This window comes from Aquila chrysaetos, chromosome 21, assembly GCF_900496995.4.
Source record: "Aquila chrysaetos chrysaetos chromosome 21, bAquChr1.4, whole genome shotgun sequence".
In the NCBI taxonomy this organism is placed as follows: domain Eukaryota; kingdom Metazoa; phylum Chordata; class Aves; order Accipitriformes; family Accipitridae; genus Aquila; species Aquila chrysaetos.
In genome coordinates, this window is record NC_044024.1 from 23,264,691 (window position 1) to 23,321,210 (window position 56,520).

A 56,520-nucleotide genomic window follows, 5' to 3' on the forward strand; every position below is an offset into this window, starting at 1 on the left:
TCCTCTGTGGGAAAGATGACAGGGTAACGCTGCACCAGGCACATGGCATGTTTGCAGGGCCAGCCCTGGGCAGAGCAGCTGGCTGTGCGGAGACCTGCTTTTCTGGGTCTGGACACCCATATCCCACTCAGACACTGCTACCTGCAGCCATCAGTCTCAGGGAGCAGAGATAGAATAAGAGGGAGACACGTCCACGCCTCATTCCTCATCTCTTCTGATGCTGGACTGAGAGGGAAGCTAGTTCATGACCTGATTTTCTATTTCTAGCAAGCTGCAGGCTATTACTCCACGGTGTGTTGCAGTCTGCAAGGAAGCCACCATGAGTGTGGGCCTCTTTACAATCCTGCTCCTAATCCAGTGTCTGGAGAGATCAGCAGAAAGATGTGGAAAAGTTACAGAGTTCCTAAATCTGAGAACATCAGAGGAAGTTAATGGGAGCCTTTGCACTGACCCCAGTTTGGGCTTGTGGAGTAACGTTCTATCTCAGAGCTTTCCTCAGTGTAGTTTCACCCAGAAGAGCCTGGGAGAGGTCATTTCTCAGTCTTTCAATTTGTTTTACCAGCTCCACCCCAGAAAATGGAGAGGGAGCATTCTTAGATCCCAAACACAGCTTATTGCCAGCTGTCCACAACTGTGAATGGGGAGGGAAGAGGGAAGAAATCCACTGTCTCGTTGATCTAGCTCCAGCATGGTGCCTAGATTTATCTTCGTGTTCAGGAAAGCAAATAGAGAGCTAAAGAGAAAGAGCCACCTTGATTTACAGTGAGATTAAGAGCATGTTAGCAGAGCAAGAAAGAGTCTTCATAAAAAATGAAAGAAGAGCAGGCGGGTGGAAAGAGCAGTGAAGATGAAACTCAATGAGTTATCTAGGGCATGTTAGAAAACCATCAGCCCAGCAAAAATGTGAGAAGAGAGCACAGAAGGTGAAAACAGTGGGGAAAAACAAGGCATTATGTTTTATTAATCATACTATTTTATGTTCAAATAGCATCGTCTTACTAAGAAGATGGATAGACACGCGCATGCCTGCCTGTACGATTTAGTCACCGGAGTCACTGCGGTCCGGCACGTCAGGAGTGAAGGCCAGCAGGCAGGTGACGAACAGCCCATCGCAAGCTGTGGAGATGACCACGTGCTAGGTCTTGTCCATGTACCTAAAAACTGCACGCACACACACACGCACGCACCATCCCCAGCAGCTCACAGCTTCATGGCCCAAGGAAGCAATGAAAAATCTTGTCCAAATTCACTTGGGAGGTCTGGGACATGTTAAGATTTAACGTTCACCCTTCTGCGTAGCAGGGTGGGTCCCTCCTGGCTAAGTGATGGGAGCCAGGGATGCTGAAGCGTCGTACTCTTGCAGGGGAATCTTTAGCTCATTCGTTCCTCCCATCTTCTTCCTCTCACTTCCAAATTTATAGAGAAGCAAGACAGCTACCGAGTTTACAAAGCAGAGCACTGCAAAGCTAAGAAAGTCCAGCTCTGCAGCTGCCTCTGCAATTTTAATTCCTCCTACCCCACGTATGCGTTTTGACAGAGGCTTTGAGAATATCTTTGTTCCGTGCTTTACCATTGACATCTGGCACCGTGCAGAGCCTCAGCCAGACATGGCCTGGGGCACATTCCCAATGCCCTCAGGCACTGATCGGAGCGAGGAGCAGCGTTACACTGCTGATCATCTGCAACTGCAAAAGACTTATCGAAGAAATTAAGGATGTGAATCTCTTGAAATGCTTATGGTTTGGTCCTGGGGAGAGAAAAGGAAAAAAGGTGAAGTCATCAAGTAAATTGTTTGTTCAGGTCTCATCTTTCCTCTACACCATAATTCAGCTCTCATCCTTCATCGCAACATCAAAGATCATGTTGCAGCACACTGTGCTTCCAACTGTTTTCCCTGGGAAGGAGGAAGATGGGCCAAACCAGCTGGGATTTGACCCTGGGGTGAGTGAAATTCTTGATATTACTACTGGGTTCCCAAACTACTGAACAACACTGGTGCAAGAGTGAGGGCAAACTGCATGAGAGAGAGAGAATTCCTGTTGCTGAAGAACTTCAGAAAACTGAAGCAGAAGAGCTGATGGGGGCATGAGACTAGCTGGGAAGCTATGTAAGGACTCTGGAAGGTCGCCTCAGGAGTTCAAGTCAAGTGCTGGCAACATCTCAAGGCAACAGGCCATATCCCTCAGCAGAAAGGTGAGCTTCAGCAGAGCTGTTACTTGGCGCAGGTAACTCACCCTGTTAGTGACTGACCACCAGGTATATCCTGCAAGGCTTATTCCAGTTTTACACCATTGGTACCAACCTAAAAATGGGATCACTCTGTGGCAGACTGGACACAACTGGTTTGCAAAGCTGTAGTAACTTTGGACAAACGACGATGTCTCCATGACTGGTGCCCATAATATTAAAAGAACTGAGAAGGAGGAGATACTCAGTTTTGGACCGGATCACTGCACCATATTTCCTCATCTCTCATTGAGTTTAAGAAGTGGCAACAAAAGCAGATCAGAAGATGTGAGACACAGGTAGGAGGAAGATGACCTTGGCCTCGTGCCCGTCTTGTTCGTTTTCAGGAAGCGGTTGCTGCTCTTGACGAAAGCCACATCCGAGCACGTGGCAGCATGGGGCCACCTTTCTTAGCATCAAAGGTGCTTTTGGAGGGTTGCTCAGCCCACTGCTGTCTGACTCAATAAGAAGAAGGTATGAGGCAGATACTCTGCTGCAACTGGGATCATTTCGGTCCCAGGGAGGGACTTTCCATGCACCGGCTGATGGGACAAGACAAAGAGAAATGCTTGACAAGAGGAAGCCAGGAGGCTTTAACCAGAAGTAAACCATGCCAATCCAGTCCATCCTAATCTCCTTGAAGAGGTCAGAGAATGAACTGAAAAGGAAAATGCATACCGAAAAGTCTAGTCACTTGACTTTTGCGAAGCTTTTGACAAGGTTAGGTAACCCCTGGGTTCCATCTGCTTTGCAGCACCTCATCATTGCAAAGCTGCTGGGCAGCGTGAAAGGGGAGAGCAGCTGAGGTTTTCACCTGACAAGGAAAATGGGGTGACGCCAGTAGTTTTTCCAGTGTAGCCCCCACTGACACTCGCTGCCCTCCTGCCCAATGTCTCTGTTTAAGGAGGCAGAAAAAGTATCAGCTATAAGTTGATGTAGGAAAGCTGGGGGCAAGGTCAGGGGGAGACCTGGGGAAGGAGAGGGAGGTTAAAAGTTTCCCCTTTGGTGTGTGCAGAGCTCACTGTGGGATTTCTATGGCTCACATAATTTGCAGCAGCCTTTAGGATGCTCTGAGGCATGGCATTTTTTTCCCTTCCCTCCCTCCTTGGCTTGCACACAGCCTGGCATCAGTGGAATGAGAAACTGCAACCTGGATTACCCGTTCTCAGCTGCACGGAAAGTCGTGTTTACAGAGGGAAGGAACCAGCCTTCAACCTCTGGCAGGATCAGGCTGACCCTGCCATGAGGCCAAGGCAGGAGAAGGACAACCATGTTGAGCACAGAGGAGGAGCTTGACTGCTGGAATGGTTTTCTGGGAAAAGGAGAGGGCAGAAAGCAGTGTCCAGTGTGCACCAGCATTGCTGCTTGCCCTTCAACACAAGTCGCAACTGCCTCCAGACACCAAGCATGGGGAGTCACGATAAGAACGAGGACAAGGCAACTCCTTCTTTCCTGCATTTGCCTCGCCCTAATCTATCACAGTTATCTCAGTCTTGACTTACTGAGAAAATTCCCAGTTTGCCCGTACTAAGCCACTCCCCATTCTTCTGTGGTGTAACTGGGCTCCAGCTGCCCCTCCTGGTACGGGTCAGCAGATGGGTGCCAACTGGGTATATCCCACGCTGCTGCTGATGCAAGGCAAAGGGGAATTTTTCTTCATGTGCAGCAAAGAGGATGAAGAAAATCCACAGAAGGAGCAAGGAGAAGGATTGGGACCCTCTGTTCATTTTTGGAGCAGCACTGTCCATGCATATCTGGCCATCTAATGGTCCAGAGCAAGTCCTTCCTGAGAAGTCCTGGTTGCAACCTCTTTTTTAGCGGCAATGGCAGGAGCTGTCCATGAAACATTGAAATGGTTGGGTATTCTGGGAATGCAGGCTGTTTAAGCACCAAAAATAAGATTCAACATCAAATGGTGACTACAAGTCCCCGCAGCAGAAAATTAAATAGCTTAAATTCTCTGCTGTGCCCTGCGGCAAAAACAGCTTTCTGTTCCCTGTTTTGGGAAGGAAGAGAAAAGCAAACTACTGCAGATTGCTAATCTCAGTCAAGGAATGGCAATCAGACACTCCAAATTGTGTATGGTTTTGATTCCTTCAGCCTGAATGTTAAAATAATCAAGTTATTACTGCATTTGGAATTGGGTGGAAAAATTAATGCAAGGCACACTGTATTTCCACACTTGTATTTCCCTTTTCTTTATTAGCTCATTTGTAAATGCAATTTCCTAATTTCTCTTTGCATGAAAACTGTTAAAAACACCTCTGCATTTTTAAAAGTAATTCATTAGGATTATGAGTTTGCAGCAATTGAGATTAATTGGTCGTTTGCATCACTCTTACAGCTGCTTCATCCTGTTTGCAGATGCGGGCAGGGAAACGTATGCCGGCAAGGGCTGGCTTTTTCAAGGTTTGTTTGTTTGTTTTTCTTCCCAAGCCTTCTGAAGCCTAGATGTACCCTCTGCTTCAAATAAAAGCTTTGATTCCTCAGTGTCTACAGCAGCCATGAGACTCAAGGGAAATAATCCAGGGGAATGATCTGTCTGGGCGCTGGTGCCTGAGACTGCAGTGCTACAGAGCAGCTTTCTGCGAGCTCCCGGCACTGCCTGAGCAAAGCCAGAAATCCTATAGTAACTCCTTCTTCCCTGTTTTAGTCCTGAATTTTTCTTTTAGTCAAGCAGGATGGTCTTAAAAAACCTTCCCTGCTCCCAGCGGAATCGGGGCTCGTGTGCCAGGCTGGCATCTGGATGAATTATTCTCCTTAACCGTGTCCGTGCAAGGGAGGCATTTTCCCCCCTTGCACTCCTGTAATGCCCGTGAATGATAATGAAGGTGTGCGCAGCTGGCTGGAAGAGAAGAAAATCCACTCCGTGAGCCAGAAGAGGTTAAGAAGATCGAGTTTATGGAAATAATATGGAGTCATGAATGGAAGCCCTGGCATAGCATCTTTACTGTCTTGCAGTAAATGATACTGTGTTAATGCAGTCCTGCTGTGCACTGCGATCGTATTTTTCTCTCTTCCATAGCGCTTGCCCCATGTAATTTACCCTCCAGAGTGCAAATAATGTCCTTGAAGCTCACAAATTAAATAAGTTGTTTTTCCAAGGCACCAAACACAGCAGGCAAGTTGATACAGCTTTACTCGGTGACATTTGGCATCCAGACATGACACCAGGGCATTAACTTGGAGCGTACACAACCTCACTGACCTAAGCAGTGCTCGGTCATGGCCCCACTGTAACGTGCTGGAGAAGGAGAAATGACCATAGTTCACTGCGGGCTGTGACTTGCAGTGTCCCCTGTAACCATCAACACCTGGTAAATTAATAGTTCAATTAAACCATTGCCACTTCCCAGTGCCTGTTGCCTTTTAAGCCCTTGTTCTGCCAGTTTAGATTCATGCTGAGGCGGAGAGGTATGGTATATGGGTATATGTCAATGACATCAAAACATGTAAGCTGGTGCAGAGGTTTGGGATAGGGCTTCTCAGCGAATTATTGGATTGCTTAATGGGAACAGGGCACATTTAGGGCTGCAAAACCTGATTCTGAAGCTAAATATGAAGGCAATATGCAGGCTGCACCAGAGACGGGTCTGTCTGCCTTCTTCCTGGCTAAGGTCACCCTGCGCAGTCCAACTCCCGGCATATGGTTCCCAGGCAGTTCCTGGCACCGGCTGAAAGCCAGATTACCTTTGTTACCCTTCAAAGGTGTCAATGGTTCAAGCCCCAGATATATTCAAGACTGAGATTTCTGCACTGGCACAGTTCCTGAAGCCAAGGCTGAAGCCCACATGAGCTCGGACCAGAGCATTCCCTCCTTGTGTTATGGCCATGAAACTTCCAGAGATTAGGCAAACATAGAGCTCTCTTTTCCCCTAAAATATTGCCACCAAAAGAGTATATCAGGCTTTCTCCCCAGCTGAGGACCACAAAGGATGGATGGAAGAACCAACTCTTCCACCCAGACCATGAGGGTGATCCTTAAGGTATCATCCACAGCTACTGCCCTGCTGCCCCACAGCTAGACCTTGAGACTGCTTCTCCGTGCCACTCTCCAAATCCTCATCCCTAGCTCCTGACTCTGGCTCCTCTCTGGGTTATTGCTTCTGGCTCCAGCACAGACCTCAGTTATTTGTGGAATAGCACTCGCACCAGCGCCTCTCCCCAAATGCCTATGGTCCTTTGGATTCAACAGGACCTGGCTTTTGGTTAATACTAAAGTGTATCCCAAGGTGTTACAAGGCAACAGCATGAGGCTTCCTTTATGTTTAAAGCTAAATTATGCATCCTGATTATGCATCTTGCTTAATGAGGGCATGTACTGTGCCGTTAGCATCCTGTCCGACTCCTAAATCTCTTGCGGGTTTCTGAGACCTTTTGTTAAAGGAGGAGGACTAGGGAGACGGCATCTGACTCGAGGTCGAACCCCAGTTGTTCTCCGTTCAGCACTTCGGCTCTCTTCAATGAAACAAAGAGGAAAAGGAGGGCAATTTTACCTTGCTTTAAGTCAAAACCCCACTTCATCTCCAGCGGCTCCGACGCTCTGCTTCCTCCCAGCTGCACCTGGTCTCTGCAGCACTTGCATGAGGGATTTCCTGCCCCGACCTCACGCCGGCGGCTTCGCTCAGGTTCTTCAGGCTTCCTGTTTTTCTCTTAAAGCTTTCATTTTACCAGCAAACTGTTTCCTGTCCTAAGGCTTCTTGCGACTGAAATCCCACAATTTATCCTCAGCAAGACGTGGCTGGTAAAGTCTTGGAACGCTCTTTCTTTCACTAACGCTCTCTTCCTTGCTGTCAGCTGTCTGGAGGGGTGATGTGCACCTCTGTGAAAATTTCAGGAAGGTTTCACTGACATCTTTAAGTCTTACTGGTTGTCTCTAGAAAATGGGGGGGTTAACTGGCTCCGCTACAGACAGCTTTTCAATTACATTCATGGGAAGTATTGTGCTTTCTGCATTAACTTATCAGGGAGCAGCGAGCCCTCTATTACTTCGGCTTTCAATCATTTTCCTGTAGCTGTTGCTCAAGTGCTATTATAAACAAATTAGTGAGTTCGAAAGCAATAGTGGTGTAGACGGTCAGGCCTCCGGGCTGCCATCCTGCCTGCCTCCGGGGGTGAATGCCATTTGAGAGGCTGAAAAGCTGACAGGGGTGGAGAAACCAAGATAACCCGGTGAGGGACTGCATTCAAACAGATGCTATGGTGACAGAATCATTTTAGCAGCAAATTTCTTTTTTTTTTTTTTTGGTCACAGCCATGGTAGAAAAAGCTTAAATAATTGTGGAAGTGACTTCAAGCTCGTTAACTATGTGGCTGAGCTGAAAGCCCCATCACTATGGCGAGGCAGCTGTTGTAGGTTTCATTTCAGTTCATTGCAGTGCAACCAGTAAATTTCAATAACAATGAATTTCTCTTAGAAAACATTTAAAGTGTGTGTTCTAAATATTATTATTTTCCTACAGTCTATGTTTTTATTTATCCCTAATTCTTCCTAAAATATTTGTATTAAATGCAACTTTTTAGTTGTAGCCACTTTGCTTATTTCCTCACCACCTAGATCAAAGGCTGTAATATAACGGCTGGTTGTTTCTGAGGGTTTATACATGACATACAGGACATGAACTGTCATCTCCTCCCTGATAGTGCTGGGTTTGAGTTACAGTGGAAATATATCTCTGTGAGTCTTAGGTCTGACTAGGAAGTTGTGTGAGAATTTTACATTAAGAATATTGTCGATGGAAAAAAAGAGCAGTTTGTAAGCAAGCAACGCATTCTTGTGAAAAACACTGCTTCTGCTAAGCCGATTGAAACAAACCCTTTCCTTCGTGCATTCGGTTGACCTGAATCAGTGTGTTTCAATACCTCAAACTGAATCAAGTCGTCTTGTTCCAGCCTAGCACTAAGCTGAGCTTGCCTGAGCTTTCAAGAGGTTGCAGTTGACCATCTCCCTTGCTCTCTGCGGGCTGGACTCGGAGACAGGGCTCTCCTGCAGCATGTGTGTCTGAGACATCGCGGTGCTTTGAGCATTGCTTTTAAGGAGGCAGCCAGGAGAGATTCTCTTGACTAGGTTGCTTTCTTACTGCACTTTCCTCATCTGTAAAGTGGTGGCCATGTTGCTTTTGCAAAATGTCTTGAGATGCTGCAATGGTTTAAAGCTGAACACTGCTGTTTCCTTAGATGACTTTTAGTCATGCACCTCAAAGCTGTTCTCGGGCTGCGGAGAAGCACGTTCAGCTATGTAAGCAAAATGAGGAGGAGGAGAAGAAGTTGGGGTTTGTTTCCTCTTAGACTATGAAACAAAAAAATCTGCACTTGTTCAGCTGGCTGGAGAGCTCGTGAGTGCATGCACATTTCCATGAAGTGCTTGCTCGCAGCACATAGCCAGGGAATACAAACGTGGCAGTCTGCAGGAGGGGCTCAACCCCGGTAACTGAGACCGCGCCTGGGCTTCCCATTCCCTCTGTGTGTCCCCCTTCTCTCTTCAGGTTAATTAGCTGATTAGCTTGGAGCCAGGGAAGCTCGAAAGAGCAGGAGAGCAGGGGTCTCCTAGGGAGTTTAGGACCTGCTGGCTCTTAATATTGATTTGTTAATGAGTCAGCAAGCGTGTGAAACCTGCGAGCGCTTTCACGCTCTGCATAGGACACTTTCCCTCTGCTGCTGGTGGGTCCAAGCCCCAGGGACCGAGGCAGGGGGCTCTAGGAAGGCAAGCCGGCCATTTTGGGGAAGCATCTGCCCTGTCTGCGTGGCTGCAGGAGACCAGAGCGGGACCCATGGGAGGCGAGATTTGGGGAGCACAAGGGCACAGCAAGGTGGGTGCAGGCTGTGGTGGCAGGATGCGGCCGGGGAGGTGGCGGAGGCTGTGCATTTCCAGCCGCACACCGTCTTGGCATGGGAGAGGCAGCTCAACATCTCCTGCAAGGCAGATAGCTTAGCAAGCCGCCTGCCTTCCCCTCCATGCCCACGCTGCAACCCTGTGAGCTTCCCTGAGCCCCCTCCACAGCCAGGGCTCTGCGTCCACTCCTGCAAGGCTCCAGCATCACCCCAAGAGTTGTGTCTCTCCATGCTTGGGCTGCTCAGCATGGCACAAGGCTGACAAGGCAGCTGGACCGGCAAGTTGATCTGTCCTTGGAGGGTTGCTGTGCATTTCTGCTAAGCTAAAGCCCCAGGGATCTCCAAGGGGCAGGATGCCCCAGAGCTGAGCTCCCAAGGCAGAGCTGGGCTTCTTTTTTTGCAGCACTGACTTGCTCGGTTACGTACGTCCATCCCATGCTGATGGCAAGGCACCCCAGCTCAGTTTGCACATTGCATTGTGTGACCCAGGAGCGTGATTTCTTCAGCAGTGCTGAAACGATCTGAGCCAACAAAAATAATCAGGCAATGGGTTGCTTGTAGCTGCTAACTGGTTTCACCTGCCCGTGGACATGGTCCTGTTGCTCTAGACACTATGCTGAGCTGGAACCAAAAAGGATGGGTTTTTGGAAGAAATTAGGAAAGTTTTATTGTGGCCTTATTGGGCTGGATGCACTGGCGTGTCCTGCTGGGACTGGGTGGGAATTCAGACCAGCTGATTATAAAAGGCTTTTCTGGCCTCAAGTCTACAACAATTACTTAACACTCGCACTGTCTGCAAGACAACAGAGATTAAATTGGTGTGGGGTAATGTATTTTACTGGTGTGCCAGGATCTTATGTGCGGATCATCTCTCCAGCCTAACTGTGTTTCACGGACTGCGAGCATCCACGGGAGGCACAGGCAGCTACCACTTGCCGTTGTGTTCGGGTATCACCATGGCTTCTCTTTGGAGCTCGCTGGAAAAAGATGTGTTCAACCCGCAGAAAAAGAGGCTGCTGGAAACCATTCGTGTCTGGAAGACAGGGAAGAAGAAGAAGATGTCCATTCTCTGTGTCGTGGGTAAGAACCCTGGGGGGCTGGGACACAGGTTGAGTTGCAAACCCAGGAAGGTTTCTTGCAGCTCTAGTGAGAGAGTTTGGTCTCTGATGGCTCTTTTCCTAATTTGGGAGAAGAGATAGGACCGCTATTTGGAATGCTGTATTTTAAGATTAAATGAAGGAAATCTTAATCCAAAGATAGGAGCTGTGCCATGTCAGTATAGTATGTCAAGAACTGGCAACAAAAGCATAATTTCCCTCTTGAATGTTGGATGATCTTTAGCTGGTTAGAGAGAGCTGGTGTTTGCAGGATTGCTCCCTCCACCAATGTACGGGTGTTTTTTACCATTTGCATCAAATCTGTCATTAGAGGTCAGCAACAAACCATTCTAACACGACACAGCATTACAGCCTCATTCTCTCTCTCCATAGTTTTGGTGAAAGTTTTAACAGTACCCAGACATTTCAGGAGTATGTAGTTATTTGATTAGGATCCAAAGGTGCAAGTGCTTTGGGAAATTTTCCATCTCCTTTGGTCTATGCTTTTCTAGTTGCTCCATGACTCCTGAGAAGTTGTTAGCATAGATTTTTTTGACACACTTACAGGGGAGAGACTTTCCTGCCCATGAGCTTCAGGACAGCGTAGTCATGTACTAGAGGATTAACTTCTGACAGCCTTAGCTATAGTGTTTGACCTAAATGATATGCTTCAACTCCCTCTGTAGTCAGTGGAGGGCAGGAGGAATATCTTGAAGGGATGATGTGGCCACCCTATAAGTAGCATCTAAAATACATGAGTTACCCCTGGAACTGTCCATGTCAGCTTTCTGGAGATATCTAGCTCACATGGGAGATCTAAATTATAATAGCCAGAATCATGTCCAGTGACCGCCTCCCAGATGAACCAAGAGGTGCCTGTAGGTTAATTGGCACTGGAATTGATTTTTGATGGGATATGTTGGTGTGGGTATCAGTCAAACAATGCAGTGCTTTTGGACCCTGTTGTACGGCCAGCAATATGGGATGTAACGGTCATAAATCTCACTGCACTAGGGCACCCTGTTCCCGTCACATTTGGATCTTGCTGAAATATTACATGTGCCTTGTCTAAAGCACAATGGCCTGGTTTAAAACTCATTGAAACTATTGGGAATCCCTCCATAGACTTCAAAGTACTCTGGATTATACCCTGGAGAGCACTTCCCATATGTAAATAATCAATGAAGGGAAAAGCCAGTAGAAAGCCTGTAGCAACTCTCCATACAGCCACAATGCAAAATCAGTGTCTGTGTTTCCATCTGTACCTGTCCACTCACACTGAACTGTCGGATACCGGGCTAACAATAATATTGTGGGTTGTTTTGGTTTTTTTGTTCCCTGTCTCTCATCCTCAGTGGACACCTTTAGGCCAATGCAGCCGTTTTTGGTGAAGGTCAAGGTGGACCGAGGAGAGCAGTACAAGATAGCCTACAGGTGGCCTTTAGCAGAGCTGAAGCTGGTAGATGGCAAGACTCTCAACCAGGTAGGATTGATTTTCCTTCTGTGGCAAAGGGCAGAACTGATCATGGGGGAGAAACACGAATATGAAGCTGGAGAGACACAGGCCAGGATCCATAGGGGTATTTGGGTCCTCTGGAGCTCAGCCCATACGTTTCGATGGTGGGAAGAGCAGTGGGATCTGTGTGTGTGTGTATGAGATTTCTAATATAGGACTGAACTAGCCCTGAATGATGCTAATTTTGAGGAAACGACCCCCATTAAAAAAATTTATAAGCCCTCTGCCTTCCCTCAGAGCTGTTTCCTAGAGTGTGGTGAACTGACGTCCCTCCCTGGACGGTTCCTCCACCCTACGCCAGTGCTTTTGGACTTGTCGTTTCCCTCATCTCTTCCAGGGAGATGCCTGTGCCCAGGATGCTGAGGCTGGAGTGATTTTGTCCCTCCTGAGTCAACCCTCTCTAAGTTAGGAAATGTCAGGCTGGCCAAATACCTGACCGGGGTGAGCAGTGAGTGGGTGACCGCTGCATGGACGTAGCTTCCATCAAAACCAGTGAGCAAACTTTCCTTATTCCTCAGGCAGAGGACCTCCTGAAGCTCTTTGCAGCAGCCCTCAGAGGCTGGAGAGATGGGCTGCAAAGTGCTGCTCTTGTCAGGTCTCCAGCATTTGCAGAACACATTGTCAGGCCCATCTGTCGATCTATGTTGACAAAGCTTCTTGACAGACATTTGCATAGGGTATTTAAAGATTAAATGGAGGCATTTACTGAAAGAAGGATTATGGAGAGCTGGAGTCAGTGTGAGTCTGCGCTTTTAGGGTGACATTAAGGTTTTTGGGAAAGAAAACATGGACAAGATATTCCCTTTCTGCTTCTGGGGCTGGCAGAGTGTCATTAAAGTTGTTATAATTAGTTTTTTTATTAATGTGAATGTTCCAGGGGCTTTGGCAAGGTGCCTGGGTTTTCACAAGCATAGAAATAAATGAGAAAAAGAACAGCTTTCCAGTTCTACATCCAGGACAAATAAAGTACATCTGCACAACGTGTCTGAAAGGAAAATCACAACTGCAGGTTTGCAGGGCATCTTGATCCTATGGGTAGAACTGAACTGATATCTCATTCTTACATTTTCCTGCACACAAGGAAATACATGCTTTCATCCTGCCTGAGCTTTCTTATAGCAGATGAGCCTGGCTCCACCAAGACTTCTAAACTGCTTTGGCTCCTGAGGAGTTAGGATTAGAAGATACCTCCAGGATTTTCAGTCCTTTCCCTCTCATTTGCCATCCCAATGAGATAAAGTGATCATACTTTATCTTAGAGTATTGGTGTATTTTTGAAATCTCTCCTACTGGGAGGCAAACAGAGAACTTGGTTGTCCTGATGGCTAAAGCCTTCTTATGACTCCCAGCCTGTATTCCTGCCCACACCATCCCTGCTTGCATGTGTGCCGTGGCTGTCCTGTAGGTTAGACAGCTCTTCTCCTTTGCAGATGTATTTTGAGGTTGCAGTCACCTCCCCTATTAACCTTCCTTCTGGCAGGTTAAGCAGACTGACCTCTTAGTCTCCTCTTCTGTATTGACTTCTCTCTTCCATTCATCAGGCCTGGAGCCCTCTTCCAGACTGAATTTGTCTTTCTTGAATGCGGGCAGCCAGAATTGTCCATATCATTCCTAAAATGGGATCTACTCTCCAGCTGAAGCTGCTGCAGAAGGTCCCCAGGCAGAGGAGAGGCTGAAGCAGTAGGCTGCAGCCAGGACGTGTTGACATCTCTCAGGGTCCCACCATGGAGACCCCAGCACAAGGCAAGCTCCCCAGTGCAGCCCAGTGCTCAACCCAGTCCCTCCCTGTTGCGTGGCCTGGCGAGTCCATGGAAATCCAAACAAGCGCTCTCCTCTGTCGCTCTAGCAGATAGTATTGCCTACGGCCAAACCCCAGCTAGTGAGTCAATATTCGGTACACAGAGCAAGGGCTTGGTCGTCAGGTCTGCTCTGGTGTGCTGGGAAGCTCTCTGTTCCCTGGCACCAGCAAAGTACTGACACTGCAAGTCCTGCAGTGCTTAAAGCTACAGCTCCCTTGACCAAAACAGTATTAATATTTATGAAGCGATTAACGGATGCCTCCCTGCTTTAATAGCTCCTCATAAGGCATGCTATAAACCACGCGCACTGTAAATTCCTCCCCCAGACATCGCTGCTCTGCGCTGTTGCAGGGGCTGCTACCAAGCCTGCAAAGCGATGCGGGGGCGTGATGTATTGCTTCAAGGTGTTTAGAAAACAACCCTTAAAGCGTTGTAGGACTGCGTCAATCCTCATAAACTCTATGTCTGTTATGATGATTAGTATCAATAATTGTTAAGTGTGGCTTCTAAGTTCTCCAGAAGATGAGATCAGGCTGTGCTGCAGAGCTAATGAGATGGTGCAGGAAGGAGTTTCTTTCTGTGGGATGCTCCTAGTTCAGCAACCTCCCTTATTGTCTCCACCTATATACTGCTTAGTGGCAAAAACTAAGTCTCCTGTGGCTGGAGTTCTCCCTCCATGAGACTACATCCTTTGGGCATAGAGAGATGTAGAGATACTGACACTTCTATGGATGAAAACAACGTGGAGAAATGCCAAGGGTGCTATTTTCCCAGGCCATGCCCCTGTTATCTCAGGTGACCTTCCCCTGCCAGGAAATGGGGCTGCTGGGAGATGCCGGGTGAAGCATTTGTGATACCACAGTGCTGCTGGCGGGACTTCAGGACTGAGCTTGTGGAAGCCTGTTTCTGGGTGTTCCCAGTTCTTGAGTGAAGAGAGGTTTGAGATTTCAGGTTGGATGAGGATTGCAGAGGGGAATATCTCCAGTGGGAGGCAGGGCGGATGCCGGGCTTACCCCGAATGCTTAACTCCAGTTGATTCGAGGTTTCTCATTCAGCACATCATTACACTGCAGAGTTTATTGCCACAGGATGCTGTAGATGCCAACACTGTGAATAAGTTCAAAAAACCATTAGAGGAAATCAGGAACAGTAGGTCCTTCAAGGGCTGTTAAACACAGTGTCGTGGATACAACCTCTGGCTCAGCGAGCTGCTAGATCACAGGCTGCTGGAGGCTGGCAGGGAATCCTGAAGGCAATATAACTCTGGACTTGCCCTTCGAATGCTTTTTCTCCCAAGCATCTGCCACTGGCTGCTGTCAAAATTCATCAGCATTCATCCCCCAAAACCTGCAGTAAAAGGTGGGGGACATATAATCTGAAAAGAAATCAGCATGCTGGATCAGGACACTGGGACTTGTTGATTGCTTGGTCTGACCCACTATGGGTGTCCTGGTGTCCACTTCTAGGATCAGAATTGCTGAGCATCCTTTTATTTTCAGTGCTTTTATCATGCCTATGGTTATTTGCCAAGTGCCATGAACATACCTCTCAAATCCTACCCAGTTGCTCTGGGATAGCAGCAGAAGTCCAGGGAGAGATGACTATATCTGCAGGAAAGAAACACAAAGAAGGATTTGCTGTTAACTAGAGGAATTGCCTGCTGCCAGCTTGGAAATACAGAGCTTGTCAGGGAATTCATTGATTGAAAGAGCTCAAAATAAACTTCTGACAACACTTACGCTGGGCATGGTACAGTCGGTGTCCATCACATCGGGTGTTGTGGGCATGTTGAGGGCAATAGCCCTTTTTAGCCCTTCATCAGATCTGATTCTGACTATACCTGTGCAGCTCCACCAAAACCAGTCTAGTCATCGGCATGATGTGGCCGGTAGCACTGGTCTCCCTGGGGTCACCGTCCCAGCATGTCCAGCCAGGATTTTTGCTAGGTGGTCTCAGGGAGCTGTCAGGATCGCCCCCCAGTTGAAGGGACTGAGCAGCCCATGCAGACAGAGCTCTCCCTCCTCTGACATCTAAGCCCTGTGCTAGTCTCCATTCACAACGTGGCTTCCTGGGGCCAATGAACACCCCAAAGCTTAAAACTGCAGCGTGGAGGTGTATCCCCCTCCCTCCTTCAACCAGGAGGTGTTTTTCCTCCAGGTGCACACGGGTGTTTTCGCAACATCAGTGCCTGCCATTAAAATGTGCTGCAGACCTGTGCTGAGTGTGTGTGGTGTGGCAAAGTGGCATCTAATTGATGTTGTAATTAACTGTTGACATCTAGGCAAGCCTGGATTTTGATCTGCAGTTCGATAAGGTTTACAAGTGGACCGCCAGCAGCTTTGAGGAGAAGAACACCTTTATCAGATGCTTGTGGAAGCTGAACCACCGATTCCTCACCAGCTCTATCACATTTGTGAACGTCCCCTCCTGTGTGGTGGAAGGTAATTAGTTTCCTTGTCACACTCAGAGTGGTTTGGGGTTTTTGCATCATCACTGTCATCGCTTTAGGATCTGGAGGTGAATAAATTTCAAACACTGAATACGGATGATGGGAGAGGCTGAGGTGGGTACCAGTGAGAGGGAAGCAGGAGGTTCCATGTTTTGTGTATCTGGAGGCACAGCCATCTGATTTATCCTTTGAGCCTTGCCATGGAGACACAGTCCTAGGCTGGGAAGAAAAATAGATGGACAGTTTATCTTATCTCCAGAGATGCTATCATCTGCACTCTGGGTTGGGGCAGGTGAACAGTAAAGTGTTGATAATGTCAGGCCAGGGGGAGACTGGCTGCCTGCCTGGTAACATTCCCCAGCAGTATATCAAGAAATACATATATATATATATGGATATAAAAATATATTTTACTCTACACCACACGAGTATCATATCAGAGTATTTGATTAAAAGAAGTCTGTTCATCTCTGAAGTTTTTCTCAGCTTTGTATAACAAACATATGAACATGTCCCAATACACACTCCTAGAGAGGGGAGCAAGTGAAAACACATCCAGAGCTCAAATTAAATTTCAAATGTCTGTTTTGTCCCTCTTACAAAGCTGACCCATTATCCCATGCACATCTTTCTTTGCTCCATGCCACGATCTTATTCTAACTGACCAGCAGACTGAGACTACTGGACTCACGTCGCTTGGACTCAGTGGGGCCCCTGGGGCTAATATTGGCAGGGCTAATAAAATGCCATAGCTAGAAGGCTTTGGCCATCTCCACAACTCCTCCTGCCCATGCAGGGAGACAAAGGCCCCATGAAGACAGGAAGGACGCTGCAGAGGCTGAGAGCCAGGAGGAGCTCAGTGCGTACCAGGAGATGACACCAAAGGAAGCTGCCGATGTGTTGAAGCTGATGGAGGAGTACAAACCCCTTGTGAACAACTCTGTGGCTTTTGCAGAGCAGCTAAGCAACGATCTCCATGTGCTGGATGAGGTAAGGGGGCCAAGGGCTGTGACTCAACCGAAAAGAAGGTGCCTGGCATGTAGGGGCACCTCTGGGTATCGTCAGCTCATTCCTTTGCTGTGAGCACTTGATTGGAGAGAAACTCGTCTCCGTGTTGTGCTACTTCAGCTCAAAAGGCATCTCACTGGCACGGCGGGAGAACACTGCTGCTCCCCTCTTGAGGGTCGGTGTTTGTCCCACTGGGTACTGTACCGGGGCCTCCTGCCCCTTGCAGGGGCTAAGCAGGTAGCTGCAGCCCAGCAGCCAAATGTCTGTCTCTGCTGAGCTTAACCGCCCTTAGACATTGGCTTGAGTGGCGTCTCTCCAGTGAACATGGTGACGGACCAACTCGGGGCAGATGAAGCCCGCTGTCCTTTTGCAAAAGAGTAAAACAAGATAGTGGCACAGACCCAGCTGCAGGGAGGGATACGGAGCCCAGCTTCTTGTGGATTGGTAGCTGTGGGGGATTATAATTTCTGGGAGCAGCGCAGGGATGGGTAAGGGTCTAACTGTGGGGCAAAGTGAAGTGGGGGGCTCTGTGGCTGGCTGAGGGAGGTGGATGAGACTGGGGAGCTCTGGGATCTCCTTCTCATTGCACAGATGGTCTCCGTGTCCCATGCAGTGTGAATTAAGACCATCACTTCTGCAGTCACCAGCGCAGAAGAAATTTGTCTTGGGGTGTTGCCTCTGGCCCTTAGTGCTAGGTCTACAAGCTGTGCCTCCAGCCAGGTCAGTGGTCAGCAGCGACCTTGAGCAATCCCACACCCTCAGCCTCACCTGGAAATGATTTACAGGACCCGTCCCAAGGGGAAAACGCAGTGACGATGCCCACGCTGTGTGTCTTCCCCTCCCTGTCTGCACGGGGCTGGGTGTCCCATGGGTATGGTTGGCCTGCCAGACACCTCCGGGCACCGAGAGCTCCCCAGGCTCCTGCCAAACCCACAGCCAGGTCTGCAGCTGACGGTGTGCCTGGTCCAGCGTGACCATCCGCAAGCAGGACGTGCAGAAGCAGTGGGGCTGCGTCCTGCCGCGTTGCATTGAGGGCTATCGCAGAAACACAAAAAATTCCTGTTATTTCAGGTGGTGGTGGTTTTTTTTTTTTTTAACTTGAGCACAACTGGATTAGTTACCTCAGGAAGGGGAGAACAGAAAAAAGCTGGGTAGAAAGGATAAAGGCTGCTGAGTAGGGATAGAAGCGCATGTAAAAAGTGGAAGGTGATGAAGAGCAGAAAGGGTGGTCTGTCAGACAAGGATGCCTGGAAGAAAAGGAAAAGGCCAACAATGATCCCTACAGAAGGAAAAGCAGCAACTAGGGAGAAAGAAAAGAGGAAAAAAATGAAACAGAGCTGGAAGAAGATAAAAAGTAAAAGATAAACTATAGTAGAAAGGGCCAATGCAGAAGGCACACATTATTTTCAGACTAGTGAGCTTTATTTGCTTTATTAGAGTTGCTGTATTTTATTGCATTTCTGCAGAGGATAACTTGTTTGAGTGCTGGAGCAAAATAATGAGATAGCTGCTTCGAGCATTTATCTTATGCTAATATATCTGGTACTAGGATTTTATGGGTAGGTAACTGAAGAACAAAGGGAAAAAAATAAGCCAAAGGAAATATCCTAAAACATACGAGAAACCACAAACCCTAAATCCAACCTCCTTTAGCGCCAGTATTTGCTGTATTCCCAATTTGTATTTGTATATGACTTACTACACTTGGAAACTTAGTAGTTAATCTGGAAGACCAAACTCCTGAGGTCTGCTCCCGCTTCCTCTTGGCAAGTCGTACAGGCACTTTGCGACTCTGTTTCCCAGCTGTAAAATACCCCATGAGAGTAACTAATAAATCTCTATTAAGTTCTTTGAGATGAAAGGTGCTGCCGAATACATTATTTTAATGCCCTCTAATTTATAAATGTCACTTACTGCTAATACAAATTAATTAATGAGATGTTTCTATTTCTAAGGTTTAATCTATGATATTAAGTGTTATTAATACCAGCAAGTTAGACTAGCACATGCATATATTTAAATGTTTTTCCCCACATCCCAGTAATAACACCTTGTCCTCCTCTTACAATACTAATCACCCTCTGCTAACCCATCTCTTCTGGGGATCGTGAAACACTGCACCAACAGCAAGAAAGCGCTTAGCTGCTTCGGAGGGAAGGAAAGCACGGCCAGGGCACCTGGGAGGCCGCGAGCTTTGATTTTTACATTGGTATTCCTACGTACTGCAGGACCCCAGCACCTGCCGAGACGCAGGCAGCTCCCGGCAGCTTTGTGCCACCTCCAGCAAAAGAGTTATTACCCTTACCCGAGCGGCGATTCTCCGGAGAGCCCTTTCTGCCAGCAGTTGCCCCCCCCATGTCACCGGTGATGCTTTGCTCCAGGCAAATCCCTGTGGGTCTGTTAAGCCCTAATAAGACAATCTGAAGGCGCAGCAGTGACAGGCTTGCGGGAGGTTTATGGCTGTAATTTAGGAACATTTAATAAAATGTGAAGCTCCGGGCAGAACCTGTGGCCACGGGCCAGGGTCCCTGGCGTGCAGCTGGAAAGCGGCAGTCCGGGAGCGGGGCCGTTTGCCCCCTCCCAGGTCCCTCACGCATCGGCTGGTTGGGCTCCAGGCAAAAGGAGCATTCGCTTAGCATCGTTGGTGCTTTCAGAGATGAGTATCTGCATGCATTAGCAAGCCCTGCTTCAAATCCGACTGCTGAGTCCACTGGTAAGTGAAACCTCTGCCTGCCCTGCCATCACTGGGCTTCCCATGGGAAAGCGGCATTGCTTTGCAGTGGCGTAGTTTCATCTCAACCCTTCAATAGAGATGCTTTGCTGTGTTTGCTATGGTATCAGGCTTTTCTTTTCTACAGAATTCCTCTGACCTTCCTAGATCCTTTGTGCATCTGCCTACATCTGAAGCCATTCCCCACAGTCCTTTCTCCCACACTTTCCTAAAACGTCACTACATTTGTCACAGGAGAGTGTAATCCATGCTTTGCCAGTGAGACCAAAGCCGCCCGGTCCAGGTTTGCACTGCAGAGTGGCTCTCACACATTTCAGGAGCACCTGATGCTGCTCCAGCATCTTGTCCAGCATGTAGCACCTCTAGAACTGGAGCTGCCAGCTCATTTTTATCCCGATAGCAATGCAGGTGGAGCTTGAAGAAGAGAAAGTCCTTAACAGAAGGATTGTAGATGCCCAGCATCTACTGTGCTTTCAGACACGGTCCTAAATCAGAGCACAGGGTAGATCCAAGCCACAATAACCTGACGTGGGTTGACAAGAATTTTCTTCTCTTCCTCCTATCATTTCCCACTGGTGAGCTGAGCGTGGGGCGTACTGGGGGGTGCAGATGTTTCTGCTGTTCTTCCTCATTTAATGAAAAAGACAACAGATAATTGAAATATCAGAAAAGACAAACTTCTTTAAAAGCTTTATTAATGGAGAGAAAAATAGCAGTCTGGAAGCCTCACGCCTCCCAGGCCCATGTCTATTGATTGTTTTCTTTGATATCCCGCATGGTACACAGGCCCTGAAAATGATACAATTAACATTTGGAAGCAGTTAATCTCTAGCGGAGCTTGTCAGCAGCGATTAACATGCCGTTATATCTCTACCACCCGTCAAAACAAACGTCTGAGACCTCCCTGGGCAAATTGTGCCTTCAGTTTCCATATTAGAGACATATAGACGTGCATGTCTCATGCATGATTTAACTGTTTATTAATTCCACAGCCAGAGCAGCTCAGCTGGGTAACACCCTGGCAGCAGTGGCAATGCCCAGAGCTGTGCTAAACGTGCTGTGACAGGCACTTGGCATGGCCACGGTCTGCATAAATGCGTTAGAGCCAGACAGAATGGCCAGTGCCTCAAAGCTGGCATGTTTCCTTACAAATATTGTGGGATGGACACCCAGGTCCTCAGGGGGCTTCACCAGTTGTGGGGATTGAGGGTTGGAGACTCCGTGCGGTGTCCGCTTGGGAATTGCCTAGTGCACAGAGGGAAAAGTGGGGCGCAGAAGCCAGCAGGGCTTGGTACCCTCTCCGAACCTACAAAGACTGTATTCTGCTCATGGTCGGATTTGCCTGGCGACTCCGCAGTAACCTCTTTGCTGTGGCAGAGGAAAGTCCTCTGAGCGTACACCTTGCTCAGGGAAGGGTTTTGTTCTGCCCTGGCAATTGGGACTTGCAGATGGCTGCTGATGTAGAGTTTAGCCAAGTGCAAAGATAAGACATTGACCTTGTGCAGGTAGTGATGCAGGACAGCTGCAATTATAGCAGCATCTTGCACATTGTAAGGACAGGGTCTCTGCTTTGGCTTGGGAGGGTGAAGGTCAGGATATTTGACTCTGAGATGGTGGTGACCAGTCCCTGCTACAGTGCTGAAGCCCTCTGTTTCTCCACTTCACAGGCCAACCTTAGAGCCATTATCTCTTCTGAGAAGCAGGTGACACAGCTGATGAGCTCCATTGACGAGGCGCTGGCAGAGGTGGCCAGAGTGGAGGAGACCTTGCAGATCTATGATGAGTTACTGGGAAGCGTGAAGCAGCAGATGGACCACATCCACAGGGAAAACTCCTTGCTACATCGCATCGTTTCCAACAAGGCGAGGCTGGTGGATGAGATCCTCTTCCTCACGGTACGTGGATTTGCAAAGACATAAACCTTCAGTCTGTTGAATGTATTAGAGAAAACTTTCAGTGAGCCTCAAACACTCTGAAAACTATTGTCTGTCTGCAAAGGCTACAGAGCTTCTCTGGCCTAGAAATGAGGGACTTCTTTGTTGTCTGGTTTGGGGGGTTTCTTTGTGGGAAGCAATTGTCACTGAGGGTAGTTGCTTTCCTCCTCCCTTCACTTGGTAGCTTTCAGTTTCTATCTTTGTACTAGGGAAAAACAGCTCTCATTAGTAGACAATAGTCATTTCAATAGCCAATAATCATTATGCAGGAATACACAAGCAAGCACGGTACTTAATGAGCAGTTAGAGCCAGAGCATGCAACACCCACCCCTGGTCAAAGCCGAGCTCCCATCAGCACTGATAACCTCCCATGCAGAGAAACCACTGGGGACTTTGAGTGGGACCTGAGGCAAACTATACATCTATCATGGGAAAAGCATTCTGGGGACTCTCCGTTGCCCTGGAGAGGAGCCCTGGAGAGGCTGTTTGTCCAGGGACTCTGTTGCTTCTCTTCCCACTGATGGGAGTTTCTCCATTCCTTTGCTCTCCTTTGCTTTCTCCCCCCCCGCCTTGAAGGTAACTTAACTGTAAAGTCAATGTCTGCCACCAGCTGTGGACTTTGTGCCCATAGGCCTGTCTCAGCATCCATTGTGGAGTAGGGAGCTTTTCTCTGCAGTTCCTCATAGCGACAGGGACACTGGCGCAGGGGACAGCACAGCCAGTGGAAAGACTCTTGATGACCTCTGGGAATATGGGAAAGCAAATTATTTACAAACATAACATACCACAGATGCAAGAACAGTGCTGCAATAGCACAGCTGATCCTCACTTCCACGGCTGATGGTGACCTCTACGCCATTGACCTTTTCATTTCTGAGTAACTCAAGCTGCAGTTTCCCTAGCTTTTTCTTTCTCCTCCCCACCATTTTGCTGCCAGTAGTGATCCCAGACATGCTGGACCTTTGGAAACTCATGCTGAGGTTTGCCAGGGCATCCGTGGCGAGTGCTGCAGTTGCTACTGTGCAGACCTTTGTTTTCGGTGGGGATAGAGCGGCATGGTCGTCTTGACGGACACATGCAGCCTGGCAGCTGAAGGTAGCACTCAACTATTTCAAGCCAGCAGACTTCTGGGTGGGATGAGAAGGGATGAGAAGCTGGCTGTGCTTGTACGTGTTCTCTTCTGGCTTTGTTTTTAGACCCACCTCAACCTCAGCAGGGAACACTGCGATGCCCTGAGCCAGGCAGATCTTTCCAGCCCCAGCAGAGTGAAAGCCTGCATTGCTGCAGCAGAGGCTTTATCTGGCTGCATGAACATCCAGATACAGCCCGGTGAGTAGAGAGCAGATTTATGTCTGCAGACAGAAGAGCCACCGGCTCATCCACAACCTGTGCTGCACACCCAGTGCCATTTCATGCTGTCCAGCCTCTGCAGGTGTCCCTGAACCGCTGAAACTGGAGGGGACATTCCCAGGAATTAGCTCACACGCTTGCTGGGCAGCCCTGCATGCTGCCTGGGCAAAGCAGAAAAGAAATAGAAGGCAGGCATGTATTTAGGAAGCTAAGCAGCAGCACTGACCTGGGGGGACCTGGGGTATAAGGTGCAGAGCTACAAATACTATTTCCCTGCAGCGCACCCAGAGCTGCAAGCTGGGGAAACAGGCTTGCAGGGTCGGCTTTCTTCTGGAGATATTGCTGAAGCTTTCAAAGTCTTCGGCAGCTTCACCTGGAAGCACAGTCAAGCAGAGCTGGGAAAGCCAGTGTAACATTACCTCTGAACATCCATGGAGAAAAGTAGCTGGGGGGGGAGGATCGGCTCCATTCCTAGAGAAATCCAATTCATGCTGCAAAGGGCCAAGCTGGGGCATCAACGCACCACAGGCAGGTCTGCAGGCACCTCCCTCTGGACCCAGGCACCAGCTGGTCCAGTTTACATTAGAGTTGAGGCAAACTTATGGCAAGCATCTATACAATTCCTCTAAATACCTGGATGTAAGGCACCATTGTCTACCATCTGGGTACAACACCTCTTATAGTTCAGAAAGGAACTGGTGGAAAGACACATTTAGAAATTGTGGTCTCTTGGGGCAACACAGTTGTCTGTATTTGAGCATGGAAAAAATATAATTTGTTGTAGCAGTGTCCACTGTGGGTGTTGTTGGAGACCTGCCGGTGTACAGGGACTTGATCCTGGCATGAAACCCCATGCTTTCCGTGTGAAGAGACTGGGCATTTGTCCTCAGCCATGGTCAGACTGATGGATGCTTTGAATTTTTTTTTTTTTTTTTACTTTAAACTCCCTCCCTGACTGTATTTGCTTGGTACCACAGCAAATCTTTCTCCCTTTGTTGGCTTTTGGGTGGTAGTATTTATCCCAGAACTTACTCGTTGAAGACCTGTCTTATTTGCCAGTGTGCTGAGCAGTGCTGGTCTACAGCCATGACAGCTTGTGCTGCTCAATACCTGTGATACCCTCTTTTTTTTTTATCTCAAGGTTATCGGAAACTGCAGTCTGTGGCTGAGCAGCTGATCATGTTTGAAACACTGAAGCAGAACTTTGAAAACTCTTTCATCAGTCACATTACAGGCATCTTTGAACTGCAGGTGGGCTTCGCTCTTCAGGTGGCACCTCAAAATCCTGGGAGATTTGCATATTCTGGTAAAATAGTACCAGCAGTATAGGGGATGTCACCATAAGACAATTCTCCAAAAGCATCTCCCCAAAAAGGTCTTTTCACATACCTTCACCCTGCCATTGCCCCCCAGCCCTCTGGTTAGTTTTGCAGGCACACAGAAGAAATCCAGCACAATTCTGTGTCTATCAGGTTCCCTCCGGTAACAGTCATTAATCCTCTGGTCATGTTACAAAGTGCCTAGGCCTGAAGATTTTTGCTTTAGATTTTCTTGTTTTACTTTGGGCGTGGTGGTGGTTGTTCATCTGTTTGTGACATAAAATCCCAGGATAAAAGCCAATCCCTTGATCCTTTGATTAACGTTTTCAAGTGTTCCTCTTGCAGTTTACAAGGTACGGTGGACAGTGCGTCGGTGGGCAGAAATCTCAAAAGAAAATGTTACTCTTCTAGATTTCATTTCATGAAGAGAAAAGGAGAGACTCCCAAATCCTTAGCGTTATTTCCATAAATCTTTAGCATTTACTTTCAAGCATTGACTCTGGGAAGGGATGTAACTGGCAGGGAACTGGACGGGAACTGTGGGATCTCCATCCTTGGAGATTTTCAGGCCTTGACTGGACACATCCCTGAGCAAGCTGCTCCACCTGGACCCACTCTGAACCTGCCGAGCTCCCATCCCACCTAAATGACTCTGGGTCGTGGCTGTGATGTCCCAGCACTGTCAGACCCTGGCAGACGTGCTGCATCAACTGTGCAGCATCCTTCCTCTCCGTTGCATCCCACCTCCCCCGAGACATACCCACCTCCCAGTGCTTGGAGGGACAATTTCCAGCATGCTCCTGAACAATGAGCTTTTCTCCTGTGTCTTCTCCACACCACTGTGCTTAGCTGGACTATCCCACATATTACTGATGGGCCAGCTCATTCCTCTGGGCTCAGAATTGTTCCCATGACATGGGATTAAAACTAGAGTTCAAAGTGATCATGCATGCTCTGCTTCACCCTTCAAATTTGCTTCTGAAACATATTCAGAACTGGAAATTCAAGGGCGATTATGAAGCAATTATTTTACAGAGCTTTTCAAGGCTGTGTTTGATTTGACGCTTTCTGCCATTTCTGTTGCTTTAGGGTAACGCCCAGGTCCCTGCTCTTGGTCAGGCCGTTGACAACTTATCTGCACCGAGCCATGGACTCCACCATGAGGAACTGGTGCCCTACACCCCGCTCATGGCCTGGCTGAGGAACGCCAACCCAGTTCTGTTCTGTGATCTCCCCAAGGTATGGCTAAAGTCCTGAGCAAATACTGCAAACCATCCACCAGGAATAGATTAGTCAATCTGGTTAATTCATGATGAGAGCTTGGTTTCACCAAACCCATACCACCCACAAGCTTCCAGCATTTGGCCCTTCTAGGAAAGTGTCTGGCCATCTTGGCCACATGGTGTTGGACCTCTGTGCTTGACAAAAAGCAGTCTGGGACTCGGTGGCAGACATTGTGTTGAAGGAAAAGGTCTGAAATACTAAAATTTGGTCTTTGCTTTCATCTGGCCATTTCTCTACTTTCCAGGTCTATGCCCAGAACCTCAGCAGACTCTATGACCGGGAAATCAAAGCCTTTTTTGAACATGCCAAAACCTCCTTGTTAGGAAGAAGAAAAGGAAGTGAGTGATTTGCAAATATGACCTTTGTGTTGCTGAGCAGTGATTCATTTGCAAGTAGGGAACACGGCAATCATCCTCTATCGCAGGTGTCTTCCCCGGGTTTTGTGCCCTGAATTTACTTTCTCCTCCACGGACTGGGTGTGCAGTTGGCACGACTCCAGTGTTTGTAAGCCTTGGCTCCGTGTGTTATCCAGCTTTGTTTAGCTGCTTCTCAGGGCTGTAGCTTTTGTGCACCTTCCCTTTGCAGGACTCAGAAATGATGCGTGGGTGGCTGAGTTCGTGTCCTGAGGAGCTGTAAGAGAGGGGGATGTGGGACTGTCTGGCTAATGCCTGGTCCATATTTCATGCAAGCAGAGCTGGTCGCAGACTCCTCAGACACTCTTTTCCATGTAAAGAGATGGCACCAAGCCTGTCCCTGAAGACACGAGTGTATTCATAGCAGTATTTGTGAGAGCAGAATGATTTCATAGTGAGCTGACTGTGGAGCTGTGTTGTCCCAAGGTGATCATTTCAACAGAAATCACTGCATCTGACTGAAAATATTCCAGTCAGGTGTTTCTGAAGATAAAAAGAGAAACTGATGTGTCTCCTCTGGAAGTTTTTGATTGCGCAGAAGTCACATTTTCCTTCAGCAAAACAAAGCACTGTAATGGAAAGTTCCATGCCAGCTTGGCCCAGCTTGAATGTCAAAAACCACTTCACATGGTGTGTTTAGTCTATCAGAGTGCTAGCCCGGCTTCTTCCAGCTCTGCACCTACTTCATCACTTGTGTCCAGACCCCGGAGCCAGAGGATGAAGCATAGGGAAGGAAATGGGGCTGGTGGCTGAAGGATCCCAGCGAAGGGATCCTTTCTGCACTTTACTGTGCTGGCCCAACAGCAACGATCATGCCAACAGCTCCCATCCAGCTGACCCAACTGCCCTGATATTTTCCCATCCTTTTTCTTCTGGGGGGAAGTCCGTGCCATTCTTGTGGGGTACACGGGATGGTTAGGGAGCCTGGGTCATGGGCATGTCAACAGAGCTACCCCGAAGCTCACCAGACTGCAGGATCAGAGCATTGCATGTGATTTCCACTTCTGTAGCCCTCCAGGGACCTTTCCCTCAGTTTCAGAGTTGGCCATAAAGGGCAGGGCAAATATCTGGGTGTTTCGCTGTAATCTCCTCCCTGCTCTGTGGATCTATGAAGAACCTGGTGAGTCTCAAGCAGGGCCAGAGAGAGCCTGTGCTAGCAGCAACTTGCACCTGAGCAGGGACAGGACGGTGCTTCTGCCGGCAGCGTTTCCCGTGCTGGGGTGGCAGAAGGAGCTTTCTCCACACCCCAGGTTTTGTGCTGCCCGCTGGCCCTGCAGACCTCCGGGCCGGAGCACTCGGCACCGCTTTGTTCTGCATCACGGCAGCTGCAGCGACTCCCACCTGGCAGAGGTGAAGGGGCGCAGCACCGAGGAGCACGAGCTGGCCCCCTTGCTGCGCTCCCAGTGCTGCCCCAGTCAGTCCCAGTCGAGGGTGGGCCGACAGCAGCAGACCGCAATGCCCAGATGTTGGAGGCTGTGTCTGAAGAGCGGCACACAGGAGCAATCCTCAGGTCCTGGTTTTGGGTGTGCATTGCAGCCGTATGTCAACATCCTTCCAGCTCCTCCCTGCCCAGTGCCAGTTCCCCGGGGAAAGACACTCAGCCACACATGCTAGGAAAGCAGGGGACCCCCAGACCGTGGGACCAAACCAGGATGGGAAGTGCTGGCAGTGCACGTGTACCTGCAACAGAACACACAAGCCCTGAAAAGGAAGAAGGAAAATTTCACCTAAACAGTCTTTTGCCACTGGGAAGAAGAAGAGGGCAAAAGGAAAAACACTCGGGCTTTTTCTCCCCGCTACTTGTCATTTTCAAAAATTTATCCCCTTTGAAGGAAGAAAGAGGCAGTAGAAGCTCAGATACTAACCCTTAATTAAAATGTTCCTTTTCGTAATTTTGCTAGAAATGGAGAAAGCGAACACCTCCAGGAAATATTTTTATAGTCACCACAAACCTATTTTTCCATGCCAGAATGATTTGCCAAACCAGGGAGCCAAGAGAGGGAAAAATCTGTATCAAAATCCCTCTGCTAGTTCTAGCAGAAAAGTTGTGACATGATAAGAAGGGTCAAAAGGTAAGTTGTGTAGGGAAAGTCAACAGGACATCATTACTCTCCTTGTAATTTAAAACCAAGGTAACAGGCAATTAAATCAAAGGGACATGCTGAAAAGTGGCAATAGGAAATTATTTGTGCGTAATGCCGTTAGCCTGCTGTACTCGTTGCTACAAGATGTCACTGATGCTGGAGGACTCAGGAAAGCCTATAGCAAGCAGATAACAGGAAAATAAAATGAGGCGGTAATAATAATCCCAGGATAATACTGAGATATGGCCTTTCTGAAAAAAAAAGATAGCATTTCATAAGAACTGCAAAGGAAGATGCTTCTCCCATGGGGCTGTTACGACACACGTTGTCACCCTGAATGTCCTCCTCCCTCCTCGGAGGTGCCAGGGACCCAGCAGTGCTGGAGCGCTCGATGCATCACTCGTCGGATCTGGGATACCCACCCTTCGAACATTTTGGCAGTCCCCGCTATTGCGATCTGGACACCGGGGAGAACACCTATGTGCAAGCAGACAGCAATGGGCTCATGAGGATGCATTGGCCCAGGTGGAGGGACCTGCGCAGAACAGAGCACCGTTCCTACGCGTCCTTTCCAGCTCGTCGGAGATGCAGTGGCTGGGGAAAGCTCTCCCCAGGGCGGCTGTCAGAGCTGGCAAGAGCATATCGGGACAGAACACGACCGGTTCGCGTGGCTCTCCATGGCTCGCTTGCTTTTGCTGTCCCCACGCTGCCAGCACTGCATCTTGTCCTTATGGATGTCCAGCACTGCCCACCCTCCTCAGAAGAAAGGGTGTGTGCACCAGTAAAGCAGTCGTTGTAAAGAGATATTCCAGTCAGGACCAATTTGCTTCCAGCCTCCAGCTCTTTTATGTCTCACCCATATGGGGACCAGCTCATCTTGCAGCTCCTGTGCTCAGCCTGGCTGAGAGGGGCACATGGTTTGCCTCACCTGCCGCATCAGGTAAAACTAATAGTTAAAAAAAGACAATGTTCCTCTCGCACACCTCTCTTCTCCATGCCTGGACACAGCTTTTCCTGGGGAAACGTGCTCTTTGTTGCTCAAAAATAGGAATTCCTGATAAGAAGTAATGAACGCACTGGCAGAAAGCAAGCCTGGGGAATTAGCAGTGGGGAAGCAAACTCTGATCTGTGGTTTATAACATAATGTGATCAAGCACCTTTTCCTGAAGAAGGGTGATTGCTTTTATTTAAACAGAAGGAAATAACAAAGATGGTATATAGGATAAAGAAGCCCTTGTTCCTATTTGCAAAGTGATTGATGGGCTCTGAGCAAGGGACTTCAATTCTCCTGGGAGACAGAAAATAAAAACACCCAAGTTAGAGTTTGTCTCCTCCCACAGCACAGCTGGGTCTGCTCAGAAAGCCATTAACATAGGGGACATTGCGGGGGCAGAGACAGCTATTAAAGAGGCCCTTTATGGAAACACACTTGTTAAATAAAAAAAATAGCGTAGGGCATGTGTTGCAGCTAGTCTGCCTGTTCCCCTTTTGGTAAATGTTAAACCAGTGATTTCCTTTCAGTACTTTGTCTATCTTTAATGCCTATGTGAGTCCCATAAAATGGGGGTAATTAAAATCCCAGGAGAAAAATCCAGTGTCTGTGAAACCCATTGCACAATAGAAGGACACCTTGATGGCTACAAGCCTGTTACTGCACTGTTATAAATCACCCAAAGGTGTCTGCCAGTTGCTGGTTGCTCCCGTGGCCAGGATGAGACTAGTTTTGCCGGTGCTGGCACCGAGCTTTGCTCCCTGGGATAAGAGGAGGTCTGGGACAGGCAGGTAGCTCCAGGCTTGGCTGGGGATGCTCAGCCCACCATTAATGTGAGCAGCACATTGAAACTACAGCCACCACGTCACTGCAGAGCGCGATTAATGATAGGGGAAATTTTTAGAAAGTTGTATCCAGAGAGCTTCTGCCAACCACGCTGCAGAAAGGCACCTTCCCTGGGGCTTGCGGTCCTGCCAGCTGAGATTTGCCTGCTCACCTCTGGAGAGCCTGGGGACAAAGTAGGAGGGAGGGCATCACATCTCCTCCTGCGTCACCTCCCTCTGGAGCTGAAGCTGACCTCTTCTCGGCTCAAGGACGTACTGCAGGGTCAGCAGCACCCTGGCAATGCACGCACACATCCTTCTGCTGAAGGAGCTTGCCAGCAATGGGCACTGAAAGCGAGCACGGTCTCTCCCAGCTCCCGGGGACCTTCAGAGACTCCTGCTGAAATAGTTTCTGCAAAATTGGTTGGTCTCAGGCTGTTTTGCAGGGAAGGCTTGGCTTTGATGAAGTTCTGCGGGAACCTCATCCAAGGTCTTTCCTGACATTTCACCTGCTCAGCTGCTCGTTGGGGTGAGCCGCTGCATGGATGAAAGCCCAGGCTGCAAGGACACTTGCCTGATAATGTCCCTCATCCCTGCTTTAAAATATCCCAGGCTCGCTCTAGCCCGCTGTGCCTCTTTCTTTCTACTGATTATCACAGAAGTGAATTTTTAGGGTTGATTCCCTGCCCTCATAAAGGATTATTTATGCCGATCTCTTCTAAATATACCACCTGATGATTTATTGCTTTGTTTCAGTATTATGGGAGCGTTTAGAAGCCAAACCCCAAGATGTTTGTAATTAATTGTGAACCAATAATTAAGCCTTTTCCCCTCATTTTCCCATTCCCTTTTCCACACTAAAATTTACAGGCTCATAAAATTCTTTCCTGTTTGCTGTGGGGAGATATTTTTGCCTGGTTTTGCTACTTCCCAGCAAGTGAAATTATCATCACCCGTTGCATAAGGGTGGGAAAAAGATTATGAAGCAGCTCATTAATTTCCTCCATGGTTTTAGCAAGGCTGAGGTCATGAGCAGGGCTGTCTGTCATCTCTCATCCCTGCTCAGCGTGTAGGGCATCTGACAAATCCTTTCCAAAGGTAAAAGCCCTGTGGGTAGTGGCTTGAATAAGGATATTTCAGATGTTATGAGAAATGGAGAGCTGGCCTGACTCACCCAGGACCTCTGGGTTAGTGGAGTGATACCAATTTTTAGAATTAATTAGAAAATAATATGGATGTTTCCCCACCAATTTCTTTCAGTGAGTGTAATAGTATTTTTTTAATGCACATTTCAAAGAAATTTTTCAACTTTTCCACTTAAACCAAGTGGAAGCACCTGGTGAAAACACTGTGGTAAAAACTGGTAACGTTTGAGAAGTATATTAGCTTCCAGGTGAACGTTTATCACTTTAAAAGGCTAATTTTTGAAAAAAGCCACACTCCCCCCCCCCCCCCCCCCCGCCTCGATATTGTTTTATGGCAATTTACCATCAAAACTAAGCAAAAAACATTTTTCCTGAAACTCTTGCAGGCATTTCTGCTGATTTATGCTCTTATCACCCAGGATTTTTCACTCCCCAGTCCTCAAGAGTTAGTACAAAGCACTAAATAGCAAAGGGTAAGCATCAAAGACAGTTAAATAAAAGAAGAGCAATGAAAAAGAGAGAAACAGATGAGAAGGCAGATAAAAACATGAGAGCAAAGCCTGCATCCCCTATATATCTGAATCCAACAAGAAAAAGGCCAATTCATGCATCAGATCAGACATAAAAAGAGACATTTAAATCTGTTAAAATCATCAGAGGAGCTGGAGAGGCCAAGAGGGATGGAGATGTCTAACCACCTACCAACATACCATGCAGGTCTTCAGGAAAGCTTAGAGAAGCCGATGGCGATGGGGATCAGGCAGCAGTCTCGATGGAGTCTTCCTGGGAGCAGAGAAGGCCAGGAGGACACACCGGACAAAGGCAGCATCATCAAGGTAAGGAGCTGAGGTTTTCTAAAGAGTTCGTGTGTCCCACAGGGGCTGTGCCAGTGCTGCAACCCATCCCGTGGTCCTTTCTCTGGTGCTGTGTACCTGGAGCAGAAGCAGATGTGTTCTGTACTGCTGACCTGACCTAGATGTCACTTCAGGTGGACATGGACATCTACTCCGGTGTCCTCAGTGTGTGCTAGAAGGGTTTTCTAACACGCCCCATGGTTTCTAAGCAGATGTTGGAGCAGGTGCTGAGAGAGCTGCAACCCCTTTGCACCATGGAGCAGCAGTTCATTGAGAAATTCTTGCAGTTAAACCACAGTGCTGCAGACCTGCAGGTGCTGGAGGTAAGTGGCAGGACTCTGTCCTCTCCAGTCCCACTAGCCAGTCCTCCCTCCAGCTTGATACAAGCCTCAGCAGGCACAGTGGGGTGGCTGCTTACCTCTATCAGATACCTGAGCTCCCCTCAGCTCTTGTCCTCTAGCAACCGTCAGTCGTGGGGAAGCTTAAGACATCCTGATTACAGAGGAGAATAAAACTGAACTTAATTGATAGCTCCAGCAAAATCACAAGATCTCTAAGCATTAAACACAGGACTCCAATATGAGGCAGCAGAAATGAAACCCAGATCTCAAGTTTTCCCCTCTGAGGGAGGGCAGACAAATCATGACTTCCATTCCATTCTTTCTTTCAGGCATCTGCCACTAAGGAAGGAGAGAGAATGGCATCTCCAGAGGACCCTCTTTGCACCAAGCCTCGGAGCCAGTACGTAGCTGATGAGATAGAGCTGGCTGCTCTGACAGGGACATGGTCTGGCGTGTCCTACTGGGACTGCCTGAGGAAATGAAGGAGGGAATTTTTCACTCTTGACCATCCTGAAGTCTACAAAGTGGTCTCAGGTTTGCACCCTGGGTAGCAAAAACCCAGGAGGCAGTGTAGCTGGGCATGCAGAGAGGCTGAGCAGAGCCTACTGGTTCTGCCTCTCCCCAGTGCAGTGGCTCTGCTTCAGGGTGGATGAGAAGGCAAGGTTTGTGGTTCATGGAAACCCCTATGTTTTGATCAGTTTTATTTCCTTAGTAGAATGTCATAAAGTGAAAATATACTATGGAACAGAAATCTTATAAAAAATGTCAGCATAAAACCACTGACATTTTTCATTTGGCTGGCAAAACAGGACATTTCAACGTCCTCCCACAAAAGGAGATGGTAAAGAGTTAAAGGATGACCCAAGCATAAACAGGCTCCACTGCGATACAGAAGGCTTTGATTCTTTCTTTAGCTTTGCCCTTGTCTCTGCAGCTGGCCACAGGGCCAGTGGCCCTCCCCATTTAATTGCTTACCTTTGGTTTTTTTTGTTTGTTTGTTTTTTATTGAAGATTAGAAGAACCTACAACCCAGCTGCTGTGTGAGATCTTCAGTTGCCTGGAACCAGAGCTGAGAGGATTTCTAGATGTCTGCAATAAGGTCCACCCATTCGGCTGCTTGCAGGTCCTGGTTACCTTGAATGACTCCATCTTTGAGATGTGGGGCTCTTCCTCAGCTCTCCCCTCGTCCTTCCTCAACACTGTCCTGGGCAACATGCTGCTCCTGGCCAAGAGCAGCTTCAACAAATGCATTGTGAGTGTCAGCAGGAGTAAACCCAAGTAGACCCGAGTGATGTTTGACCTCTTCCAGAATCTTACAAACTTTTAACATGATCTTCATTGAAGGCAGTACTGGTTTATAGCAGGCAGGAGTCTGGCTTTTTGGTTTTGGGAGGACTAGACCCTCATTGCATCAACAATTGTGTCTGTGTGAGGGAGGTGGGACGCAATAAACCTAAGTGCCATCTGTGCCTCCTCTTACCAGGAAGGTCAAACCAAAGGGGTTTCTCCCATATAGAGTACTGGGAGGCTGTGGGAGTGATGGCAGTGTGTCAGATGGCTGGAGCCAAGCTCTCCTGTTCTCCTCCTGGCACAGCAGGACGTACTCCAGGACCAAGCAGCCAGGAGGAGAGTGGCAGGGGGTGGCAGGTCGAGAGCCCACCAGAATTGGCCAAGGAACCTGACCCTGAGTCCACTGAGCTCGAGGGAAGCCACATGGTGACATCAGCTGTGTTTGTGCCAAGACCTGGAGCAGCAAGTCTGCTCATAGACCAGCCTGAGAAGTGCAAGAAGTGGCAGTGGTGAACACCTCTGCCCTAGGAGCTCTGTGTGTGGGGGGGGAGATTGCAGCGCTGTGTCTGAGCAAAGAACCACATAGCCTGGGAGACCAACTCCAGCTAGCACAGCTTCACATCCAGCCTCAAACAAGGACGCTCACATACCTTCCCATAGAAGATATTGTAAATGGAGAAAGTGGTACACACAACCGATTACTTTGCTTGTTTTCTGGTCTGTGCCTTAGTGTGCCATAAAACGAGGCCGGGGCCACGTCAGATCTGAGAATGCCATGTCTTGTGTGTTCTTGCCAGGGGACCTTGTGCAAAGAGATTGAGGAAGCAAAGCTGCCCAGCAAGATGAAAGGTGGGATCCTGCCTTCCGTGAGCCGCTTTGAGGAGTTTGTGAATTTCTCAGAGGAGGTGTTCAGGACAGCTCAGCGGAGAGGGGAGCTGGACAAAGCACATCTCAGGCTGGCCGGCAGTGTCTTCAGCAGCAGTGAGTACAAACGCTGGCAGCTGGATGCATCAGTCAGGCAAATGTATATCTGCAGCTTCAGGAGTTCCTAGCAATCAGCTGAGCCACCAGAGCAGGGTATGTGGAGACTACCCACCTCCTGGGCATGCCTGGAGCTGAAACTGCCTTTGCTGAGCAAGAGCCTGGGAGCATCAGACAAATACAGAGAGCATGGCATGCCAGATGCACAGTGTCTGCCACACCGGGATGGTCCCAGTTGTGACAGGGCTGAGACACATGTGCTTAGCTTTGAATCCAATGTCAACCTCTCCTTTCCCACTATGGAGGGAGTAGCTCCTCACTACAGGTCAGACTCCTCTTCTTACAAGCTCAGAGGTCTTGGGAGCAGCGGCAGCCAAAGAGCAACTTCCCCCAAAACACCGAGGCACATTGGTAGGGACAGAGGGCTCAGGAGAACAAGGCAGGCAGCTTTCAGTAGATCCCTGTGCTTTCCCAGCTGGTGCCCACAGCTGTTTGCCAGTGGAGATACCCTGCTTCCCAGCCTGGAGAGGAGCTGAGGGGCTGCAGAAGTAGCAGCTCAGAGCCTCCGAACCACAGATCACGAGGTGTAGAGCAGCAGCTCCCACCTGCAGATGAGCCTGGGGTCACCCACTGAATAGCAGCTTATAAATCCATGAACACAGCCCCTTCCAGACTCCAGGAATGTTTATATAGCAAAGCAGGTGAGATAGGGAATCAAGCTAATGAACAAGGATCAGTATTTGTGTTACAAATAGTTACTCCCTCTGGTACTGGAAGAAGTCAGACAGTTCAAATGAGACAGCCTAATGACGTGTTTACTGCCATGAGTGAGAAGGGCCCCCTCTGTTCTACATGCACAATAAGATACTCAAGCTCTCGCCCTTTCCAGACCAGCTGGCAAGTGGCTGGCAAGACGGTGAGCCATGCCTCCGCTCGGCAGGTTGAGAGCGTGCCATGCTGATGTGCTGCTCTAGAGTCCAGGTCAGAAACAGATTTGGACAGGGCTGGACTTGGATGTCTCTGCACTCTTTTGGGTAAACAGTTTTTAAGTGTCATGACCCCGAAGCTCTGCAAGGCAAGGTGGTTGAAGAGCTGAACAATCTGTGATGATGCTCACCTGCACTCTTGGTTAAACTCTCCACTGGTGACCAAAGCCTGACAGCATCTGCATCTCATGTCCCTCCTGACTCAGCCTGCAGGGTCTTCTCTCCATACCCGATTTGTTCCTTTCTTTTAAGTCAATAGCCTCTCCTCAGCAAACCTGAAGGTGAACACAGATATGGTCATGATGGAAAATTTCCACCACGTTCACTGCTTCCTGTGCCAAAAGAAGATCCACTGCCTGGAGGTCAAAAAGAGAGAAGCCAAGCAAAGGTATAGTGAGCACATGGAGAAATATGTCATCAAGTACCTGGGCCAGCCACTGGAGAAGCTCCACGTGAGTACAAGATAAACTGACCCTTGCCTGGGTCTCAAAGGGCAACTGCACTTCCCAAAATTATGAATTAACTAGTGTTCAAATCACCCCTCCCCAAATCCAGCCTGGGATTATTAGTTTGTTGTCACACCCCCAATGTTCCCACACCTTCTCTGACCACTTACTGCTGGGTTTCACAGAGCAGCGCAGCCCCAGCATGAACAGGGCTCAGCAGCATCAGGAGCTGGTACCAGCTCTGCAACCCAGCCTCCGTGCAGCGGCGTGAGGACCTGCTCAGACCCCCACGCCGGGCTGCGTGCCTGCGTCTGGCAGATGCTAGTTTCTTTTTGCAGGGCTGCCTGGGCTAATAACTCTAACAGAGTTTCATGCTTCCCAAGCGGCTGCTTTGTTAACCGAGCTAAGAGCATCTGGCTTCGCTAACTCCAACAGACATCCCCCTTCCTCCCAGAGAGGATGGCTACTCCTGAGAGCCCTCCTCGCCCTGCTCCTTCTCTCTTCTCACTGGCCTAAAATGTCTCACAGACCGAGATCGGCTTGAATTATTTATAGGGCCTGTTACTTACAGTTTGTTTCCAGTCTTTGCTGTCAAACTTCTTGCAGGTTTGACTGGAAGATCAGTTTGGTGTCTCATGCTACCTGCAGCCCTGCTATGTTAATGTCTTCAAATCCTTCCTCTGTGAGGAAAAGTATAATTTCATTGCTCACAATGAAGCAAAGCAAGTAGCACATGAGGTTACATGGATTGCATTCTGCTCAGGGACTTCTGGAGTCCTGACGTGGCCTTCTCTAGCAGACCACACAGCTCTTCAGGTTTGAGCACAATTCACTAACATCTAGAGAAGTTGTAAAGGGGCCTAAGTAATGTAGGAGCCCATTTCTGTTTTTGAAAACAGCTTGTACATTTAGGAACCTGTTGCCATCTGAAAAATCCTTAGGATTGTAGGGTATTTCTCCACAGCAAAATTGCAGTGGAAATACCCAAGACAGCAAACCGATTGGTCTGTATGAACAGGAGGCTAGACAGTAGGCTGAAGGAAGTGATTATTCCCCTTTTTCAGCCTTCATTAGACCAGATGTGGAATATCATATCCAGCTGTGGCAGAGATAGAGATGTATGTCATATCCACCTGTGACCAGTGTCTTGGTGTTGCTAAACTGGAGCAAGGCCAGTGGAGGGCCACCAACATGGTGAGGAGAGGCTGAAGGAGCTGGACTGAGTCAGCCTGGAGAAGAAAATTTCAGGGGTACTTCAGTAGAAGATTACTGAGGTGCACAGCAGGATGATGAGAGACAAGTCAGAAAATGTAAAAAGGAAGGTTCCAGCTGGATTGAAGGAAAAAATTACTATAAGGATAATAAAGCATTGAAACAGTCTGTCCAGAGAGGTTGCACAGTCTCTGTCCTTGAAGGTTTCCAAGACCTACCCTGAGAAATGCCCCAAGTACTCTCTTTTGAATTCAGTGTTGAACCTGCTTTGAGCAGGAGGTTGAACTAGAGACCTCCTGAGGTCCCTTCCAGCCTGAGAGATTCTGTGTCTGAAAAGCACATGCAGAAAAAAAATATTTGTCAGCATTGAGCTTTTTGTGGAGCTACGCTGCTCCTAGTACTTTTCTGAAAGCTAGCTGAGGTGTGCATCCCTTGGGGTTCGCATAGCCCTGGGCCCTCAGGCAACAGCCATGCTTGGGGTGGGACATGTGGTCCTTTTGAAACTACAGAGCAGTCTTCCCTGCTTTCATACAATACCCTGCAAGAACTGGGAAAACTTGAGTTTTGCTTTACACTTCTGCAGATGCTGGGATCTCCCAACCGCACCTCTGGCTCCAAACCCTCTGTAGCAAGGAAGGCTGTGTGAAGCACCAAGGAACATGAGTGATTTTTCCAGCAGTCCCATTGCTCCATGGTACTGCAACCCTTAGAGATGCTGCTTGTCGAGCAGGAAGGGGAGAGAACTGATGAAATTCTCTATGCTCTGCTTTCCTGGAGGATAAACAATCTCCAATACTTCATTTCCACTTAATTAGACATGGAAGGGAACTCAGGAAAGCGGTCAGGTTTCAGCCCTGACGCAGGAGTCCACCTTAGGGCAGCTCATCAGTGAACGTCTCCTTGCCTTTCCAGCACTTCTTTGAAGGAGTGAAAGCCCGTGTGGCCCAAGGGGTGAAAGAAGAAGAGGTCAGCTTTCAGCTGGCCTACAGCAAGCAAGAGCTGAGGAAGGTCATTGAAAAATACCCTGGCAAGGAAGTTAAAAGAGCCCTTGAGACCCTCTACAGGAAAATCCACAAGTATCTCTCCCCAGAGGAAAATCTTTTGCCGGTAATTGGAGTGTGATCTGGGTGTAACGCTATGATGTTTTGGGGGGTTCAGGACTACAAAGCATGTATAGCTGTCACAGGCTGATGAAGGGAGCTGACAGTCTGTTTTTCCCTAGGTGGTGTGGCACGCTATGGAGCAGGAGTTCCTACGTCAGTACCAAGAGTTTGAGGATCTGATCCAACGTTGTTATGCAGGGTCAGGGATTGCCATGGACTTCACCATGGAGGACTTGCTGAGCTACTTCAACTCCATCACTCTGTCCAACATGTAGAGGCAACCCTCTCTGGATGTCTGTTGGGAACAGCTCAGGAATCCTTGTCTGCAGCTACACCTTTAAGGAGCTAAACTCAAAACACTTCCCAAGCTGAAGTTTCACATATGGGGGTCCCATCCTGAACTTAATGCCAAAATGCCTCTGTCTTGTCGGTCTTTGGCTAGATCTCCCTTGGGAAATTAGAGTTCTCAGACCCAAACCACAGCTTCCCTGCTCCAAGAAACCATTATGCAACTAGTAAAAAAAAAAATTCCCAAACCTCAGATTTCTGCCAAAGTAAGTGCCAGTGCTGTACCTCTTCAGCAGACCACTTCCCAGTGCAGCTGAACAGCAAAAGGCATCTTCTCTCCAGGAACTCTCTCCTTTTTAGCTACTGCTAGATTTCACAGTGAACCTGTGCTAAAACAAGAGGGTTACAATGCACTGAGACACCTGGATGCATGTAGTATATCCAGATATCAGAACATGCACCATTGCGCTACCAGCTCTTCAGTAGAGACAGATGAAAGTTCAGCATTATTAATATAAAAAGTTTTATTACTTTTAGCTAAGAAAGGACTTACCTGCATGTAAACTGGAGTGAAGCAAATGCTACAGTTCTGAGATCCAAACTGGTCTCTCAGGGAGTTGCCTGTTCTTACCCCATTTTCTTATGAAGCATCTTATAGCAACATCACAACTCACCAATATATTTTTGTTGTTGAAAATATGGCCACTGTATCTTGTGATGATCATCATGGGGCTAACATGCTGTCCATTATAACCTTCTCTCTAAAAAACCTGAAGATCCTGAATCCTTTGGTTCAGTACAAAATATCAGGTCCATAGGGATGGCACAGAGTCAAGGACTAGGATATCAGTTCTATAAACCAAAGTCCAGACCATCAGGGGCATTGACCAGGTAGAGGCACATCTAGAGCTAAACTGAAGAACAGCACTCTTACACCAAAACTCAGATATAGAGTGAAGGCCCTGAGAAGAGCTTAAATATGCTCCAGGGCCCATGGGTGTGGGTGGAAGCCCTCAGGTGAGACTGATCAGGGCTATTAAGGTCAATTAGTGCCTTCAAAGCCCTGTCAGGCATCAATGTCAATGGTCTTGTTACTAGCACCTGTGGGAACAACTTTGGGAGTTTTAGTAAAGAAAAGGTATTAGGATTTTTCCCAAGAAAATGAGGTTTGGGAGGTCCACCTGCTACTTGTCCCTCTGTCTGCCAGCCCCACTGTGTAGCTATTGAACCTCTTGATCTGCAGTGGACAGGACAGCAGAAATCACCGAGACAGTCAGCTCCTGCATGTCTTGTGAAAATCAGGGGCTGACAGAGGGAAGAGGTGTCGACAGCCTCCTTCAAGTGAGGCTGCAGCGCGAGCCGAGTGGCTTTCTGTCCTGCTCGCCCCACTCTGGGCCAGTGGGCACAAGGACAGGAGTGGGCTGTCACCCGTGTTTCAAAAACAAATGTGGTTTGTTTTCCATGATTACCTTCAGGGCAGATTTATGAGCCTCTTTCCCCACTCAGAGCATTGGCATTGTCTTCTTTTCTGCTGTTTTGTGTTGAGCCTGGTGGCCATCCCCCCACTGGAGGACTCTTTAAGGGACACCACCATGCTGGGGAGGAACAGCCTTTCGCTGAGCGCTGGCTGTGGGATTTCCACCTCAGGTCTGCCTTCTTCAGTGTGAGTAAACCCACAGTGACCTTCAAGATAAGGAAGGCACGAGGGTGGTGGTGCGTGTCCTGGGATTAGCTTGTCCAACCTACTCACCATCGCCATTGCTAATTGACAGTAGATGATAACCCATTAGCTGTGGGGGAAATTCTGTGGGCCAACTTGGGCAATTAGGGGAGAAAAATCCAAAAAGGCTGTACAAAAAGGATACAGGCACTTTGACTGCTCCCTCCTGCAGCAAGCTACAGATGTCCTTTCCCTTGACCTGAGGCAAAAAAACATTTTCAGCTATTTCCACATATCAGAAATTCTGGTTTTATTTCACAAGTTGCTGTACACAGTGAAGCATGGGCAGCTTGGGTGGAGAAGGTCTAGGCAGAACAATTCTAACACAGAATGTCCTGTGCCTTGAACCACTTGCCCGGCAGCTTTTCCACAGCCTGAACTACTCACTCCTTTGGAGCCAACTGCCCGGAGAGCTTCAGACCTTTCAAAACTCCATTTTATTTTTGACAGATTTGGGTTTAGCAGAGGAAGAAAAAGAAAATCTCTAACTCTGCCTCAGGCCACAGAGAACCCCTTTGGACATGTCTGTTTTCAGGAAGGGGAGTCCGAAAAGGTGCCCAAAGCTGTGCACATCACCCTGAGCCTCCTTTTCTATTGCTCCTTGCTACATATTGGCTGTTGGCATGGCACCTACAGCTCATACATCTTTTACGAGTGGGAGCTTGCAGTGCTCCCAGGGACAGCAAGAGCCTCACGGGGCAATAAGACCTCAGCACGCTGCATGGTAGAAAATAATCTTGGAGGCAAAGAGGTGAACAGGCACATTGCCCACTGCCAGGGAGGTGGGGAGGCTGCTGCAGCTGCTTGCCACAGCTCCTCTTCTCCAGGCATATCCTTGCTTCTTCTTAACAGTAAGTCACCCCAGTCTGAGCACCAAGCTCATCTGTGTGCTTTGATATAGCACTTTAACACATCTTTCCCTTGAAAAGGGAAAGATATGTGGCTAAAATATCCAGACTCTTCTCCTGGGATTTTTCAAACAACTCTATGTAGTTGAACTTTCAGGTCCTTTGGGTCAAGGTACACCTCTGCAGGGAGCAGTGCTCAGAGCTCCTGTTTCTAATCTCGTTGGTTTTTTACCCCCCATTCTCCTGTGATGTTGCCGCTTGCACAGCTCAGCTCTGGGCAGCAGGAAGAGGACAGTCACAAAGGATTTGTCTGGCACCGGCTTGCCCAGCTGTTTGTCCTCTGTCGCAGGCACTCAGCCTATTTTTGCAGTCCGATTTCCTTGTAGTTGTTTGCTGGGGGGCTCGTGTGGGAGGGGAGGGCTGTATTGGCAAGGTTTGCCAGGCAGGAGGTGGGAGCTGCAGGCTGTGACATGAGGACCCTGCAACTTGGGAGCACCCGGGAAGACTTTCTGGGCAGCAAGGACTTTGCAGAGGGCCTGAGCCCAGGTTGCTCAGAAGTGAGGTTGTGAAACACCAAACGCCATCTGCAGCGAGGACGACCAGTGATTTCCCGCTGCCTCTGTTAACAGCTTCCCCCCATAACTGGTGCAATCACTGGGCACAGTCCAGGCCATGCTGCAGTCCCAGCTTGGGCTTGGGGACAACGGGGTCCTGCTCCAAGCAAGCTCCTCTGACTGTGGTGAGCAGATGCTCCGGTGAAACAGTGCCTGGTCTTATGCTGAGCTTGCTCCTGTGTCAGCGGGGCTTTGAGATCTCTCCTTGCCAGCCATTTCCCATGCACTCTGCTGCAGAAGGGCAATGCCAGAGGATTTGAACCCAACATAAGATAAAACACCAATAACCACTGTGAACCCAGGCTCTTGAGTCCCCCATACCCTCATGCTGCACCTCCTTGAACCTCTGGCATCAGCCTTACCCTCTGCCTGCTCATGATGGCTAGCAGTTTGAAGGCACATGACAAGGCAAAAAGGGGTTGGCGTTGTGGGCTGTTTTCCTGATTTGTGCCACTTTGTGCTGCATTAGTGTTGAGAGGGTTTATTTTCCACCTGTTTGGGGTTTTTTTCAGAGGCAGCAGGAGTGTCGAGCTTCCCTTGCACAGAGGTGTTGCTGGAGAAACTGTTGAGGGTCTCAGAAAAGTGAGTTGTAATTTGAAGCAGGATTTGGGGTTTTTTAAGAGCGAGAAGTAAATGTATCTAAGTAGAGAGCTGCTACTGATTTGAAGGAAACTTGACTCCATTTGTCACTGGGGGGCTTGTCACAGCCCTCCTAGTTTCCTCAGCCAGGTTTTCTGAAGGTAAAACCAACCAAACCCAAAATGAAATGAAAACTTCACAGCCTCTCAAAAATGTCATTCAGGCCACCAGGGCCAAATCCATTTCCTTTTCACAGCTTGGTGCAAAGGTGTTCCCAGGATCTGGGGAACAGCAGGAAGATCTGCTGCCACTGAGTTAAGCAGCCTGAGCCTGCTTTAAATGTGTGTTGATGATCAGGGGTTCAGGGATTATCAGAGGGTCATCAGAGTCATCAGATCAGGATCATCAGGGATCCTGCTCTGCTGCAGATGGGGCTGAAGTAAAGCAGAGACATGGCAAGTAGATCACTGAAATATTTACAGAACTCTTAATTTTCCTAAAACTGATTTCCCCCTGCCAAGCCACCATGTCACAGTCCCAGAGCCCTCAGCCATTTGCCCCTTGGGCTCAGTCCTACAGTGCACTCATGTTCGTGGCAAGTTCCCAGTCCGTATCTTATTGTCCGTGCTTTACATCTACATTATATAGGCACCAGAAGAGATTCCCAGTAAGGCAGCAACAGGGCTTTGCACCAGCTCCCTGTGTCTGGCCTGCACATCCCAGCTGCCAAGGGAAGGATGCAACCTTGTACTGCAGCTGGGAGGGATTTGCTCCTCCTTTCCATCCCCATGCATGACACTTCCCTGTGGATTGTTTCTCTCAGCCATTCATTTTTGGAACAGCAGCCTCCTTGCAAAACTTGACACCCCCCCCCCCCCCCCCCCCCATGGCAACGTGTCCGGAGCTTGGGAGAGCCTCTGGACCAGGGAGAGGAAGGCCAACGCTCTTGCCTTCCTCTGTTCAGAAGAGGCATCCAGAATTGCTCCAGGAGCTTTGGCATGGAGCTGCCTGCATGGCATGGAGGGAGGCAGGGATCATCCCTGTGAGGAGGAAGATGTGTCAGCACAGCTGGGGCAGGGGTCTACTGCAGCAGAGTCCACTCCGACCCGGACTGATGGCACTCAGTTACTTGTGGGACTGTCCTAAGTTTTCTTCTTTCTTTAATTATTTAAAAATCAATTCCTCAATTATTTAAAAAGCATAAAACAATAAAGAAGGACTTAGGGTTTTTCAAGGAGAGCAGTTCCCCAGCTGGCCGCACTGCGGTAGCAATGTTATCATCACGGAAACAGTGCTGGAAGGCAGAGAGGACTCTTCTGACCTCTACAGTCAAAATCCTCTCTAAAATTGAAATAATCCCTGAACTGTACTAATTTTTTTTTTTTTCTGCTGGCATTTCGTGGGAAATCCAAAACTCTCCAAGGTGCGAAAAAACGCGAAGCCCAAAAAAATGTCATCCCCCTGGCCGCAGGGACGAAAGCCGCTTTCGGCTCCGGTCGAACCATTGGTGGGAGCTAAAGAGAAGAGCTGCCGTGGGAGAAAGCCACGGCCAGTTCATCACCTTTACCCGGGAGGGGACCCCCAAGGAGGGACCCCCGAGGAGGGGGACCCCCCCCCCCGGGGAGCGGAGCCCCCCGCCGCCCCGACCGGCGGCTGCTGTCCAGGGTGCTGATGGCCCGCGGGGGTGTCGGGCCCTGCCCGTGGGACCCCACGGGTGGGTCCTGCCCACGGGAAAGGGACAATGCCCACGGGAGGGGATCGATGCCCATGGAAGGGGACCGACACCCACGGGAGAGGGCTGACAGCGGCATCCTGCCTCAGCTTTGCCCCGTTCTCTACCGGTCAGGGCTTCTCTCCGGCCAAGTGCTTGTGCCCCGTTGATTTCTGCGGTGGGATTGTAGTTACCGATCGATCGCTAACACGGATCCTGCCTGGCTCCGCACCGCAAGTGTCCTTTCATTCACGGAGCTTGCTACCGTAAATATGTTTGTGGAGAAATGTTTCCTTTTCTTCATTTTAAGTGTCGTTTATCTTGGAACGGCAGTAGAAAGAAGGACAGTGGGTCTTTTCTTATTCAGCTTGAGAGGAGAAGCTAGGGACTTTGGTGGCACCATATTAATCGCTGAATGCCCTCAATGTCACACAAGCTGGTCTATAATTTTCACAGGCCATTTTTTTCCTTGGCTCTTTTAAGGCCTCCCTTCCCTTGCCAGGGGTTTGGGCCTCCTAATTTGTTAAGGATATGAAACATTTGCTGTCTGGAACTGGAAATGAGTGAGACACTTTCCTGGGCTGGGATACTGGAGGCATTTTCAGGGTCCCAGGCTTTTAGAGGAAATATCATGAATGAAAAAAATCTCAGGAATGCCTTTAGCTCCTGGATGCTCTGGAAAAACCACTTACTGCTTCAACTGATAAGGGGCCCAATAAAAGGAAAGTTGGACCCTACCAGCCTTCCTGTGCCTTCCCTTCCTAATTTTACACATCGTCTGCTGAAAGGTGTCAGGATTGTATCTGATGGGACAGCCAAGACATGAATGAGGTTTAGAAGGGTTTCTGGATCTCAGGGACAAAATGTAGCCTAAAACCCAACTGAAAAGCTCTTTTTTCTGCTCCAGCACCAACAGGTAAACAGTGCAAGTTCCCTCCTCTCCTGCTCAGCTTCACTGCTACACGGCATCACTTCTGCAGCATGGTGCAGAAGGCATGGAAATGAGAACATTGGAACAAATGTTAGGACACTGAAACCACTGATAATCCACTGAGGTGCATTGTTCCTTCCACTGAAGCCCATCTCAGTTCTGTCACACATTTTTATTCCCTTGACAAATGTCAAGCTAACTTGGAAGGCTGACTTGGAAGGCACTGGCTCTGTGGGTTTCCAGCTCTTTGGGCTGTGAAACATGGAATGACTTTTTTGGTGATCTCACACCTGAATCGAACCAAGGGAAACTAGAGGTTTGTCACAGAAACTTAGCAAGTATTTGACATCTGTTGCTTAATGGAGAAACACTGGGTAACTTCTCTTCTTTGAGAGATTGCGTTTAACCACACCCAGACATTGCTGGCTAATAGCTATTGTTCTCACCAGGAAAAACAGCCTGCGAGGTTCAATGTAAATGTATGACCCTGGAGAAATCACTGGCCACAGGCCAGCCTTCTAGCTGGCCCTGTCCTAGCCTCTGCTGGGTTCCCTATCTATTGGAAAAGCCTCTGTATTGCATATGCTCAGATTAAAACTGAAAACCTGATGGTCTACATAATGTAGCACTAAATCTTTATGCAGAAAATGAATTTACTTCAGTTCTTTATTCAGAAAGATTCAGTGTGAATATGCTAGACAGTATGAGAGAGTAGATTAACAGGTGGGCAAACAGTTTTGCTCTGGCTGGGAAGTTCTCTGCACAGACCACTACCAGCAAGCTAAAAAGGAACCGGCCCACATTCCTTCGTGCCTGTCTAGTCCCATCTCAATCACCCTTGCAGAAGGCAACCCTCACTTCTGCAACAGATTCTGTATCTATATCATGATCATATTGGAAACAAGTCGTTTGGATCAGCAATCACAGTATTTGTTTAATGTACAGAGGAATATTGCATAGTTCTCCACCTCACTGTTCAGAAAGGATGCAGGTAAGAAAGCCTTTCGGTGAATGGCTACTCAGGAGCACAAGTATAGATTTCATCCCGGCTGGAAAGATAAGTTAAGAACTGAGTCTCAGTAAGCTTTCCCTCCTCTCAGGGGAGAGAAACAGGAATTTCCCAATGTGAGTCACAGCGTGTATGTGCCCAAGTCACCATCCAGAGGTCCCCATCTCTGCACGGACTATAGACCCCATCTCTGGTGAGCCAGCTCTGAATAGGTGCCTGGGTGACCTGCACAAAGCCAGGAGGGATGATGTGGCACAGCCCTAGGATTGGCAGGGATCACCTCACAGGAGGTGTAGGAGGTAGGTATGGGACTGATGTAGGGTTCCTCACCTACCAATTGCCTTTCATTCAGAAAAGACACAGAGGTTTTAAGGGTACTTGAACCATCCTTTGCACACAGAGAAGTGACAAGCTCTTCCCAAGTGCTGGAGAAATGGGAGGCTTTTACTGGAAAAGAAAAAAATTCCCTCTCTGCCTGAGAGTTTTGCAGGCAGTGCTGTTTACAGTAACTGATAGATTTTTCATCTGGCCAGCATGACTAACTAACCATAATCCAAAAAGTGCCCAGAAGAGCACTAAGAAAAGCACACATTTTGTAGTTGAACTTCCTTTTCTTCCCAGACTCAGCGGTTAGGCATTCTGCGCAGAAAAACTTTGAATGCAGCTTTAAAAAATATCTAGACACAGTTCCTTCTGGGGAACGAGCTTCCAAATGATACCCCAGGATTCTCATAGATTCCCATGGGATTTTTTTTGTATTTGTGGTGGCCTTTCAGCTACTCAGACAGCACCAACCATGAGTTGAAATTTAATCTGTGTACTAATTACTGACACAGACACACCTCCTGCCTCATGGGCTCCTTTGGTATTAAAGCGCTTGTTTTGACTTCAAGGGGTGGGAACTTTCCTGTCATTGGAAATCAATACTAAAGCACCAATGAAGAAAGGAATCAGAGTTTCACCAGGGCAAGTCCCTTGTCAAAAACCCACTTGCTGTTCCCTCACAGGCTGCAGGCCAGCTGGGAACTATCTGACAGATTCTCCAGGTTGTCCACCATAGTGATGATGGCTTCTATTTTTTCTTCTGGAAGCACATGAGAGGCGTTGGATCGAAACTTCTTCAGCAGCGATTCTTTGCTCAGAGGCTTCCTCCAGTGCCCATAGAAAGTGTCACATTTGCCCGTCAGGACATCCCCGCTGTGCAGGAGCAGTGCCACCTCTCCGTACATCTTGTCAAAGTTGGCCACATTGTCTTCGGGGTGCTCCACCACCACTTTGTCCAGCAGCTCCCTCACCTCCTGCCGGTGGATGCTGCTCTCCGTGAAGGAGCTGAGGCCCACTTCACCATCCAACAGGGCAGTACAGGCATTGAATTGGAAGGAGTGTCTAGCCTGGTGTTCAGAGCTGGGGAAAGGCCGATTGATGTACTTCGACACCGGGATCTTCAGCACAATGGTGCGGATCAAAGAGGGAGAGAAGGACCCTGCATAGTTGATGAAGAGGTTCCGGACAGACAAGGCAGCATCCACCACCCAGTGCATCCCCAGGTGGGCTGGGAATCGCTTGAAAGCAATATCCTGCTTCTCCAAGAGGAATTCATGATGGTCACTTGGTGTGGACAGTGGTTTGGGTTGATAGACACTGTAGAAAGCACTGAATCCAGAGCAACCAGGGATATCATCCAGAATTAAGGGGTTAGCCTCCATCCCTCGGGCGGCCAGCAGTGCTGCTTCAAAGCCCAGGCGGGTAGCATTTCCGATATGCAACGGCTTGGCTTGGGTGGCAGCGTTTGCCATGGGTGCCCCTGCAAGCGATGCGGCAATGCCCAGAGCGTGCCCGCACTGGGCCGCGCTGAGAGAGAGCAGTTTTGCGGTGGCCGCAGCACTGCCCATGGTACCGACCACCGAGGGAGGGTGGAACCTAAAGGGGAAATTGCAGATATGAGCATCCCTGCCTGCTTGGCACAGGCAGAACCCAAGCACCTCACCTACCAGGCCTGCCTATGCGACTGGAAATGAACTGCCAAGTCAGGCAGTGGAAATCCTTCACGGCTCTGGTGCAGGTGGGATTCACCTAACTCAAAATTTAGCCATCCGGAAACTACGCATCTACTTGAAACCTCATTGGAGACAAGAGGGTGAGCTCAGCATCTCCAGAAAGCAAATTTTAATTTTCCCTAAAAGTAGGTGGCACGGCTTGTGTCCATACAGCCAAACTTCCCCCCGCCCAGACAAATAAGGTGGCCTCATCCAACGTGCCCGAGTAACAGTTCCTGGTCGATGATATTCCTTGGACCACACCAGGGCACTGTCTGGTGAATGGCAGTTGGCACAGGCAGAAATTGTGCCAAGGACTGTGCCCACAATTAAGCTGTCTGCATGGCTGTGGGCCACTGCCTGTCCTGTGCTCTTGGCCTGGTTAGTTTAGATGACGACACTGCAGACTCAGTGGTAGTCCTCTTGGTGGTTATTTTTGAGGCAAGATCACTGGAGGTCACCAAATGACTATGTGGTGCCTCATGAGCTCTGGCAGAACTGGCATTGTGCTCTCAGTAGGGGTTTACCCTGATCTTGAGTTCAGCCGGACTTAAACAAACATTTTGAAACCCTGAGCAGGCCTGTCAACAGACTCACCAACCCTCTTCCTACTCGGGGAAGAAAAGGAGATTTACCTTTTTGGAATGTCATGAGCCTCAGTGGAGAAATGCATGAGCCTTCCTTGCACTTCCAGGCCCACATTAAATGCCAGCAGGAAATCCATGCCATTGGGTTTGGTGCTTGGAGGTAGCATCTGGGAAGCTGCCAGAAGAGCTGGCAGAACAGCCCCTGATGGGTGAGTAGCAGGGTGCCAGGTATCGTCAAAGTCCATGGAATGAGTCTGCCAGAGAAATGGAGATAAGGACATGCTGGTGTGAGGGGCTGGAAGTTGAGGGAGCTAGGGGTCCTTGCTGATATTGCTGAGCCTACGTCTGTAACAACATTCACCCAGTCACCTGGTGGTCCCCACGGTGGCTGTTTGGTCCCTCTAAAAGCAGTGTGCAAGACTGGAGAGGAGCCCATGTCTTCTTGTCCCTCATTACCCCTCCCAGTTACCAGTTTGCTTTCTGTAATATTAGCTAGTGTCTTTGAAGGCACCACAAAGCAGAGCTTCTCCTGGAAGAGCCTGCCTTACCGCAACTCCGTTGGTGAACGCAGCCAGCGTGGGGGAGAGCTTTACGCCTGGCTTGCCATAGACAGAGCTCACAGCAACTGAAGAGTACAGCTCCTGTGAAAGGGAAGGAAATTCAGGTGAGGACCTCGAGTGAAGTAGTGGTTGTGTGATGCCAGAACACCCTTCTACTGCAAGGCAGGAGTCCTACGTCAGCCTTGAAATAAGGCTTTGGTTGTGGTGGTGGTGTCAAGGTGGGGACCACATAACTACATGGTAATATAGGGCTTCTCCTACCCGGCAGTACCGCAGAGCGATATCAAACACGTGCGTCGTGCTGCCCACAAGGCCAACCCCAATGCTGTCGAGGATCATCCTCTTGCTTCTCTGACGGACAGTCTTGGACAAGTGCTCAGGTCGTACTGCATGGATGAAGGAAGCAAAGCTGCTGGTCACAGTCTCATCTGGAGCACTCCTGGCCACCACTGCAGCACCAAGAGAGAAGGGAGGGGGTAAAGACACATGTGGGCCATGTGCTGACAGCTCACTGGTCTTCACTCTCTGGTCTCACTGAATTTATTGAAGGGCAAAGGCAGCTGGAGAGTGCAGGATCTGCCCAGCACGTCCCTTAGGTCATAAGGCTGCATACAGCCCTACAGATCTGGGAGGGGATGTATGGCTTCCCTGTGCTGTCCCAGGCTGGGAGCCTCTCCCCGAGAACGCCATTTGGGCCCAGAGTCACCTCCTGTGGCTTCAGGCACTTGGCGGAGTCTCAGAGAGGAGCACCATGGCTCCAGGCTCCCTCTATAAACAGTGGAGAGATGCTCCTGGACCCGGGACTGGCATCTTCTCCGAGGGGAGGTGCCACTTCTCCCCCACCGCCGGCACAAGGAGCCCAAGGCGAGCAGGCTGGTGTGAATCCTGTCCCTCTCCATGGGTTTTCAAGGGTCCACAGCATGTCCTGTCTGCTACTGCCTTCACGTTCCGTAAGGGCTGCTCTGTGCACCTCCCGGCGTGGCTTCAGGAAGGTTCAAGTGAAGCAGTTTCAGGGCTCAGCCACATCCCCCCACCCTGGGTTTCAAGCGACCATCTTTTGGGGAGTCAACACAAATTATGTCCCTTTATCTGGAGAAAAGGCAGAGCAGGTGCCCCGCTACATGACCAGCAGTGCTGTGCTGGGAGTGGATCACATAAACCCCAAACTTCCTATAGCTTCCATTATTTTTTGGCAAGCAGGACTAGACCCAAAGCCCAGATTTATCCAGAAGTTTGGTCCTACAAGGCACCAAGGTGTCTTGACTCAGCCAGCAAAGCTCTTAAGCCCTATGCACTCGAAAGGATACTAGCGCTGAAAAAAAAGTCCTTTGTGTGTTCTTTCATAGCTGAGCTCAGCATATCAGAGGATTCAGCCTATGCTTCAGAAGGGTATTAAACCAGAAGACCTCCTGAGCTTCGTGTTTGAAGGAAAGTTTTTCCTGTCTCTGAAAACACCTTTGCTGGTAGACAAGAAGCAACACATCGAACTTCCCAAGGCAAAATCAGTGTCCATATTTATGACCTGTAAGGTAGAGCTGCGCAGACAGCACAAGGTACTGGCACTTTTGGACTTGGAAGTCACCATTTCCAAATCTTTGGAGGTGTTAAAATTTTGTGGAACTGGATTTCAGTGACAAATTGCTTTGTTTTGATGTTATAATTATTATGACCCATTATAATTTATAATATAATTTTGAGAGTGCACATGAGAGTAGGAAAACTATAAAATTCAATATAGCTAACATTTGCATGATTGCAAATCCATATTTATATACACACATATACATGTATGTGGGGGATACACACACACATGCACACAGATAAAAGATGGCATTAATGTCCAAATGAAACTAATCACATGAAAAAGTCAAGATGAGTGAAGCAAGAAAATAAAAATACTTTGCTTCAACATCTTACAGGAAACCTCATCAAAATCAGCAGGTACATATGACACTTTATTTTTTAAACAAAAAATATCCCAAATAAAAAAAATGACTATTCCTTAATTTCACTAGCTTGTATTCATTCTTAAATGTCATGCCTACTGACTCACAGTTTGCTTGCAAATGTATTTGGACTCACCTCGAGCCTAGGAGTCTAAAAACCACTTGTAAACACAGCTGAGAATGTCATCATTGCTGTGACTCACTGAAATAAAATTCACTCCTTGCAGCGGCTCTATGAAATATATTGATATAGGAATCTGTAACACTCAGCAGTTTGGAAACCTTCTGCTGACAAAAATCTGCGTCCTCTCTGTGTACTCTGAGAGCATCTTCAGTATAGCACAAACGAAAGCACCAACACCCTCAAGGAGAAGGAAACAGTGAAGTCAAACTAGATTGGAGAGGCTGGAGGAAAATCTGCTCGAATCACACTGCACCCATAAAATCATGATTGCTTCCTTCCTGTCATCAAATGCTCTTTGTCCCTTCAGTAGGCAGTGATATTTTTTAACCCTTCAGTTAAAAACATTTCATGACTCCAGTGGTTTTGTCCTGGTATGGCAGCTGTGCTGCAGAACTTAAAAAAAAAAAAAAAAAAAAAAAAAAAAAAAGATTCTGTCCAAGACCAAATAGATCTGCATGGATTATTATTATTTCTCTTGTTCTCAAGTGTTCAGTAAGTAACATTCGTTGCATTTATTGTACTAAAAACACATTTTAAAATAAGTTAATAGACAAACTTATAATAGACCAAGTGGCTACACCACAAAGTTCTACTTAATTTGTCTGAGCAGAGAAGCTGTAGACATGCAGTGCTGGAGAAGACAGCACACTGGCTATGAGACACGGAGAATGGTCCGCGAATCACTGCAAGCAATGCTAATAGCAAGATCAGATGTAATAAAGCAGTAATGACAAATGGAGGAGTTAAGGATCAGAACAATCTGATGACAGCTACAATTTAAGTATCTTACATTTATGGTCAAAGAGTAAGAATTTGGAAAGTCTGGTTCTAAATCAGTTAAAGTTTCAGGTTTAGCGCTGGACTAGCAATCAACATATCTGCCAGTTGATACTTTTCTCCTTGTTCTTTAGCAACCGAGGGCAATAACCACCACAAGACCCCCCAAGCATGCTTTGTCTTCCAAGAATTTGAGCGGTTTATCTCAGCACGCTTAGCCCAGCACTTTTTTTTTTTTAAAAGTCATGACATGATTATTTTGGGATGCTCTTTAAAAAAGGATAGGGAATGCTATTCTGCAGAGAGATACAAACCATGAGCAGCAGTTTTGTGAACTTGCCGGGAGCTTGCCAAGAACTTCTGGGATTTCTAGAGTAAAGACAAAGAGCATTTGTCACCTAAGCTGCTTGAACTTTTTCACAGCCGTTTTACCGGTTGTGACTCTAACATGGCATTGTAAGACACTCACAGATCAAACGAGTGGATAAAATGAACTACATATTTAAAGGAGGAAAAAAATATTTTCCAAAGCTCAGTCCAGCAGGGGTGCCAAGAATAGCCAGGGAAATAAAGCAGCACAGGAGAAGGGGCAGCACAGCCTTTTCAGACCTACCATGAAATCCTCTTACGGCTGTGAGCAGAACCAGCTCAGCGTGGACACGAGGAGAAAAACCACACAGTACATCCCAACAACAACAACCCTCCCGCCATGGCACCATACAAAACACATTTGGGACACATAAAAGGAACAGACATGGAAGGAACAGGTTAGTAACTATGAAAAAAAGTGTCTGTGAAAACCATCTGCTTTTGTTAGTATTGGGGCAGGCTCCCATTTAATGTCACGACAATTCTGACCAGTTGAGGAACCGCCCGGAAAACGACATTACCTCCTTAAAGTGAAAAAGGAAAGATCAGAGATGGATAGGTTTCGTACATGAAATAGTAGTTACCTGTAAGGTTAAGTAGAGCATGCTGGTGGCTGTTACCACTGCTTAATCCCCAGCTCTGCACTGCTCTATTCGAGGGATGGGAGAGGTGTCTGTCTGAAAGGTGCTTTGGTGTCAGGGTTTATATATGCTTCTGAAAGGCAATTTGCTTTTTGTTTTTTTGCAACTGAATTTCAAGTGTGATGACATCAGCCTCTGGGGACTGAGAGGGTGGGGGGAATAGATGAGGAGGGGTGGCTTTTTTCTGCTGAACAGAAGGGAAACCCCCCCTGGTTTCAGGAAATAAAAAAAAGATTTAAGACAATAACTGACAAAGTTCAAGGAAATTCCTGTCTCCAAAATGCCATAGGTGCCAATGTGTGAAGCAACTGGCCCCAGGCTCCTCCTACAGAGGAGGACTATAAAACTGGTACTTACCAGGAAATGAGAGGGACAAGAGCATCCTCCCATTGAGCTGAAGTGTCACCAAACCAGGTAATCCAAGCTGCAGAGGGAGAAGCGTGGCATTGGTGTTTTTCTTTGATGCTTTTCTTGAATACATTCAGTGTTTTGTCATTTGGCTGAATCTTTTCATAGCTCTCCTTCTTCTAAATACTCAGCTCTGCGATGTTGCCTGCCATGTGCTGCCGGTTCATTGAAATGTTAGTGCAGACATGAACGCTGTAGCTTCCAGGAGACATCAGGACCCTTTGTTCCCAAATGAATGTTTGGACTTTGGGGGAATGCCATGGCTCTTTGCTTTGTCCATTAGTGAAAACTGGGGACATTTAACATGCTGTGTATTATTTGGTACAGAATAACAGCCTGGTGTGATACACCTTGCATTTAAAACCAGCCTGAATTTTCTACTAAATACTAGGCAGACCCATGATCACTGTGAATGTAGCAATGCATCTCAGGCAACTTCGTGCTGTTTTTCACCAGAGGAGAGTCAGGGTTGTGATATTTAATCCAGCTGCGTAGTGTTGTCGTTCACTGTTAATCTTGCTGTGTGCTTATCCAAAAAGTATTGCATTTCATTTTCTTAACATGTTTATCTTGAGAGACGCAGTGTTTTCTCAGAGCTATATAAACATTTGTTATCATTAGTAAGGTGGGATGGAAAACTAATCGCAAAATGCCACTGGGGAATAAGAGTCTGAAAATTTAACTTCTGGGTATCTATATATGTGTCCCATGGCATGCTAAACCTTGCTCCAACCTCCTGTGGAGGCAAAGTCCATACACCAGCATATTCCCTTTAATATTAGCCAAGGTGAGGAAGCCCAGGCAGCAGATGTCAGTGCAAAGCGGATGCACACAGTGATGTCTGCAAAGCCCGGGTATAACAGCAAGATGGAGAGGGGGTGCAGAGGGGAATTATCTTTTCCGGAGAGGGTGAAGGAAGTTACTGTGAGCGAGGCGGCAAGTAAAGGAAAAGGTTTTCAGAGGCTGCAGCCCGGCTGGCACGCTGGCCACGTGGGCATGGCTCAGAGGTCACGCTGAGGGGAGAAGAGCCACGACGGGGGGGGGAGGACATCCCAAGCCATTTCTGCAAACCCCAGGCTGAAGAATGTCAGGGGGGAGCAGGAAAAGCAAAGAAGACAGAGGAGGTGGGGTGGGTGAGGGGATGGCTCTGGCTCTGCCTTCGCTGCACGAGGGATTTGTGCAACGGAAGGCTCCCCCCGGGCTGCCCCATCCGTTCAGTAGAGCCAGCTCTCTGAAAAGCCTGGCAGTGCCCCAGGTCTCCAGGTACCTCCCCACCGTGGGGACGTCTCCATCCTCGCGGTTTCCTGGACAGTGGCTGTGCTGGCTTGTACCCCATGTGGACAGAGAGCTGCTAACCCCACACGGTAGAAAGGGACTTCCCCTTTGCTCCTCTGCCTCCGCACTGCCCTGTGTTGCCTGCATAATCTCTACCCAAAAAGCTACGTTGCACCAGTCATTGCTGAGGACGCCCAGTTTGCAGACTTCAGCGCAAAGGAAAGGCGTGGTGGGAGATCCCTCCTTGCCGTGTTGCACAGATTGGGGAGCAGAGGTGTCACATTATCAGTTTTCTGTAGTGCATGCAGAGAAACAGGTCCTTACAAAGTGCCAGAGGCAGCAGCTGTATGAAACGGAGAGTGGCAGCAGCAATGAGTGGTTTTATCCTAGAGGCAAACAAGGCTCGGGCATACTTTGAACAGAAAACACCTCAGAGTGTTTCCACGCAGACCCTCGTTACTCCAGATCTTGGTGCAGCCCACAGCGTTACTAGTGCTGCTACTCTTGAGAAGAACGGGAGGAGATTAATTATTTGATGTGTCCTTATGTTGCACTAAATAGAGGACGGGAGGCAATGCACAAATGCTGAAATGGTCTTCGGACAGGGACCACAAGTCTGTGTTTGCAGTGCATGGGGGAATATTGTGGGTAGGTGTGAGCGGAGCAGGTCTGCAGCTGTTTCCAACCCCAAAACCCTCTCCTCCCAAGGGAAGCTCCTTCATCCTCCTCCTTTTCCATATCTTGATCTAAATCCTCTCACATCCTTTCCCTGTACACCTCTGTAGCCTGATATGGCATATTCTGGTATATCTTTTCCCCCCTTCTCAGATGTCCTATGATGGATTGCACTGCAAGCAGAGGGAATCAGCCCTATTAGTTGTGTCTCTACATCCTTCACAAAACCAAGGTGTATATCGCAGGCTCTAAAACTGCTTGCACAGCTAGTTATGCAGTAACCACCAACAAAGTGAGCCTTGGCAAATTGAAAACCACTTCTGTGAGCCAAGCAGTCACCTGGCCAGCCCATCTTCCTCTAGAAAACCCATCTCATCCTCCTCCAGAAACCGACTCAAAACAGGGGCTTGTTGCAGCATGCCTAGAAAGCCACTGTCTGAGCTATTTCAGAGTGAAACATCTGGAGGAACTTAATATTGTGGCCCGCCTCCAAGTATAACCATTTAAAGCAAACCACTTATTTATATCTGAATGTCATTTAAAAAAAAAAAAAAGACAACATCATGGACTCCAGAGGAAGCTGCTCAGCTCTTCCTAAGGGTGCATCGTTTCTCAGGGCCTCCTTCAAGTTAGTAGTTTATACAGATGCTTAACGTTAAAAGAGTGTTCCTCCCGCAGAACTGTGATTTTGTGCATCTGTCTTTCCAAACCAGAAAGTCTGACCTTTTGCACAACCAAATAATTAATGAATTAATTTTCCCCCAAGGTTCACTTGAAAGTTCTTACCCTTTCCACATTTCATGAGTGTTTAAGTTGCTGAATCAGTTCAGAGTTGTTAGGAGTCAATCTATCCTTCACTCTTCATTTTTGTGAAAACTACATCCTTCAGAATAAATGGAGAGAAAGAAAACACGGGGGTTTTAGTGGAATAGAAGAGTCCAGAGGCCACTGATGTTTGCAAAACACGTATGTCTGCCCAGCAATACTGTGTGTTTAGAGTAGGCACTGGGATTTATGTTCATTAATATTCAAAAAACTCTTTCTTCTTTGGGTGGTGCTCCTTCACTCCCTTTCACTTCCCATATCAATAGTAGTGCCGCATGCTTTCCTTTCTTTCCAAAAGGCTTTTTGGAATGGCTGAGAACAG

At 48.3% G+C, this 56,520-nt stretch overlaps 3 protein-coding genes across 3 annotated transcripts in view; 2 read left to right on the forward strand and 1 right to left on the reverse strand.

The window, feature by feature from the left end:
• The first annotated feature begins 9,921 nt into the window (after window positions 1–9,921).
• On the forward strand, window positions 9,922–39,197 carry LOC115333922 (exocyst complex component 1-like). The gene is made up of 17 exons (XM_029997513.2): window positions 9,922–10,137; window positions 11,510–11,637; window positions 15,751–15,910; window positions 16,715–16,908; window positions 21,325–21,552; window positions 22,789–22,921; window positions 24,084–24,193; window positions 25,351–25,500; window positions 25,790–25,883; window positions 31,720–31,838; window positions 32,069–32,179; window positions 32,527–32,597; window positions 33,209–33,449; window positions 34,285–34,468; window positions 35,707–35,906; window positions 38,025–38,219; window positions 38,335–39,197. The coding sequence occupies exons 1-17, from the start codon at window positions 10,014–10,016 to the stop codon at window positions 38,488–38,490; spliced, it is 2,598 nt and encodes an 865-aa protein (XP_029853373.1). The 5' UTR covers window positions 9,922–10,013; the 3' UTR covers window positions 38,491–39,197.
• A 7,719-nt stretch (window positions 39,198–46,916) lies between these two features.
• Window positions 46,917–53,041, reverse strand: LOC115333923 (cis-aconitate decarboxylase-like). The gene is made up of 6 exons (XM_029997515.1): window positions 52,959–53,041; window positions 52,320–52,374; window positions 49,360–49,547; window positions 49,087–49,179; window positions 48,587–48,792; window positions 46,917–47,835 (listed from the first exon to the last, which is right to left on the reverse strand). Exons 1-6 carry the CDS (start codon window positions 52,977–52,979, stop codon window positions 46,917–46,919), a joined length of 1,482 nt encoding a protein of 493 aa, XP_029853375.1. The 5' UTR covers window positions 52,980–53,041.
• A 359-nt stretch (window positions 53,042–53,400) lies between these two features.
• Window positions 53,401–56,520, forward strand: part of LOC115333921 — a 13,308-nt gene continuing 10,188 nt past the window's right edge. Inside the window, exon 1 of the mRNA XM_029997512.2 lies at window positions 53,401–53,429. The gene's annotated coding sequence lies outside the window, so the exon portion shown is untranslated. The remainder of the gene's footprint in view (window positions 53,430–56,520) is intronic.

Excerpts from the sequence above, each read along its gene's own strand:
- LOC115333923 (XM_029997515.1), bottom strand. The coding sequence starts at position 52,979 with ATGCTCTACTTAACCTTACAG. Across the intron at positions 52,375-52,958 it reads TGCTCTACTTAACCTTACAG|AAATCCCAGAAGTTCTTGGC; the intron begins GTAACTACTATT and ends TCTTTACTCTAG. Across the intron at positions 48,793-49,086 it reads CGTTCACCAACGGAGTTGCG|ACTCATTCCATGGACTTTGA; the intron begins GTAAGGCAGGCT and ends TTTCTCTGGCAG.
- LOC115333922 (XM_029997513.2), top strand. The coding sequence starts at position 10,014 with ATGGCTTCTCTTTGGAGCTCGCTGGAAAAAGATGTGTTCAACCCGCAG. Across the intron at positions 24,194-25,350 it reads CAGGCATCTTTGAACTGCAG|GGTAACGCCCAGGTCCCTGC; the intron begins GTGGGCTTCGCT and ends CTGTTGCTTTAG. Across the intron at positions 35,907-38,024 it reads AGCCACTGGAGAAGCTCCAC|CACTTCTTTGAAGGAGTGAA; the intron begins GTGAGTACAAGA and ends TTGCCTTTCCAG.